Source organism: Clytia hemisphaerica, unplaced genomic scaffold, assembly GCF_902728285.1.
Source record: "Clytia hemisphaerica strain Z4C2 unplaced genomic scaffold, Clytia hemisphaerica genome assembly, whole genome shotgun sequence".
Lineage (NCBI taxonomy): Eukaryota > Metazoa > Cnidaria > Hydrozoa > Leptothecata > Clytiidae > Clytia > Clytia hemisphaerica.
Genome location: NW_027104233.1, coordinates 173972 through 245566, shown reverse-complemented (window position 1 = coordinate 245566; position 71595 = coordinate 173972). Strand labels below are relative to the sequence as shown.

Below are 71595 nucleotides of genomic sequence, written 5' to 3'. Positions count from 1 at the left end.
AGTAACACTTTATCATAATAAATGATCTAAAAGTTCATCAAACCACCCATTGTCTTCAATAGCAAATCGCAGTGGTGAAAAACTCAAACCCATGCATCATTCGCAATCGCAATTAATAACCACAAGAGCTGGATTTTGTCCATAATTTGTTGAAAAATACTTTGGTCCTACTTAATCAAATTCCAGTAACACTTTATCATAATAAATGATCAAAAAGTTCATCAAATCATCCATCGTCTTCAATATCAAATCGCAGTTTGGTGAAAAACTCCAAGGCGACAATCAAAAATATGTTCCGTTCGCGTCAGCCGACTGACCAACTTGGCAGACAAAAATTCCTAGTCAGAAAATTGTCGGAATTTTTCATCAAGCGAACGAATAAATATTAAAAACTATACTTTGAAACCATTTTCCAAAAAAACCGACTATATTTACTACCGACCGACCGACTCAATTTTAAGAAGATTTTTGACGTGAACGGAACATATTTTCGATTGCCGCCCAACCCATGCATCAATCAATCGCAATCACAATAATTAATAATCAGATTTTTGTCCATAATTTGTTGAAAAATACTTTGGTCTTACTTAATCAAATCCCAGTAACACTTTATGATAATAAATGATCTAAAAGTTCATCAAATCATCCATCGCATCATCGTCTTAAATATCAAATCGCAGCAGTGGTGAAAAAACTCCAATGCATCAATTGCAAATCGATAATCGCACCGTCTGGATTTTTGTCCATAATTTGTTGAAAGATACTTTCATCTTACTTAATGAAATTCCAGTATACAATCTAAAAGTTCATCGAATATTGTTCATCACATTATCGTCTTCAATCGAATTGCAGTGAAAGCCGCCATAATTTGGTGAAAATTACTTCTCTCTTCTTCTTCATTACATTTATATAGGAAATGTATACGTTAGGATACTTCATCCAATAATCCATCCATAACTTTCTCCAAGCCCAACAGGAAAATATGTTTTTTATTGCAATCAACCATCGCATCATCATGGAATCATAACAACAAACCAAAACAAAGCAAAAAATAAGTCTCACTTTTGGTAAAAAATAGTTCATAAAAATCAACGAAAACTAGAGCAAATAAAGTCTTTACACGATGCAAAAAGGCATGTCCCTGATGCAAGAATTAATTTGCCAAGTTAGAGCTAATTCAAAAAGATGAAACTTGCAATGCCAGCATGCAAACTCATGCAAATGATCAAAAACACTATCGCTTCGGTCGTCGGTAGCCATCTTGAATAACCTTTTAATGAATCCGATCGGAAGAAAAATAGGAAATCGGGGAAATACTACGAAAAGTAGTTTAATCGAGCAAGATCTTGTCTCTGCTAACATTAACATGCGTCAAAAAAACACAAAATAAAAAATGAATGATCGAGAACAAACATGAATAATCGAGCCGGAAAACTGAATCGTGAGATTTTCCCTAGGTACTCCTCATTAAGGCGCCCTTGACGGGCGCAATAACTTCTTTTTAACTCATTAAATAGTCATGTTGTTTGTTGACCGTCTTTTCTTTTTTTACTCCGGGATTTATGTTATCAATTATATAGAGCGTAATTAATTTGCAGAACATCAAATATTCCTATTCTACGAATTAAAAATTTGGCGTGAAGAATTTAGCAGATTTTTAGAAATTATAGTTATGAAAGTTATTTACCTTAATTTCAATTTAAGCCTCCTTCTCCAACTTGACTTCTCTCTGTTTGTATTATCTTGCTATACTTTCAATTTATAAAACAACCACGAAATAAATGATTTATCTTCTGTGTGTTTCCACTCTTCTTTCAAATCAACTGTTTGTTGTTTGATGATATTTTCAATTCAGATCATCCCTTTTATACCCATGGTTTGAAATTTGCAAACAATTGAAAGGGCGGGATGTGCCAGAAAACGTGGAGAAAGGAAACATAGATTTTTTAACCTTGTGCAATAATAAAATCTGGAAATCGAATATTGGTTTCGCTTTAGTTTCATTAGTGCTGTCAATTAAAAGTTAATTGGTGTAATTTAGTTTCTTGTGAATTAGAAAGATGGCTTCAATGCACGAGAGTTTTGGCTAAACCACATGAAAACTTACGGACTCGGTATGAATATTCGTTGCTTTTTTCTTTTATGACTCCGTATTATTATTATTTTGTTTTGCACTGAAAATCATTTCATTACTATTTAAATATTATGAATGTGGCAAAAAATATTAATTCAAATGAAAAAAGTTTTGCTATAATATTACCTTTGAAATATTGATCTTGTATTGGGCCATAATATAATTTCAGCACGAAAATAAGAACAAAACAAGATATTTAATATAAAGTTATTTTTGTTTAGCATTTCGTGTCAAGCATCGTGTTCACTGTAAGACTGTAAAGGTATTTCTATCTTTCTTTTGTTAACTTCTGAACAAGCCTCTAGAGCAAAACGGTTTCGTAATGATTTTTATGTGTTGGCTGGAATCTGTAAATTCTATTTGTAAGCTGAAGATTGTCTGAATAAGACATGAAATATTATGTACTAACATAAAAAAATAGTCTTTTTCATTGTTATTATACTTGTGCTTTTGTGATAAATGGAGCACTGTACTTCAAAAGAAGAAACCGATATCCTGATATTAAACTTCTATATACTTTTGAATCAAATTCGTGTTTTTTATATGGTTTTACTTTTCCTAAGAATGATCATCGATATGAAAATGCTTTATATTAGATTACGTGCCAAAACCGTGTGTGCATGTTTCGTTCATTCAATTTTTGACGACATTTTTGGTCAAAAAATTGAATTTCGATGGCAATATTCAATTTTCAATTTTCGAGTTAAAAAATAGAAAATTGAATTTTTACTGCTAGTTTCAATTTTCGTTTTGTTTATTGCCAGAAATGAACTGAAATTTCCAGTATCATCTTTGATTTTCTAATATAAACTTCTTGCATTGAAAATTGAAAATAATATTTTCAAATACTGAAAATTGTGTCGTAAGAAATTGAAATTGACAAAACCAAACCAATTTTTTATCACGCTTGCTTTTCCACGAAAACGGATGCTCAAAAGTAGTGTATCATCGGTTTTATTGTTATTTGTTGCTGTCTAGTTTCCAGGTCTTTTGCAGCTTAATTTAGTTTTGGGTTCTATAAATACATTATGGCATAAATTTCACGCTGGAGCAATTTCCTTTACGTAATATTTAACTCTTCGGATACTCTTTGGTCTTTGTCTGGCCTTTTATATTTGACTACACTCTTTTTTTATAAGAACAATTTCAAAAGAAGGCTGGAAATTGGCCTAAATCTAAGAACATATTAAGAACCCGGGGGGGGGGGGTACTAGGGCAAGGTGGGTTACTGGGATGCTCCGCTGGTTAGGATACCTTTTTAACCTCCACGAGTCCCAGGTAGGGCCGCAAAAACACCAAAATAGAAAAATCAGTCCCTCGTAGGGTGCCTATTTTTGGAAAATTTGGGAAAAAAGTAGAAAATTTTGGAATTTTAGTCCCGTTCAGGGTCACTTTTTTCGCAAATTTCGAGTCCCACGTAGGGTCCAGCGGAGCACCCCCGTCGGTCGACAAGGGTAGTACCCCCCCCCCCCCCCGGATTAAGAAAAATGTGAGCCTCAGATTTCAGATTTTGAAAAGGTACTGACTTTAGCCGATTTTTTTTTATTAGAACACCTATAATTCGGCTGAGTCTGGATGTGCTTATTTACTCTCGCCACTTCCATTTCAGCTCTTAATGAAGTAAACGCGTGTGTAATCGATACATTAAGAAAAAAATTAGACTAACAAAGAAGAGACTGAATAAAACTATTGTTTCCTTTGTCTTCTTTGTAACTGGTTGTAAATCATTTTCAACTTTCAGTTTTTTCATCCGAGACGTTTTTTTTACAAATTGGTTTGGTTTTGTCAAATTCAATTCTTCACGACAAAATTTCAGTATTTGAAAATATTATTTTCAATTTTCAATACAAAAAGTTTATATTAGAAAATCAAAGATGATACTGGAAATTTCAGTTCATTTCTGGCAGAAATAAAAATAAAATTGAAACTTTCAATCAAAATTCAATTTTCAATTTTTTGACTCGAAAATTGAAAATTGAAAATTACCATCGAAATTCAATTTTTTGACCAGAAACGTCGTCAAAAATTGATTGAACGGAACATGCCTGCATGCAAAACTATCCCATCAACCAAAAACAAATATATAGCGCTATAAGGAAGTTGATTAGAAACCATGTGGTAAATCATGACTTGTGGTTGCGGTTGTAAATGATGTAGAACACTGCTTACTTTTTAAAACGCGTTTTTTTAATGATTTTCCCTCATTTTAATATTTTAATTGCACAAGAGTAGGACGTGATTGAACTTTTTTTCTTTTGCCAAAAAGCATCGATCAAATTTTGAAAAAATTCACTAAAGAGAAACAATTACAAACAAGGTAGTAAAAGAAAATGTATTGTAGTTAAAGAACCATTTCTGATTTATAAAACGATTTAAATTTGGAAAAAAAGAAACTCATAACATGCGGATATATTTAAAGAAATTATAGGCGCATGTGATAAAGGCTTGTTGTCAATAATGCATTTGCAAAAATTGAACAAAAATCGAATCGCAACCAATTAAATTATTCTATTTCCTTTTTTATAATTGAATGGTTTTACCCGGAATCTTTTGTTAACTTCTGAACACTTGCCTTTAGATGCATGAAAGGTTATCGAGAATAAATTAAATAACAAATTTAAAATTATTTTCAAAATATTAAAATACAAATTATAAATAATCATGTAAGCCTGAAATAAAACTTTGTGTAATAATCTAAACATAGTATAGATCTAAAAGAGTGCGAAAAATAATCCAAACGGAGAGAGAATATCATTTATCCGCTAATGATTTTACTTGTGAAGCTAGCCGTTAAATATTTTTGGTGCTATCCCTAACTTAGTATGTTATCATAATTCTTCATTAAATCGAATTTTTGGAATATTTAAAATATTGGCGAAAACCATTCATGTTTAAAATATCCTTGAAAAAGCTAAACATACTAAGAGAAATTATATTAATTTATTATAATAGCTAGAAGAATGTTCTTTAAAAACTTGAAAAATAATTTAAAACACTCAAAAAGTGTTCAGATGCAAGTTAAGATAATTTTCCAGTATTTCATCAAATTAATATGATGTTTAACGATTAACCCTTAGGTTCCGATAAATGTCATTTGGCGTTCTGAAAGTAGTCAAAAAGTGGGCCCAATTCAAGCCGTGTAGTTTCTGACCAACCACTGTTGAGAATCTTAAAATATGAGATCGTTCTTTTATTGGAGAGCATATAGAATTTGTTACAGAATGAGCTACTAATGAGCCTTTGAGAAAATATGTATTTAGATATCTACAGATTCATTTGAAATTTAAAACATGGTAAAAAGAAAAATTAATTTTAATGGTCTTTCAAAAACTAATGCTCGTTCAAAGGGTTGAATAGAAATACTATTGGAAATTCTAAAAAGACGTAACTTTGAAACTAATATTTGCGACACTTTATATCCGTAACAGTTCGTTTTTTCTTTTTTTTAACGAGAACGTCAATCAACTTCGTTTTTATTGTCAAAAATGATCACACCACATTTTAAATCAAGCACTAAAAGGAAGTTTATTAGAAACCAGAAATCAAAATATGCTTGTGGTGGCGGTAGACCGTTATAATGGAGTAAACGGTTCATTGAAATTACTTGCCAAAATTTTGAATAAAGCACTATACAATTTGATTCGAAACCAGGTGGTAAAAGAAATCTATGACTTGTGGTTGCTCGTCATAAATGGACACTATAATCGAGAAAAACATAGAAAACGTACTTCGAAGGGAAAAACAGGAGGAACGACAGATTCAATCCACGGCGTGCAATTTAATTCTTCATGGTGTTGACGGATCCACTAAAGATTCAGAGGAGTCAACCAAAATCTACGACGAAGAATATCTAAATGAAAAAGTCTTACCTAAGAAACTAAGCTTAAGGAATATAAAGATTGAAGAAACTCAAAGAATCGGAAAATTTTCGAAGGAAAAAGAAGACGAAAAACGCTATCGACCAATAAAAGTCCGATTTGCAAACGAAGAAGACAAAAATACAGTGTTAAGAGCAATCACTAAAGGAGACAGATTGCCCTTCCGTGTGACAGAAGATCTTACGAAAAGTGAAAGGAAGACAATCAAAGAGTGGTGTATGAAAGCCCAAGAAATGAACACGCCACTAAAGGATGCAAACTTTAAATTCAAAGTCAGGGGGAGCCCTAGGAAAAAACTCTATCTTAAGAAAATTGTAAACCGAACAAAGAGCGGTTCATAGAGGCCCATGTGTTAGAAGCCAAAGTTAAAGCAGATCCAAACTTGAAGCGGCTAATCGCTTCAATAAATTCTTTTGTTTTAAACAATAGAAGTTATTTACACGCACATGAAGAGAGAAATTATTATGAAAGATCAAATAACGATTCAGGGGGTAATGTCTAAAAAGGATGTATTTACTTTCGAGTAAACAGTATTTTTTTCTTTTATTGAAGGAAGACATTCGCAAAGATTTTATAACAGATAAAATTTGATATTCATCATTAAATCTTTGCTCGTTGAAATGAATGAACATTTCCTGGAAGCAATTTGCAGTGATTTTTTGCCTGCTTTAATTTTGGTTCGGCTGTATAAAATGGTCGAGCCAAAATTAAAGCAGCTCTAAATGGGACTCGGCAAGATGTTTTGATGGAAAATTAACGATAAAAAGTACTTTAAAATGAAATTGAAAAGAATAATTAATTCCTGGGAGCAATTTGCAACGATATTTTGCCTTGCTTTAATTTTCGTTCGGCTGTATGTAATGGTCGAACCAAAATTAAAGCAGCTCTAAATGGGACTCGGCAAGATGTTTTGATGGAAAATTTACGATAAAAAGTACTTTAAAATGAAATTGAAAGAATAATTAATTCCTGGGAGCAATTTGCAACGATATTTTGCCTTGCTTTTAATTTTGGTTCGGCTGTATGTAATGGTCGAACCAAAATTAAAGCAGCTCTAAATGGGACTCGGCAAGATGTTTTGATGGAAAATTTACGATAAAAAGTACTTTAAAATAATAATAATAATAATAATAATAATAATAATAATAATGGTATATTTCAATCTCCAAAATTTACATTTGGCTCTTCGGCTGAAAATATTATATAGCATATGTGTGCAAAGTCTAGAAAAAAATATTTATATTTATAAAATTATTATGTATACTAGTGAGATGCTCTGACCGGCTACGCTATCAAAGTAAAGTGTTAGTAATTGTATGCAGAAGATTAACTCAGAATTGGGACGATATCTAGTCCCGCGACCAGAAGTAATAAATTCGAATGCAGCCAAACGAAGATAAAACCGGTATAGCAAGGCCTGTTTGTCATTTTCAATATTTTGAGGTGAACATAAAATAAATAACTAACTTTACCTAAAAAAAACCAAAAAAAACAATATAATACTGGTAGACCACCAATGAAATAGATGATGAAATATGAAATTAAGTTAGACTATACAAAATTGGATGGGAGATAGGAATTGTAAATACTAATTAAGCTAATTGAAACTATGTAGAAAAGTGAACGAAGAACTGAATAGACATATGGGATATATACTAAATACGAGTGCGAAGGGGTCTGTACCAGTGTCTATGAAACTATCATACTGTATATAAAAATAAATTTCAAGTAACATATTTGGTTTAAAATTTTAATGAAATTAAGAAACATGATTGCTTACTGACGTAATAATATGGCTCGTGCTAGAGAAAAGATTATAATGTATCAAGAATTGTGACTTGTTAACAAACTAATATAAAAGTGGAATATTAAGCAGTTCGTCATTGAGTGATTATGGGAGATATCGCATACGAGAAACTAGAGATTGAGTGTCAGTATATGTAAAACAAAAGCTTATGCTGAGAAGATAGCAGAAGATATCAAGCCGAGAAAAAGCTTTAAATAAGGCTTGTACTACTGCAGGCTTCTAGCAAGAGCTTTATCCAGGAAATAATTTTTCGCCTCTTTGCAGAAAACTTTATATTCAAGTGAGTTACGACATGTAACAGGAAGGTCATTAAAAATTCTTGGAGCTTCAAATTCAAACGAGCCATTAATATTCAAAGATTCACGCAATTTTATACCACCGATACGGTCGTTCCTAGTAATAGGTTGCTCATATTTTTCCATTGGTAGAAACTTTGGCCAAGTACTCATATTAACGGATTTCCATGCGAGTCTAGCCATACTGTAGTCCGAGCGTTCCTTTACCGGAAGCCATTTCATAGCGATGACATCAGTTTCCCGCGAATAACTCTTTCTTACAAAGCTGGCAGCGGCATTTTGTATTTTTTGTAGTTGTTTGAAAAGGTAGTCTGGTGCATTGTTGAAGCCAGCATTACCATAGTCCAGTTTACTTAGGACGAGGGTCTCGGCAAGCTGGCAACGAAGTCGGTACGGTAGATAACGTTTAATCAGCGCGAGACTTTTAAGTGTTCCGTAAGCTTTCGTTATCGCATTTTTAACATGGGCGTTCCATGTGAGATTTTCGTTAAACGTGACACCAAGCAGTTTGAATGACGGAACTCGCTCGATTATCATTTCGTTGTTTGATTTTATCTCAAAAGTAAAGTCGTGTCTTCGTGCCATTTGACTGGTGGCAATGTCTGAGAAAATAAAATATTTTATCTTCTGTTAAATAATCATTTTTTCCAGCTAGGATTTGGATAAGACTTTCAAGTAGCATTGTATGGTAGCAATAACAGCATCTTGCTGTACCATGAACATCTACAACTTCTACCTAAGGCCAGAATATAATTATATTTAAATATAGAATAATATGGTGGAAAATATTGTAAACAAATTGTCTTCAATTGTCAAACTATCCTGTAATGACTTTTTGTATCAGAATAAAACTCTTCTCTAGCTGCCAGAAGCACATAGTCTACCTTCAAATTGATACCATCTTCCAGACAAACAAAAATTAAAAACTTCAAAATGATTTCCTGTGGCTATAATCTATAATATAAAAAATATGTATGAAAGTTAAAAATTAGTAACTTGTAGAATTTATAACAAAACAAAGATGGGGAGTATTGAAAAGAAGGTAAAAAGCTGTTTTTATCAGAAGGTTTAAAAACGGAAATTTATGTTAATTCCTTTCGGGAAAATCAGGATAGTCACTTCAAACAATATCTTCAATAAATTTCATGATGCACCTTATCTTCTATAAAATACTGAAATAAGAGAGCGACCTTCTAAACACGAGGCCGTTATAAGTGAAAAATTAGTCAATAAAAATAAGTCACTAAAGTCACGTGATAAACTACCAATCAAATAATAAGAAAATTAAGTACATCGAAGCGAGCGCTTACGGCGCGTGCCAAAAATAAAGAAAAAGTAGAAAATTATTTATAAGAAAAAATAACTGTAAAAAGCGAGGTTTTTACATCCTCAGCGACCAAAGAAATAAAAGTTCATGAAAAAAGTTCAAAGATATTGATTTCGTAATCTTCGCAGGTTCTGTCCCTCGATTGCAGCCTTTCTCGTACTGGTTCTCCCCCGATTATGTACTACTTTCTCACAGTTTTCAACCATTTGAGCTGGTTCGGTAGCGGTGGGTGAAACAGGTGTCTCAGGCGTCTGTTGATGGTTATCGACGATTTCAAAAAGTCACTAAAGTCACGTGATAAACTACCAATCAAATAATAAGAAAATTAAGTACATCGAAGCGAGGGCTTACGGCGCGTGCCAAAAGTAAAGAAAAAGTAGAAAATTATTTATAAGAAAAAATAACTGTAAAAAGCGAGGTTTTTACAGAAGGGAAGTGTGTAAAATGATACTAAATGTACAGCAAGTGTAGTGTCTTTGAGTTATAAAATTAGTTAAAAAGAAAAATGAAGGTTGTAAAAAATATTAACAACAAACCTGTTAGTCTTTGTGGTGATTATTTCTGAAGTCAAAGTATGTTAAACATATGAAGCATGGCTCTTAAAATTCAAATACAGTACTTGTTGCAAATAAATTGCAAACTAACATTCATTCTAAATTTGAGCTAAAAAATAAACCCATAAAGAAAAGAATTTCATGCAAGAAATTCCTTCAGCAAGTGTAGAAAAATAAGAGTTGAAATACTGTACGTTAAGCTTTCGAATGTTTTGAAAATGGTCGAACCGAATCGTCAATAATACGCAAAGGCAAATCCTCGGGTAAGTTATGGCATGTCTTAAAATTACAATAATTTTTAGATCGCATTAGTCGACAGAAAATGACCAAACAAATGACTGAACATGAAGGGTACTATGATGTAGTTTCTAACCTGATGTGTAACCTAATTGTTTTTTCGCTGATTTTCGCGAAAAACCGCAAAAACTGATTATTACGTAATGATCGATGACGTCACTAAAACTAAAAATTGAATTTCTCAAGAATGGTTTATCCAATGGTCTTCAAACTTTCACCAAAGATGTATCTTACTAACGTCGATTATTTGAACAATATAATTTTTCAAAATTTTGATGACGTCAGCAGGATTTTTCGTTTTTTAATAATTTCTGCTGACGTCATCAAAATTTCGAAACATTTTTTTTTCAAATGATCGACTTTAGTAAGATACATCTTTGGTGAAAGTTTGAAGACAATTGGATAAACCATTCTTGAGAAATTCAATTTTTAGTTTTTGTTACGTCATCGATTATTACGTAATAATCAGTTTTTGCGGTTTTTCGCGAAAATCAGCGAAAAAACAATTAGTTACACATCAGGTTAGAAACTACATCATAGTACCCTTCAAGTTCAGTCATTTGTTTGGTAATTTTCTGTTGACTAATGCGATCTAAAAATTATGGTAATTTTCAGTTTTTGAGACATGCCATAACTTACCCGAGTCCACGGCTTTTTTCAGTTTTTTTCTTTTGCGCCAAATTGGTATCGTCTACACTACACTGTAAACATCTCCGCCACTGCTTACTCCACCCGAATTTATCACGCCTTTCCTAACTATTCCCTTTTTAGTGATCTTGTGTAGACGATAGGATCGTCTATGTATAGTATAAGTACATTTTGTATGGTTAGAATAATGATGTCGAAAAAAATTGGCAACGAAGAAAACAAATCTAAAAATTGATGGTCTTCAAAAAAATGCAAAAGTTTTTAATTAACTTGTCCTATTTACATTTTCAATTATAATGGGCTTTATGAAATATTCGAAGCGAAGAAAAAAGTAATAATATATTGAACAAGAAATAGTAGTCATACCGCTATTATGATTGTCCCGGATTAAACAAACCATCTTTTGCAGTAATATGACCTATTCGCTTTATTTTGAAGGATGTAAATTAAGGAATTGATTCCACCGTTCAGTACTAAGAATGAACAAAATGAATTGAGAAATGTTGAGCTAGCAATGATGATGAAAACTGAAAAGGGCCCATACATAATGAATAAGACAAGCCAATCAAAAATTTCTGCTTCCTTTTTGTGTTTTTTTAAAGGTTTTGTTTGATAAAACTTGGGAATCCCAAGCTGAATAAGAGGATGACTGCTGATTGAAAGAGCGGAAGTATCTCCTTAAATGTAGGTATGACACCAAATTGATAATCATGACAATATTGACATCTATATGCACATGATGGCATGGTCAAATGCTGCATAGTCAAGTAAAGGTCTACTTCAGAGTTCTTATGTATAACAGTGTGTATCCAAAATAGAGTTGCTCCACCTCCATAGCCAACAAAAATGATTCCTAGCACAATGAACTGAACCACTTTTGTGGAAATGCATTTTGATCTTTACAAGCCTCAAACCTGAAATGTGACTGAAAAACATCACATTGATAAAAACACTGGTTTATCGTTCCAGGCAAGAAAGATATTAATCATATTACATTGAACGTGCAGCTTCATAATAATTTAAACTAGCAATTAGCTGTCGCTATGAATGCCCCGCCGATAGCAGATATTAGCCCAGAGGAACTTAGCCATAAAGAGAGCAAGGGAATCATAATCATACTATAAATTGGTGAAACGAGTCTTCATAAAAAAGTGCTCAATGTTATTAGAGCTGTTTAAAGTTAAGAAACACGAGCCTATGCGGTTAAAATTTCCTCAATAAGATCCATACATAACGAAAGTGTTAATCCAAAAAAAAAAACATGTTAAATCTACATTTTCTGATGCAAAGTGACCTGAATTAAAACCATTACTGTACAAGTTTTGCAACATGTTTAAGAACTAGAATGATATCAAAGTTGATTTTCTTCAATCACCAGATAAAAATCTTTTGAAAACCCAAACATAAGAATGTATACTGTGAAACTGAAAGTGCTCCCTTCCCATAAAGAATACATAATGCAGATTAAAGGTGAATTCCAAAATGAAATTGAATACAATTTCATTCATTTGATTTGACATTTAAAAAGTAAGTAACTTTGGACTGGTGGCATACTGTAGATATAATTTATTTGTATCAAAGGTTACTGAAAATTATCTGAAAAACTTTAACAATGTTTATACGTGTTTCTGCAAAAAGTTTTCAGTTAGCTTGAATAAAATTTCTTCATGGTTACTAGCTAAAGATATAAATTTGATACCTTAAAGGAAGAAATTTTGGCGGGAATTTACTTTGGCAGATGGCCGGAAAAGTTTTTTAGATTGAATTTAATTTGGCGGATGGACGAAAAAACTAAATTTGGCGGGAATTTAATTTGGCGTTTGCTGAAAAATTTATCCTTAAAATGGCGTAGAAACAGCAAAAAAAGGCAAAAACACCTCAAAAAAGATCATATTTTCAAAAAGTTTAATTTGGCAGGAATTGAATTTGGCGGATGGCGGAAAAAAGAAATTTTGGCGTGAACTTAATTTGGTGGATTCTGGCCAAATCCGCCAAATTTTCTTTCCACCAAAATTTCTTCCTTTAAGGTAGTTGCTCTCAAAATTGGCAGTTGAATCAGATCATTTTAATAAAGGTTAGGTATTAATTTTCAGGGATTAAATTTGCCGGATTTCACAGCCTCTGTTCTTATTTACAAAAGACCATAAAATAAAATCCTAAGAAAATCTGAAAAGGGTCCTTCAGCGAAAATTGGTCACCATGAAAATATTAAAACATCATCTAATCCGCCACTGTACACAATTTTTTTCTATCGCTGTAATCCACTTCCACTTCCCTGGCAACTAAGAAAGCGGAGATTCTTCAACGAAATGACTGTTATTTCAGACACGGTGTCCCGTTGTAACCACCGTCAACATGGTTAAAAACTTTTCACTTCACAGGTGGGTACAACATTGTGTTTGTAATCTATTGGACGTCTGGTTCTAAAAAGTCAAAAAGCTTGTTCAGTTTTGATTTGACCAAAGTACGCTCCTACGTTTAACATCAACACGGTAGAGTGTGCCGTAGTGGTATTAGTAGAGAGAGTGTTCGAGTCTGTTCATAATATGTGACAAAACAATTCAAATTGAAATTACTCCAATAGCGTGTGTAATAATAAGCTTTTCTTAGAAGCTTGAAATGTTTTGTCCCAGTCTGGAATTCAGGTAACTAGGGCTGAAAATCTCTGGCGTACATACACATCGAAGTACTGTTCGAGTACTTGCGTATTGGCGTAAAAAATTATTCACAAAATAGCATCAAATACTCCATAATCCATCGTTTTGTCAGACTGTGTGACACTGTCATCCATCTGTCCATTATTCTGACAATCGTATAAGGTTTGATCCAATATCAGTAGTTTGATAGTTATTCATTCAGTAGCAAACAATGTCCCTCAACTAAATTCAGTTCTAGTCTTGAGCAACTACGTTAAAAAGATATTAACCACCAAGCAAAAATCTTGTGTGCTGTTTGTTGTTTGTGAAACCTTTAAAGCTGTATGGCTGGAAGATGATAAAAATTGACCGTCAGTCGAACATGGTTTTTTTTCCTATCTAGGATTTTGTGTTTCCGGGGGTTTTGTTGTTTCGAATTGATTAACTAACAGTTAGGTAGGGTCAGGGTTGCTAGTAACGGCTTGTCACTGTGCCGGGTGCATACTCGGCGCCTTGGGCCCCGCTTGGACACATACACAGACTTTGTTAGACCTCTTATGAAACCAAGTTGTGACTATCTGTTAGTATCGACAACAGGCAATCAATATCAATCTTTAACAACTGCAATGACTTTAATTGTACATCAAGCCATAGGAAAGTATATCCATCCAACAAGATATCGACAAATAGTTGAAACAACAAGTGCGGATAGATTATCTCGATCCGAACAGGAGATAATATCAGAGGATCAAAAACATAGCTCTGATGTTGCAAAGGTTCACTACAAAAAGAAACAATCGAGAATAGTCGCCACACAAGGTCGTCAATGCATGGAGAAAATGCTTGGTACTACACGAAAGGATCACCAAGAAGCATGTTCAGGCGTGCTGAGAGATTTAGCTGCCATGTCAAGAAATACAATTGAATCACAACCAATTCAAGACGCAGTTGCTAGTTCAGCTTCTTCAACCTCAACAAATAATCACATTCCAATGATAGTAGATTCAGACGATGACGCATTCGAACCAAGTAATATTGAGGCTCAGTGCACTGAAGTGAACAACATCATGCAACGTGTGCAATCAATGTGTTCGACTTCACCTCTCACAAATCAAAATCTAAACGAGTCAAGAGACGTACAAATGGAAGTCGTAAGGTCAACTGTATCATCTACACCAAAACGTCCTCAAAACTCTAAGAGTTACGACAAACGAAGAATAACTGAAAGTGTAGAGGTGAAAAAGGAAACTGCTATTAAAGAGACAAGAAAATCTTCTAGAAACATCAAATTTTCACAAGAGGAAGATGAGGAGCTTTTAAAAGAGATACAAAAACATGGTGAGAAGAACTGGGCAGCCATTATAAAAGACAAAACATTTGACTTTCATCCCTCAAGAACAAGAGACTCGTTGAGGGTACGAGCAGATTCAGCAAAATTTAAAAAGCTTTTGAAAATGTAAATTGACTATGAAATTTGAAGTGTTATTTTAACAGTTAATTAAATATTTGATGGAAATTTATAATAGGCCAGTGTCGTTTAAGATAATTATATTGTTCTGAAATTCAATTCTCTACTTGTATAGGTGCACTTAATACATCCCCACTCTTCATTTTCAAATCTTGAAATTTTGAATTTATTTCCTAAAAAGAACTACTCTAACTGTAGACCACTGGTAGCAAAAAGAAAGCCTGTCGATTTTAGCCTACAATTTATATGATAGCCAAGTAGCCAAATGATTTTTGGAAGACGAAAGTTATTTCTATGAATGACGTAACTGAAAATGGAAAAGGACAGAATAAAATTGTAACTTTTTGACATGCGCATTCAATAAAAAGTAAGACATTGTCATTTTCAATTCTTTTTGATCAAAATGAACTACTTGAATGAAGACCACTGCTAGCACATAGATAGCCTTTCGATTTTACTATGAACTTGCTTTGATAGCCCATTAGCCAATAGAATTTGGGGCAATACATCGTTCTTGAATAAGAAAAGGAAATGGGAAGGAACTTTTACTTTGTGACATGCGCACTTGATATAAAGTGAGACTTTGTCAATTTTTGATACTTTTTAATGGAAATGAACTACTTGAATGAAGACTACAGCTAGCACATAGATAGCCTTTCGATTTTAGTACAAACTTGCTTTAATAGCCCAATAGCCAATGAATTTTATGGCAATACATCGTTCTTGAATAAGAAAAGGGAATGGGAAGGAATTTTAACTTTGTGACATGCGCACTTGATGTAAAGTGAGAATTTGTCAATTTTTGATACTTTTTAATGGAAATGAACTACTTGAATGAAGACTACAGCTAGCACATAGATAGCCTTTCGATTTTAGTACAAGCTTGCTTTAATAGCCCAATAGCCAATGAATTTTATGGCAATACATCGTTCTTGAATAAGAAAAGGGAATGGGAAGGAATTTTATTTTTGTGACATGCGCACTTGATGTAAAGTGAGACTTTGTCAATTTTTGATACTTTTTAATGGAAATGAACTACTTGAATGGAGACTACTGCTAGCACATAGATAGCCTTTCGATTTTAGTACAAACTTGCTTTAATAGCCCAATAGCCAATGAATTTTATGGCAATACATCGTTCTTGAATAAGAAAAGGGAATGGGAAGGAATTTTAACTTTGTGACAAAAGTGAGACTTTGTCAATTTTTGATACTTTTTAATGGAAATGAACTACTTGAATGAAGACTACAGCTAGCACATAGATAGCCTTTCGATTTTAGTACAAACTTGCTTTAATAGCCCAATAGCCAATGAATTTTATGGCAATACATCGTTCTTGAATAAGAAAAGGGAATGGGAAGGAATTTTAACTTTGTGACATGCGCACTTGATGTAAAGTGAGACTTTGTCAATTTTTGATACTTTTTAATGGAAATGAACTACTTGAATGGAGACTACTGCTAGCACATAGATAGCCTTTCGATTTTAGTACAAACTTGCTTTAATAGCCCAATAGCCAATGAATTTTATGGCAATACATCGTTTTTGAATAAGAAAAGGGAATGGGAAGGAATTTTAACTTTGTGACATGCGCACTTGATGTAAAGTGAGACTTTGTCAATTTTTGATACTTTTGAATGGAGACTACTGCTAGCACATAGATAGCCTTTCGATTTTAGTACAAACTTGCTTTGATAGCCCAATAGCCAATAGATTTATCCGAGTACAACGTTCATCAAACGACTTCACTGACAACGTAATAGAAAATAGGACGGAGAGAGGTCTTTCAAGATGACATCATTGTCAATTAAAGTGGAATACAGAAAGAAGCTTTCAATCCGTGTCATGCGCATTAGAAACTTCAAAAGAATGAAATACATTTTTGAATATGAAATTTTTGGGCTACCGGCTACCAAAGCAATTTCAACCAAAATTTGATTGGCTACCAAGGGGCTGCCCATAGGCTACCATCAACTGTAGCCCATTCTATGAAATATTATCAAAAATGACAAAGTCTTGTGATGTAGCTAATGCGCATGTCACAAATGGAAAGCTTTGCTCTATTCCCTTTAATTCTCAAATAATTTAGAAATCCCTTAATAAAAAGTAGAACTCTGCCATTATTTGATTTTTTTAGATCGATGAACTATTTCGAATGTAGGCCACTAGTCGAAAATAAATAGCCTGTCAAATTTCCTTTTAACTTGCTTTGATAGCCCAGTAGCCAATAAATTTATGGTAGTTCCACACATTTTGAATGATATTGTTGACAATTTAATAAGGTATGGGATATTTTAAAAGTATGCATATCAGAAATTGAAAACTATGTCCCATTATCCTTATTTATTGCAATGAATTTTATTGAATCATTAAATTGTACAACATCGTAAACCAATCAATCAATTTTGATCAATGTCATAAATCAATAAAGCTATCAATATGATTTATACGCTTTTATTATAAGAAAATACTTTATAAGAATTTTTATGATCAAATTGGCCAAAATATTAAGAATATAGTAAAAATATCACCATCATGGAATTTAGCAACTGAACCTAAAAATGCCTTACAGTTGTTACCAATGATACACCAGTAATGCTCAATAATCTCATGAAAATCCTATTTTATGCTTCAGGCATACATTACATGTTAAATATAGGTTAAATTTCGATCTTATCTTAATATAAATAAGGATATTTCAGGATTTCCACCAAAAAGTCAAAGAAGAGTGTAAATTATAATAAAATGAATCATAAGTCAAAGCTCTAAAGAGTTAGATTTTGATATCATCTCAGACATATTATTTTTCGAAAGAAAATTGATAAAACAAAAATACTTTAAAGCTTTCTGTTTTCAAATGATCAAGAGATAAAATGATAACAATGAAGATGAGAGAGAAGGCACCTGAAGAAGGTTACATACAATAAATAATCAAGAATTACTATCAGTGTCAGATAAACAAATGATGTCTGTCAGTTCTACGTTTGGTTTAAACAACTCAACCATAGTCGCCATCTTTGCCGGAAGCACTTCTTCTACAACTTCACCCCCTCAGCCTCTGTATCAGTCTCTTGTATTATGAAGACTTCTGAATCATACTGGTTGAATCTCGAATGGCTTGAAAACAGCTTTGAAGATCCATCTTTTGAAAATTCCAACGGCCTGTATTTATACTGTACTCCTTCCTTTGTTGATGTTTTGCATTTTTCATTATAGCTTGCTTTCTCTGTCAGAGAATATTTTCTTCCTTGGCGCTTTTGAAATATTCTACTCGCTTCGACATTCTTGAGAGACATTGCGCTCGCGAACAACTTCACTCAACGCGAAGTGAACACTAGTTGATGATATGCCTTCGGACCCTTACTATAGGCCTATGAACACTGCCCAATCGCTAATTTTGCTATCCGATCACCGCGTTTAGGCTACCAAGCCAAACGCAGTGACTGAAATTTGCTTATCAGGCCTTCTGACCCTTACTATAGGCCTATGAACACTGCCCAATCGCTAATTTTGCTATCCGATCACCGCGTTTAGCCTACCAAGCCAAACGCAATGACTGAAATTTGCTTATCAGGCCTTCTGACCCTTACTATAGGCCTATGAACACTGCCCAATCGCTAATTTTGCTATCCGATCACCGCGTTTAGCCTACAAAGCCAAACGCAGTGACTGAAATTTGCTTATCAGGCCTTCTGATCCTTACTATAGGCCTATGAACACTACCCAATCGCTAATTTTGCTATCCGATCACCGCGTTTAGCCTACCAAGCCAAACGCGGTGACTGAAATTTGCTTATCAGGCCTTCTGACCCTTACTATAGCCCTATGAACACTGCCCAATCGCTAATTTTGCTATCCGATCACCGCATTTAGCCTACCAAGCCAAACGCGGTGACTGAAATTTGCTTATCAGGGCTTCTGACCCTTACTATAGGCCTATGAACACTGCCCAATCGCTAATTTTGCTATCCAATCACCGCGTTTAGCCTACCTAGCCAAACGCGGTGACTGAAATTTGCTTTGCAGGCCTTTTGACCCTTACTATAGGCCTATGAACACTGCCCAATCGCTAATTTTGCTATCCGATCACCGCGTTTAGCCTACCAAGCCAAACGCGGTGACTGAAATTTGCTTATCAGGCCTTCTGACCCTTACTATAGGCCTATGAACACTGCCCAATCGCTAATTTTGCTATCCGATAACTGCGTTTAGCCTACCAAGCCAAACGCGGTGACTGAAATTTGCTTATCAGGCCTTCTGATCCTTACTATATGCCTATGAACACTACCCAATCGCTAATTTTGCTATCCGATCACCGTGTTTAGCCTACCAAGCCAAACGCGGTGACTGAAATTTGCTTATCAGGCCTTCTGAGCCTTACTATAGGCCTATGAACACTGCCCAATCGCTAATTTTGCTATCCAATCACCGCGTTTAGTCTACCAAGCCAAACGCAGTGACTGAAATTTGCTTATCAGGCCTTCTGACCCTTACTATAGGCCTATGAACCCTTCCCAATCGCTAATTTTGCTATCCAATCACCGCGTTGAGCCTACCTAGCCAAACGCGGTGACTGAAATTTGCTTATCAGGCCTTTTGACCCTTACTATAGGCCTATGAACACTGCCCAATCGCTAATTTTGCTATCCGATCACCGCGTTTAGCCTACCAAGCCAACGCAGTGACTGAAATTTGCTTATCAGGCCTTCTGACCCTTACTATAGGCCTATGAACACTGCCCAATCGCTAATTTTGCTATCCGATCACCGCGTTTAGCCTACCAAGCCAAACGCAGTGACTGAAATTTGCTTATCAGGCCTTCTGATCCTTACTATAGGCCTATGAACACTACCCAATCGCTAATTTTGCTATCCGATCACCGCATTTAGCCTACCAAGCCAAACGCAGTGACTGAAATTTGCTTATCAGGCCTTCTGACCCTTAGTATAGGCCTATGAACACTGCCCAATCGCTAATTTTGCTATCCGATCACCGCGTTTAGTCTACCAAGCCAAACGCGGTGACTGAAATTTGCTTATCAAGCCTTTTGACCCTTACTATAGGCCTATGAACACTGCCCAATCGCTAATTTTGCTATCCGATCACCGCGTTTAGCCTACCAAGCCAAACGCGGTGACTGAAATTTGCTTATCAGGCCTTCTGACCCTTACTATAGGCCTATGAACACTGCCCAATCGCTAATTTTGCTATCCGATCACCGCGTTTAGCCTACCATTCCAAACGCCGTGACTGAAATTTGCTTATCAGGCCTTCTGACCCTTACTATAGGCCTATGAACACTGCCCAATCGCTAATTTTGCTATCCGATCACCGCGTTTAGCCTACAAAGCCAAACGCGGTGACTGAAATTTGCTTATCAGGCCTTCTGACCCTTACTTTAGGCCTATGAACACTGCCCAATCGCTAATTTTGCTATCCGATCACCGCGTTTAGCCTACCAAGCCAAACGCGGTGACTGAAATTTGCTTATCAGGCCTTCTGACCCTTACTATAGGCCTATGAACACTGCCCAATCGCTAATTTTGCTATCCGATCACCGCGTTTAGCCTACCAAGCCAAACGCGGTGACTGAAATTTGCTTATCAGGCCTTCTGACCCTTACTATAGGCCTATGAACACTGCCCAATCGCTAATTTTGCTATCCGATCATCGCGTTTAGCCTACCAAGCCAAACGCGGTGACTGAAATTTGCTTATCAGGCCTTCTGACCCTGACTATAGGCCTATGAACACTGCCCAATCGCTAATTTTGCTATCCGATCACCGCGTTTTGCCTACCAAGCCAAACGCGGTGTCTGAAATTCGCTTATCAGGCCTTCTGACCCTTACTATAGGCCTATGAACACTGCCCAATCGCTAATTTTGCTATCCGATCACCGCGTTTAGCCTACCAAGCCAAACGCGGTGACTGAAATTTGCTTATCAGGCCTTCTGACCCTTACTATAGGCCTATGAACACTGCCCAATCGCTAATTTTGCTATCCGATCACCGTGTTTAGCCTACCAAGCCAAACGCGGTGACTGAAATTTGCTTATCAGGCCTTCTGACCCTTACTATAGGCCTATGAACACTGCCCAATCGCTAATTTTGCTATCCGATCACCGCGTTTAGCCTACCATGCCAAACGCGGTGACTGAAATTTGCATATCAGGCCTTCTGACCCTTACTATAGGCCTATGAACACTGCCCAATCGCTAATTTTGCTATCCAATCACCGCGTTTAGCCTACCAAGCCAAACGCGGTGACTGAAATTTGCTTATCAGGCCTTCTGACCCTTACTATAGGCCTATGAACACTGCCCAATCGCTAATTTTGCTATCCGATCACCGCGTTTAGCCTACCAAGCCAAACGCAGTGACTGAAATTTGCTTATCAGGCCTTCTGACCCTTACTATAGGCCTATGAACACTGCCCAACCGCTAATTTTGCTATCCGATCACCGCGTTTAGCCTACCAAGCCAAACGCGGTGACTGAAATTTGCTTATCAGGCCTTCTGACCCTTACTATAGGCCTATGAACACTGCCCAATCGCTAATTTTGCTATCCGATCACCGCGTTTAGCCTACAAGCCAAAACGCGGTGACTGAAATTTGCTTATCAGGCCTTCTGACCCTACTATAGGCCTATGAACACTGCCCAATCGCTAATTTTGCTATCCGATCACCGCGTTTAGCCTACCAAGCCAAACGCGGTGACTGAAATTTGCTTATCAGGCCTTCTGACTCTTACTATAGGCCTATGAACACTGCCCATCGCTAATTTTGCTATCCGATCACCGCGTTTAGCCTACCAAGCCAAACGCGGTGACTGAAATTTGCTTATCAGGCCTTCTGACCCTTACTATGGCCTATGAACACTGCCCAATCGCTAATTTTGCTATCCGATCACCGCGTTTAGCCTACCAAGCCAAACGCGGTGACTGAAATTTGCTTATCAGGCCTTCTGACCCTTACTATAGCCCTATGAACACTGCCCAATCGCTAATTTGCTATCCGATCACCCGCGTTTAGCCTACCAAGCCAAACGCAGTGACTGAAATTTGCTTATCAGGCCTTCTGACCCTTACTATAGGCCTATGAACACTGCCCAATCGCTAATTTTGCTATCCGATCACCGCGTTTAGCCTACCAAGCCAACGCGGTGACTGAAATTTGCTTATCAGGCCTTCTGACCTTATATAGGCCTATGAACACTGCCCAACGCTAATTTTGCTATCCGATCACCGCGTTTAGCCTACCAGCCAACCGGTGACTGAAATTTGCTTATCAGGCCTTCTGACCCTTACTATAGCCCTATGAACACTGCCCAATCGCTAATTTTGCTATCCGATCACCGCGTTTAGCCTACCAAGCCAAACGCGGTGACTGAAATTTGCTTATCAGGCCTTCTGACCCTTACTATAGGCCCTATGACACGCCCAATCGCTAATTTTGCTATCCGATCACTGCGTTTAGCCTACCAAGCCAAACGCGGTGACTGAAATTTGCTTATCAGGCCTTCTGACCCTTACTATAGGCCTATGAACACTGCCCAATCGCTAATTTTGCTATCCGATCACCGCGTTTAGCCTACCAAGCCAAACGCGGTGACTGAAATTTGCTTATCAGGCCTTCTGACCCTTACTATAGCCTATGAACACTGCCCAATCGCTAATTTTTGCTATCCGATCACCGCGTTTAGCCACCAAGCCAAACGCGGTGACTGAAATTTGCTTATCAGCAGCCTTCTGACCCTTACTATAGGCCTATGAACACTGCCCAATCGCTAATTTTGCTATCCGATCACCAAGCCAAACGCGGTGACTGAAATTTGCTTATCAGGCCTTCTGACCCTTACTATAGGCTATGAACACTGCCCAATCGCTATTTTGCTATCCGATCACGCGTTTAGCCTACCAAGCCAAACGCGGTGCTGAAATTTGCTTATCAGGCCTTCTGACCCTTACTATAGGCCTATGAACACTGCCCAATCGCTAATTTTGCTATCCGATCACCGCGTTTAGCCTACCAAGCCAAACGCGGTGACTGAAATTTGCTTATCAGGCCTTCTGACCCTTACTATAGGCCTATGAACACTGCCCAATCGCTAATTTTGCTATCCGATCACCGCGTTTAGCCTACCAAGCCAAACGCGGTGACTGAAATTTGCTTATCAGGCCTTCTGACCCTTACTATAGGCCTATGAACACTGCCCAATCGCTAATTTTGCTATCCGATCACCGCGTTTAGCCTACCAAGCCAAACGCGGTGACTGAAATTGCTTATCAGGCCTTCTGACCCTTACTATAGGCCTATGAACACTGCCCAATCGCTAATTTTTTCTATCCGATCACCGCGTTTAGCCTACCAAGCCAAACGCGGTGACTGAAATTTGCTTATCAGGCCTTCTGACCCTTACTATAGGCCTATGAACACTGCCCAATCGCTAATTTTGCTATCGATCACCGCGTTTAGCCTACCAAGCCAAACGCGTGACTGAAATTTGCTTATCAGGCCTTCTGACCCTTACTATAGGCCTATGAACACTGCCCAATCGCTAATTTTGCTATCCGATCACCACGTTTAGCCTACCAAGCCAAACGCGGTGACTGAAATTTGCTTATCAGGCCTTCTGACCCTTACTATAGGCCTATGAACACTGCCCAATCGCTAATTTTGCTATCCGATCACCGCACCGCGTTTAGCCTACCAAGCCAAACGCGGTGACTGAAATTTGCTTATCAGGCCTTCTGACCCTTACTATAGGCCTATGAACACTGCCCAATCGCTAATTTTGCTATCCGATCCCGCGTTTAGCCTACCAAGCCAAACGCGGTGACTGAAATTTGCTTATCAGCCTTCTGACCCTTACTATAGGCCTATGAACACTGCCCAATCGCTAATTTTGCTATCCGATCACCGCGTTTAGCCTACCAAGCCAAACGCGGTGACTGAAATTTGCTTATCAGGCCTTCTGACCCTTACTATAGGCCTATGAACACTGCCCAATCGCTAATTTTGCTATCCGATCACCGCGTTTAGCCTACCAAGCCAAACGCGGTGACTGAAATTGCTTATCAGGCCTTCTGACCCTACTATAGGCCTATGAACACTGCCCAATCGCTAATTTTGCTATCCGATCACCGCGTTTAGCCTACCAAGCCAAACGCGGTGACTGAAATTTGCTTATCACAGCCTTCTGACCCTTACTATAGGCCTATGAACACTGCCCAATCGCTAATTTTGCTATCCGATCACCGCGTTTAGCCTACAAGCCAAACGCGGTGACTGAAATTTGCTTATCAGGCCTTCTGACCCTTACTATAGGCCTATGAACACTGCCCAATCGCTAATTTTGCTATCCGATCACCGCGTTTAGCCTACCAAGCCAAACGCGGTGACTGAAATTTGCTTATCAGGCCTTCTGACCCTTACTATAGGCCTAAACACTGCCCAATCGCTAATTTTGCTATCCGATCACCGCGTTTAGCCTACCACCAAGCCAACGCGGTGACTGAAATTTGCTTATCAGGCCTTCTGACCCTTACTATAGGCCTATGAACACTGCCCAATCGCTAATTTTGCTATCCGATCACCGCGTTTAGCCTACCAAGCCAAACGTGACTGAAATTTGCTTATCAGATCACCCTGACCCTTACTATAGGCCTATGAACACTGCCCAATCGCTAATTTTGCTATCCGATCACCGCGTTTAGCCTACCAAGCCAAACGCGGTGACTGAAATTTGCTTATCAGGCCTTCTGACCCTTACTATAGGCCTATGAACACTGCCCAATCGCTAATTTTGCTATCCGATCACCGCGTTTAGCCTACCAAGCCAAACGCGGTGACTGAAATTTGCTTATCAGGCCTTCTGACCCTTACTATAAGCCTATGAACACTGCCCAATCGCTAATTTTGCTATCCGATCACCGCGTTTAGCCTACCAACCAAACGCGGTGACTGAAATTTGCTTATCAGGCTTCTGACCCTTACTATAGGCTATGAACACTGCCCAATCGCTAATTTTGCTATCCGATCACCGCGTTTAGCCTACCAAGCCAAACGCGGTGACTGAAATTTGCTTATCAAGCCTTCTGACCCTTACTATAGGCCTATGAACACTGCCCAATCGCTAATTTTGCTATCCGATCACCGCGTTTAGCCAACCAAGCCAAACGCGGTGACTGAAATTTGCTTATCAGGCCTTCTGACCCTTACTATAGGCCTATGAACACTGCCCAATCGCTAATTTTGCTATCCGATCACCGCGTTTAGCCTACCAACCAAACGCGGTGACTGAAATTTGCTTATCAGGCCTTCTGACCCTTACTATAGGCCTATGAACACTGCCCAATCGCTAATTTTGCTATCGATCACCGCGTTTAGCTACAAGCCAAACGCGTGACTGAAATTTGCTTATCAGGCCTTCTGACCCTTACTATAGGCCTATAACAAATGCCCAATCGCTAATTTTGCTATCCGATCACCGCGTTTTAGCCTACCAAGGACCCAAACGCAGTGACTGAAATTTTGCTTATCAGGCCCTTCTGACCCTTACTATAGGCCTATGAACACTGCCCAATCGCTAATTTTGCTATCCGATAAACGCGGTGACTGAAATTTGCTTATCAGGCCTTCTGACCCTTACTATAGCCCTATGAACACTGCCCAATCGCTAATTTTGCTATCCGATCACCGCGTTTAGCCTACCAAGCCAAACGCGGTGACTGAAATTTGCTTATCAGGCCTTCTGACCCTTACTATAGGCCTATGAACACTGCCCAATCGCTAATTTTGCTATCCGATCACCGCGTTTAGCCTACCAAGCCAAACGCGGTGACTGAAATTTGCTTATCAGGCCTTCTGACCCTTACTATAGGCCTATGAACACTGCCCAATCGCTAATTTTGCTATCCGATCACCGCGTTTAGCCTACCAAGCCAAACGCGGTGATAACAGATAAGTGGATAAGGGAAAAAACGAAAACATGTGCGAACCTACATCTTTTAAATGTTCAGTAAGTTTAAATGACCACTTGTGGTGAAAGAGAGAAATTATTAAAACTTTATGTGTTAGTATAACTCCGTATTGAGGTTTACTTTATGTTACCTGAATCTTTAAATAAAAATTACCTACCGTAAAAAATTAAAATAGTTATAAAGTTTAAAAGTTTAATATATTCAGGAGGGGTATCTAACAAATCCTCCATTACTAAAACTAGACAAAAAGAACGACAAATTTCTTATAGAACGTAAGTAAAAGTAATAATGGTTAACAAATGGACACAAGAACATAAATTTTTTCCTTTGGACCACTTTTTTTGGATTCTACCCCAAGAAAAACATAAAATGTCACAACTTTTTGAAAATTTATCAAAAAGACCAGATTTGAACTCTTGACCCCAAGTGTTCAGGCAACTGGTTGACTTATGGTTCACCACACTAAGAAAGTTTTTACAGGGGTTTCATGGCTAGCCAATGATCTCAAAAGGGACCTTTTACAATGTTCTTTGGACACTTTCTTAAAGGTGTGCTGCAAAAGAGGTCCCAGTTGGATCCTGAGTAATATACTAAATCGAAATCACTCGAAATCTATGCCAAGTGTAAAAAATGCAGACTCAAAACTTGTTTACCTAATACCACTTGATCAAAACTTAAAAGCTTTTTTGGAGGACTGTTATTCGAGGGGCGATTATTAAATAATTAAGAACCGATATCACTTTAATCGAGTGTAACTTGGAACCTTATTTTCCTTTTTATCATGATTTAATACAAATATGCCTACAGGAATATAGAAATGGGTCAAATCCAGGTCGAATACTAAGAGAAAACAATTTATACTGTGTATCTAAGTTTTCTATTACATTATATTATATTTTCTTACAGCAGCTTGTTTCAAATAAAACCCCTTCCAGGGCTAGATGGGAGGTGTTCATTCGAATGGGGCATTTTTTTATGGGGCGTTCTTTGAAATTTTTTTCTCTGATGAGATGAGTGGTGTTTATTCGATGATGCATTCAAAAGAAAGAGGCGTTTATTTGAAGTAATACGGCATTTTCCTTGATTTTTTTAAAATTAAAGTCAGACCTTAGAATTATTACTCCAACATTTTCAGAATGATAGGAATTAAATCATTTTTTTATTTTCCAGGTGGGCCATAAGTTGGGCTATATAGTGTAATTATGGCCGGGCATAGGTAGGACAAGTTTTTGACTGAACTTAATAAAGTATGTAACCTGATATTAAAGATTCTGATAAATTTAAAAATGGGATGTTAAACTCCTTTTGAAAGAAGATTCAACAAAATCGAAAATCTACAATACTATTTCAATTTTAGCAAAGTTGTAAAAAATTGCAGTTTTGATATTTTCAAGTTATTCTCTAGAAAAAAAAAAAAACGAATTCGATTTAATTTTAAAAAAATATATGTTATACTGCTTTCTTTCCTTTCTTTATAAAATAATTATTATTTAACTTTTAAAATGTTGATAAAATAATGCATTGTCTAAAAATTATAAATCAACATAAATACAAAGGTGTATAAAATAAATAAAATACTTTTGATAAAAACAACCTTTAAAATTCCTGTAATACAATAAAGTTAGTTCTTAATTTGTCGGATGGCTAAGACATTGAAAAAAATTGAAGAAAGTTTGTATGTTCATACGTTTGCGCGAGCATGAAATAATCAAGCTTTGTAAGTTTTCTTAACTATGTAATATAAAAAAATGAAGATTCTTAAAGATTCTTAAAGATTGTTGGTCATCTATAAGAAACAGAGCACATTTTACCTTAGAAACATTGAAATCCCGATATGATCAATCTAGATACAAAATTATGAGGATTGACGGAATAAAAAATAAAATTGTAATACTGAAGTCTAAAACTACCAATAAAATTGTTAGAAAATTGTTGCAAGGCAACTTAATGACGTAAAGTTCTGTAGCCGGTCAACTAACCTTTGGAGAGATCAAGTCTTTTTAACCTGGCTTCTTGTCTTAAAATGATATTCTTTGTAAAAAATAATTAAAGTTTTCCTTTGATATGTCACACTTTCCTCTTTAATCCTTTTGCTTTTTCCAAGCGTTTTTATCATTTATTTGAGTGTTCATTTTTGTTTAATTTGTCTAAAAAGTACAAAACAATCCCCAACCAATCATGATCTCATATGGGTTTTCAGTTCAAGCAACTTTTTCAAGTAGATGAATAAGGAAATTTTTCATGATACCGTAGCGATAGTAGACTAACTATGCGATGTGAAAATTCATTTCAATTCTTGATATGCGTAAGTCATTTTTCTAGTCGTGGAAACACCCTAAAAAAGCCGGGATTTGACCTCTCTCTGTTACTAAAAATAGAAACACAGAGGTCAAAAACCAGCTTTTTTGGGTGTTTCCGTTAAAAAATATGACGTCATCTTGACTAGAATAAGAATACGTAAACTGTTAAATAAATAGCTCTTCTCTAATGACCCTAAAACGTAGGTTTGCAATTTTGGCAATTTTAGCAATTTATCGAGATCTCTTTAAGATATGAATACAAAATTTTGACCATAGTTTGAAAATGTGATTTGGAGGGTTGTGGGCAAAAGTTATTTTGATAAAATTTTTACAGTATACAGTAGCCTTGGTTGTTAAAACGCAGGTTTATTTCCATTCATGTATGGAATATGTAAAAATTTTAGAAAAAAAGCTTAACTGATTAACATTGGTGAAAATCCCTCAAACTCTCGATGCTTCTAATAAAAGTGAAATAAAATTTCAATGTCACTTATTGCTCTGCAAGAATGACGTTATTTGACGCAATTTCAAGCCTGTCCATCTACTGCAGAGCGTAGACACAATACCAAAAAAAATAGGTTTTTTTTTCTAAATAACTTAAAATTGAAATGACATCGCTTTTCCTTTAGCACAATTTTGAACAAATGAACATTAGGAGCATTTGACTTGAATCGACCTTTTCATAAATTACGTTACGAACATCACTTGCCTAATTTTGAAATTATTGCAATGGTGATTAACTCCCAGCGGATTTTATTTATAGAAAATCATTTAATGTCTCCAAGGGACATATTCACCGTAGTAATTAGGCAAGTGATGTTCGTGACGTAATTTCTGAAAAAGTCAATTATGTGTGAAATATGAAAATTAAATTTAACGCCCAATCGCAGTTTCGGGCCAAGGCGTGAAATTATGGTTAGTGGCGGTAGACAAGAGACCGCCCGCGACTCTCCCTAGTCCTCTCGTTCCGGTGTTTATTCGACCCAGACCTCGCGTGGTTTCTTCTTCTTCGACCCTGCTCTTCGGTCGTGAGTTTTCTTCTTAGTTATTAAAAATTTACTATTTACAAGAAATTATTAGTTTAACAAAGACATATATTCTACAACAATGCCTACAAAGAAGTCCAACGCAAACGAACACACCGACCGTGACCACTCCATAGCCGACTGGGGGAAATCATCCATCACTGGTTTAAGAAACAAACTCAAAGAGCTGCAACTCTCACATGTTTGGTAAGAAAATCGAACTACAAACACGATTATTTGAACATTTTTCAACCCTCCTACCGACACTACCAACACATCCAGCTATCAGACGTATTAGAGGAATTCCGATCAATGAGAACCGAATTAGATACACTTAAGAACAACATTCATAATAATAACAACATTAATAAAACTACTCAAAAACAATCTAATCACCTCCTTCGAAAGTCCGACACACGTCAATTTCGAGACTGGACAAAGTCGAGACCCAATTACAACCGACCGATCAAAACAACCCAACACTTACTCAGCAAAAAAACAGAAACAAGAATTCTGCCATTCTCATAACAAATGACGAACAAGATGAGCCCTATATCGAAGAAACAGCAAAATGTTTTTGGTTTGACCTTCAACAAAGCTTATCACAACAACCAACACAAGGTACATTTAATTATAGTAATCCCTACAGCCCACCAGGTCTTAAAACTACCACCCCTAAACAAGATAAAGAAACATGAGTACGTTGATTTCGACGACATATTGCCCCCCTCCACCCTCAACCAAATTGCAGCGCAGCAACGAGCTACTGGGTTTTCCAACTCGACGATAACAACAATCTCTATCTCAAGCCGAACCAAACAAAATCAAAAATCCGTGACTATCCTTCCTGGATCTGTGCCTGGAACACATACTACTGCCAAGCCTACCTACACTACCACCCTGATATGCATTTCAAAACTCTTCAGCTATTTTAAGAACATTGCCACCATAGCCAGGAAAACACAAGTTTGAAAGTGTTTATCTGTACGACAAAGCACTTCGTCATACCCTAGCAGCTCAACATTCGCTCCCCCACCGACTTGCGCACAGCTTCATGGTGCAAAAACTAATGACGAACTATTCAATATTTTACTTACGCGAAACCTTATTACCATCATGCTATCACTGCCACTCATTCGGGCACTACGTATCCTCCTGCCCATACAAAACAAACTCTAGATCATCTGTCAAACACAATCCCTACAGCTACGTAGCAGAAAAACAGTTTCGGAATGACTCCCATCATCATCCACAACAAACCGCATTCTCTAGGAATGGAACCAACAACACACGTCAACCAACTAATGCCACAAATGATATCTGCGGACGATACAATCAACTCGGTTTTTTGCAATAAACCCCCTTGCCAATACCGCCATATCTGCAACAACTGCTACACAGCAGGTCACCCCGGCAACAAATGTTTCTCAGCAGCATCCTCAACCCGTACATCATTCAGACCTACGTCCGGCTAATCCCTTACCACCAAAATGGCATCATAACTCCTGTAAGTATAGATAATCTTTCACTAGCCTTAGTAGGTCATCCGGACCAGGAACTTTGTAATTATTTAATCGATGGACTGACTAACGGCTTTAAAACATCGGTTACCATGGCCCTCATTCACCATCCCTACAAAAAAACCTACGGTCAGCCCTTAGAGCACGAAGAGGCAGTCAACTACAGCTATCTGCAAAGAACTACAACGAAAACACACTTCTGGGCCATTCCGGGAACCACCAATACAAAATCTACATTGCTCGCCGCTGGGCTCGCGAGAAAAAAAAGATGGAACAAGACGACTAATTATGGACCTTTCCCAACCACTTGGCGAGTCAATTAATGAAGGCATCCCCAAGGAGGACTTCCTAGTCAAATATGCTAGCTTTGACCAGGCTACAGAACTTGTATATAAAATGGGAAAGGACTGTTTGATGACAAAAAATTGACATCCAGCACGCATTCCGCCTCCTTCCCGTCCATCCATCCCAATGGGTATTACTTGGCATTCACTGGCAGGACATGTACTTTGTCGACACTCGCTTACCTTTTGGATTACGTTCATCACCAGCAATATTTACATCATTTGCAGACACAGTACATTGGATCCTTCAGAATAAATACGATCTTACTGAATCGACACATTACTCTGACGATTTCCTATTTGTTCATCAACCCAAAATATCAATAGCCAACAATGAGATTGGAACTGCGCTATCAGCTTTTCATCACCTCGGAATCCCAACTGCGGATGATAAGACTGAAGGCCCTTCTTGTCAGATAACCTACTTGGGGATTGAAATAGATTCAGCAGAGCAAATTATTCGCATACCTGAGGATAAGTATATTGAACTGATAGATTCACTACCATTCTGGACATCACGTCGAAAATGTACTAAAAAAGAACTGTTATCTCTAATTGGGAAACTCTCATTTGTTTGCAAGGTTGTTAGACCTGGTCGCATTTTTTCGCATTTTTCTACGCCGACTCATAGACACGTCAACATCAGTCACAAAATTGCATCATCATATTACTTTAAACAGCGAGGCACGTGCAGACATCAAATGGTGGATTGACTTCCTCCCGTCCTGGAACAAATCGTCCATTATTCCTGACCCATTCACCATACTCTCCAGTGACATCAGACTCAACACGGATGCTTCAAACATTGGTCTCGGGGCGATCTTTGAAAACTCCTGGATCCAAGCAGCTTGGCCCACGCAGTTTACCAACGTACAATATGACATTGATTTTAAAGAACTCTTTACAATTGTCATCGCAACTAAGACCTGGGGGCATAACTGGGCCGGGAAACGTATTGTGTTCTTAACAGACAATCTCCCAATCACTCAGATCTGGCAGGCTGGCTCTACGAAATCATCACCCCTACTCATGACCCTCATTCGAACATTATACTACTAACTGCGGGCTAGACTTCAATGTTTCATCTCTTTTTAAACATGTATATGGCCTTGATAACCCTATAGCTGATGCTATTTCTCGTTTCCAGGACGTAAGATTCCGGCAGCTAGCACCATCAGCAGACGCACATCCAACACCGCTACCATCCAACGCTTGGGAATTCTAACCATCGAGAGACTAACCACAAAAATGCATCATCTCTGGCTGGCTAACACCCTGGCCCCAAGCACCAACGAACAATACAAACGATGCACTACCCAACTACTCCAACTTCTGCCAACATTTCCACCTACAAACATTCCCATTAACCGAGGAAGTACTAATAATGCTTTACACCACTTTTTCTCTCTGAATATTCGTCATACAACAACATCAAAATGCACTTATCAGCACTAAAGTTCCACGATATTCGATATTGTTATCACACACACAACTGCCACCGCTTCCACGACTATACCTCCTCATACGCAGCATAAAAAACGCACCCAGGGCCCGCAATACAAAAAAACCCAAACGGCAACCCATCACAGTTGAACTACTTACTCAGATTTACAAATACCTGCTAAATTCAGAATATTGCACCTTTGACCGACAAATGCTATGGACCGCCTGTACAACAGCATTCTTTGGCTTCCTACGCTCATCAGAATACCTCTCACTCACCATCCTCGCATAAGTTTGAACCAACCACTACATTATTATACAATGACATCACCGTAATGACATCCATGGCCCTGGTCAACATAAAAGCATCAAAAAAACAGACCCCTTCCGCCAAGGCTGCGTCATACGCCGCCTGTGTCCCACCAGTCACCCAATATGTCCTGTTCGTAACCTAAAGGACCTCTGCCGGATGCATCCGAAAAAATCCGGACCTCTCTTCGCATTTTCAAACGGTTCGTTTCTAACTAGGCGCAGATTCAACCAGTTCCTTCACACTATTCTTCATAATACCAAAACACAATCCGATCTCAACCCACTCCTTCAGAATAGGAGCCGCCACAACAGCAGCAGCAGCAGGACTACCAAGCTGGCTAATTAAGCAACTTGGTAGATGGAACAGCACTTGTTTTGAGACTTACATTCGTATCCCAGATAAAACCATCAGGCAAACAGGACAATTATTGTGTTGAACTAAAACCCTTGGGCATGGACTGTGGAATCCAGATGCACCTCAGCAACAATAGCCTTTCTAGTATTTATTATATTATTTGCACCTCGTCGGATTCAAGCGTACAATTATGCCCTATTTACATCTCTACTGTGCTCTACTGCGTCGGCACTTCTAGCACTTACTAGTCACTACTACTCGTCGTCCTTTTTCATTCGGGCCTATTCCTCGTGCATCATTAGCCATACGACTATATCTAGGTACTCACATTCTGCGGTAGCCTGTTTTTTTTTTTCATATAGTATATTTCAATGGTATACTTACGTTCTTATTTTAGCATATAGTTATCATATCAGAATCGCTCTTTATAATCAAGTATTTTCTATATACATCCGTAATATTAGTATTTACTCAACTTATTAATTACTCCACGTTAACAAGTTTGTTTTCTTTGTTTTCTTTCGGCATCCCACACACTAGTTCGTCTAGTAATGTTCTTCCCTCCCTGTAGGTGTGGCATTGGGGTCGCTCTTTGGCCGTTCCTTTATTTGGCGGTTGGTCACATGATTGTGACGCCTAGATTCTCTTCCTAGGGCCTATGTTAGCCTTTGTACTTACGGGGCCTCTGTATTACACATGCCGACCGAGTACCGTATCTGATAGCCTTTGTACTTACGGGGCCTCTGTATCCTGCATGACGACCGAGTACCCACATGTTTAGTCGCCTGTTAGCCTTGGTACTTACGGGGCCTCTGTCATATGCCGACCGTGTACCTTACTTTCCTATAGGAGAGAGAGAGAGAGATAAGAGATAAACCTTCCCTTAGCACAGGGAATAGGCCCTATCCTAAGATAGAGATCACAGCGCTAGGTAGATAAAATAAAAAGCGAAAAAAGGAAAAATTATGCAAATAAGTAACTAGATAAAACTATCAAAAAATATGCTACTTGGAATTAATAATTTTACGCCAATCCAGACGATTCAAAGCTTTTTGATACCAGTCATTTTTTGACAAACCAACCTTTTTCAAGCACTTATAAATTCCTCTTCCATATGTGAAGTTTGGTGCTCCACGAGGGCGTTTCGATGGCACCCACGAAGTTAGCATTTTTCTGGGTAGTCGCTGTTGATCCATACGAGCGACATGACCCAGCCAACGAAGTTGACGGCGATTCACGTAAGAATCAACGGATTTCAGAGATAAACGATTTAACAGATCAGACGTTCTGATTCTATACACACGGGTGTGGAGCCGGTTCACACGACACATTGCACGTACACATCTAGCATGGAATAAACGTAATTTTCGGAAAAGATTTTCGGTTAAACACCAGTGTTCAGCACCGTGTAAGAGAATAGCCAAGATAATGCATTCGTATACAAATTTTTCTTAGCTTTGTATGAAATACTGGTTGACGAAAATAAAACAATTTCTCAATTTACCAAATGCCCGACTTGCCGAATTGATTCGGGCATCAACATCAACATTATCATTACAATCTCTCGTCAGAAAAGAGCCCAGATAACAAAAGCGATCCACTATTGGTAAATGTGCGCCACCTGGTAGAACAATATTTGACAGATTGCAGCCATCGTATGTAGAAGAATTTGCATAGATGCGTTTTGGTGCTGCAACGAAAAGGATTTCTGATTTGGAGGGTTTTTTCGTCGGTGCCAGCATGTATTTCGAGACCGTATCTATTAAAATGATTGAAGAGGAGGGGTACGTACGTTTCAGTCGATTCACGCGATGTGAATAAAACAGCTGTGTCATCAGCATATTCCGAATCTGGTAAAGAGAATTCCTCGATATTTCTCTTTTGTGTTGTATCTACGACCAGTTAATACATCATCGAACTCGTCAAAAAAAAAAAAAAAAAAAAAAAAAAAAAAAAAAATGTATGGAAAATACAGACCGGTCTATATCCATACGCATTACGCCCATGATATCATTACGGCTGCAAGATAAAATATGAACAACAGAGGACCCAAAAATATCCCCCTGTTTGACTCCAATAATACTTTCAATTGACTTTTGTGACATCATTAATAACAAATTTCACCTCGACACGAGCATGTAGCGATTTTAAAAAAGGCGAACCAATTTAGCAGGTATGCCAAAAATTTCTAAGACCTGCCACAACAGTTCACGAGGGACACGATCGAATGCCTTAACTAGATCCAAAAATAGGACCCAAGATTCAAGGCCGTGCTCTTTTCTCTTCTTTATAGCCATTTTGACGGTAAAAACTCCATCCGCACATCCCTCCCTGATCGAAAAAACCACATTGCGCTTCGTTGTCTAGGGATTCGGCAACAGGGCGGAGCCTGTCATGCAATATTATAGCTACAATTTTATAACACGTTTCAAGTAGCATAATGCCACGATAGTTCCCGGGCATACTAAGGTCTCCTTTCTTTGGAAGAACCTTTAGCAATCCTTTCTCCCATTCTAGGGGTGGTTTTTCATTCTCCCAAAAGTCTAAAATCACGGATTTGAAAATTTCGTAAGTAGATTCATTTTGAATGATCGATTTCCACACTTGTGGCGGAATTCCGGAATCACCTGGAGCTTTCTCCTTTAGCTTACAAGTAGCCTTTACTATCTCCTCATCAGTGGGGAAGTTATCAAGACCGGTAACGGCTTCTTTGGGTTGAAGTAAGGAGAGAACTGAGTCATCATAGATAGGTTGACGACCATACAAAGCTTTGAAATGATCTTGAAAAACGAGCGCGTTTTCTTCCGGAGTTTTACAAATGGAACCATCCGGTTTTTTCATTGATGGTACAGCACTAGCTTTTGTTTTACATAGACCAGCACTGAGTTGTTTGATATTTTCCCAAAACACTTTAGTCCTTTAGCTTTCCCTACTGTACGCTTTAGGGCTTTCCTAGCCTGTTTCAGCTTCTCGGCGGTAGAGCGAAGCGGTCTTGACAAATGTTTCAACATTGCAATGTTTCTTCTTTCAATTAATGGAATTAAACTATCCTCTGCTGCAGTGAACCAACCTGGTGAAGGCTTTTTCTTTTGTGGAAGCGTACTAGATGTCGCTTTGACAGAGTCAGATAAACGTGTATATGGACTGTTTGAAGGGGGTTGAATATTGTAATTCTCCATAACGGAAGCACAGAAATGTTGACTGGTTACATCACTTTTCAGTCCACTATAATCAAGACGTATCAGGCGATCTCGTAGAGAAGTTTTCTTTTTGAGGCGTGAAATCATTCGAAGTTTACATACTATGGCTGAATGGTCTGAGTCGATCGCGTTTTGAGAGACTCCAGCGTCCATCACATATCTGAAATGTTCCTTTTTTACGATAAAATGATCGATTTGGTGTTTTAATTTAGATCTAGGGTGGATCCATGTTGCGTAATTATTCTTTCGAAAACAAGTCGTCACTGCAAGTAGTTCGTTTAATGATAAGTGGGAGGCGAAACGATGTCCGGCATCGTTAGCATACGATAACCCAAATTGTCCCACACAAGAGTTATTATAATAGTCAATAGTTTTGTTGAGACAACCAATGCTCGAATTTGTGTCACTTCCAATTATAATAATATCATTTGGAAGCTTTTTTGAGATACATGCATCTAGATCGTTAAAGAAATTATCCCATTCGGTTTCAGGAGCAACTCCGACTGGTGCATAAGCAGAGACTACGAACAGTCCTATGTCTCTATTATCAATGTCGACCATCGTTAAACGCACTGCTATTATTCGAGCACTAAAGCGATGAATCTCACATCCTGCCGCTTTCCAGGCATTATGAGCATTTGGGCTGAGGATAATACCGACTCCTAGCGAACCTCTATTGTTTTGTTTGAATTTCTTTGCCAGATAACAAAAGTTTATATCCATAATTACCGTCAAGATTCTCTGGCCCCTGTTCTCCAAGTTTTCTTGTATACAACAAATAAAAATGTTCCTTTTATGTAGCATTAGAGTAATCTCGTTGATACGATCATCCGATTTGAGACCAAGAGCGTTTTGAGATAGAATTTGCACAATGTTCCTTTTTAACGCTTTTCGTGTGTGTGTCAATGTGGCCGTTCGCGACACGTCCACATCCGGAGCTTCAAGGTCCACCATCATCAGTTGTGGAAAGGATCGGTCCAATGCTGACAATTGATCTCCGATGGCAAACCACTCCAACACGATCAACACTCCATCGTCATTGTGAATGTGATTTTTGTTCTTCTTGGGTGTGGTGGACCTCTCTTTAGTGTAGGCTTACCACCACACCCTTTATTTTAGGTTTTGATTCTTATTCACTAATTCTTTGACTCAAATTTGGAGTTATGGTGTTTCTTTTTATTTGTCCATCAGATTTGTCCATCCTATAGGAGTGACCCCAATATATCCGCCACACTTGTATATAGCAATAAGCCTACATTGACATGAAATATATAATCTCAGGGTCAACGGACTCATTCTCGTCTCCATTTCTTGTCTCCCGCCCACTAATCGCAGTTTCGGGCCAAGGCGTGAAATTATGGTTAGTGGCGGTAGACAAGAGACCGCCCGCGACTCTCCCTAGTCCTCTCGTTCCGGTGTTTATTCGACCCAGACCTCGCGTGGTTTCTTCTTCTTCGACCCTGCTCTTCGGTCGTGAGTTTTCTTCCCCACCTTCCCACCCTTTCACAATTTTCTCGGGTCCCTCCTATGTCGCGGTTGGTCACATGATTGTGACGCCTAGATTCTCTTCCTAGGGCCTATGTTAGCCTTTGTACTTACGGGGCCTCTGTATTACACATGCCGACCGAGTACCGTATCTGATAGCCTTTGTACTTACGGGGCCTCTGTATCCTGCATGCCGACCGAGTACCCACATGTTTAGTCGCCTGTTAGCCTTGGTACTTACGGGGCCTCTGTCATATGCCGACCGTGTACCTTACTTTCCTATAGGAGTGACCCCAATATATCCGCCACACTTGTATATAGCAATAAGCCTACATTGACATGAAATATATAATCTCAGGGTCAACGGACTCATTCTCGTCTCCATTTCTTGTCTCCCGCCCACTAAATAATGTTTGTAATGTTTAACCCTACAAGTCCCAGGGGGATAAATCTACCACGCTTATGTTCTTTTGTGAACATCTTGTAGAAAAAATTGGAAACGATTTGACGTTTAATAAAATCTCATTTAGTAGAGTATCTACAAAATTATCTATTTGTGCAAATATTTTTTGGTCAAAGCTTGCCTAGATCAAGTTTTATGAATGTAATGTAAATCATGACATTAAACCCAGCTAAAATCGCTTAAAACTCAAGATTTTAAAATGCTGATAACTTATAAGTATTTTTTCGATCATACTGAAATTTGACACATGATAGGTATTGATAATTTTACGTTAAAAATGTTAAAAAAAAAATGAAAATGATGACGTGATCATTTATGACGTCATCAAATTTTGAGACTTTTACTCGTCTTTGTCATGAGTTTTAACAAAAAATCTTCTTGGAAGATCCAAACCCGCCAGTTATGTTAAATTAAGAAACACTTTTTATCTTTGAAAATGTTCAAACAGAATAAACAGAATATAAATATTTTTATTGGTTCGACTATGAAAGTCATTGTAAATCATACATATAGGCTTTTTTCTGACAAGTGGAAATCTTATGATGACATCATCGATTTTTGGATGTCACCATCATATTTTTGAACCTGAAATTTTTCTCATGATGAAGAACATCTTTATCAATTTTAACTGTCATAGCAGCGAGCTGTAAACAATGCTTACAGCTCGCTGGTCATAGCTTTTCTAGATCAAAATAATCGATGGTGGTGGATTCGACCCCCCCCCTCTATAAATATACATTTTGGTTAAAAGGGTTAAAATCCTATAAGTGTCAAAAATATTAAAGTACGTAAAAAAGTGTGCTGGTGGAATTTAAAAAATAAATATTATTCGAATTAACAAATTTATCAGGGCCTGGGTCAAAAACACAGCAGATAAACTCGATGAGGGATCGCAAAGAAGTCGTCGTTATTCGCAATTTTCCACAAAAAGATTTTGATAACATTTCTCTTGAACAAGAAGTCATTCTCTTCTATATGTACTATATATTCATTTACCTTAAGAAAAAACATTTCAGGAATTCCCAAAAAAACCAAGAAGATTCCTTTATATAGATTTAAATTTCGTTTTGGAAATTCTGATTTTAAAAACGGTAATTTTCCTTGAGAAATACAAGAAATTGCAAATTAAGAAATTTTTCTTGTGAAATGAAAGAAAGACATTGATGATGAAATTTTCTTGCGAAAAATAAAACAATTTTGATTAAAATGTTCTTTTAAAAAAACTTTGTCTTGTTTTTCATGGGAAAATCGTTTCAAAAGATTATTAAGAAATATACGAATTGCTTCAGAATTGTCCTAGTTGTTTACAAAAAGTTACCTTTTCGTAAACAAATGTGTTAAAATATTTCCCTTTGTAAAAACACTAATTGTCGAGGAAATTTTTCTTATGAAAAGTACAAGAAGTTTATTGACAAATTTTCCTTGGGAATAAAACATTATTTTGGAGTTTTTCTTGAGAAGCATATAGGATACCAAAGATTTCCCTTGATTCAAAAATATTTATCTGGTTCAGAAATTTCCCTTAAGAAATACAAAAAATATTTTTAGATATTTTCCTTAAGAAATACAAAGCTCAACAAAGCACAAGAAATTTTCTTTGCCAAGAACAAGAAATTACTTAAGACATTTTTATTGGGAAATACAAGAGCTTCCTCTATTTTCCTAAGAAATGCAAATCCTTGTTCAAGAAAATGTCTTTCACAATTACGAGAACTATTTCGAGAAACTGGCTTGCTTGGGAAAACAAAAAATAGGTATTTGTATTTGAATGAATGACAATTGATTCTTTATCTGATTCGTTATTTGACGAGAACTGCTTTGACATCGGTACATACTAGAAGATGCTACTGGAAACAATATCTCACATTTTAGCTAATAGACACCCTTATTCTATTCGTTTTGTCGCTTTTAGTTATTTGCATTTCTGCCAATTTTAGACTGATGAAAAATTAACGGAGAAAATTTTATAAGATTAAACAATTTTAGATAAGCTTGAAGATAAATGTTAATGGACTCGAATCTTTTTATAATTCTAGAAGAAAAAAAAAGGAACTTTTTTAGAAGAGATTTGTAAGCAAAGAGAAACACTTGCAATAAATATTAGTTCAGCTTTTGTTAAGGGCTTATAGGGAAGCCTTTTTTTAAAAACTTAAATAACTGTATAAGAAAATAAGTATTCGGAGGCCAAAATTCAAGAACATTTTAAGGCTTTACAGGTGACTTCAAAAATTTTGAAAGTTCTTTTAAAACGTGTATTTTATGGATACAGTAAACTAAAATAGAGTTGGAAAAGTGTGTTTCCCAACAAGAAAGTATCACTTATAAGAGAAGTAGATAAATTTTGCTCGTGAGGTCATTTTTGTAATTAAATCCTAATTATCTTTGACAGACGTTTAATAAGGATCCATGAAAATTCTAAATTTGATCGGGTCCATAAGTGGAAATCTTTTGAAAATTTCTACCCTAAATTAATAATGCGTCGTAGTAATTTAATCGTTTTTAAATAAATACGCCAGTATCCCACCAGCCCCGAAAGAATATTCGCTTTTGTTGTGCAAAAGTAGCATAGATCGCCTATGTGATTTTATTGTGTGATACTATTAGGCAAAGAAAGAAACAATAAAGAAATCCTCTGATGGAAAAAATATATAAAATTAACATGATAAATATAAGCCGTGCTATGAAATCGTCACTTAGTAATATAGCACACCCGATATCAAAAAAACATTTGAAGAATTGTAATTTTTAAACGAAAAAAACTCTTCAGTGGAGAAATAGCTTTTCTAGATGTGAAGCTCTACAAATTGATTCAATCTCTAAGCAGCCCCATAAGAAATGATTCTCAGCTTATAGAATTCTAAGAATTAATCAGTTTGCACACTTTGTCCTGAAAAGGGATTTCAACAAACCATGACAAAAAAATAAATTTAAAGTTCTTTCAGTTATCGGTTTGCCTCACTTCACATGCATCAAAAAGCTATTCTCCGTGACAATTTCATAACACGACTTATATTCCAAAAGCCCACGAACCCACCTCCCCTTATCCTGGAAGCCATCAGACAATCTCTTTACTTTTTTTCTTTGCCGCGATCTCTCATACAGAATATCTGTGATGTACTTGACCCAGCGCACATTCGATTTCGGGTCGAAGGATTTCCACTCATTTCTGTAAAAAAGAAATAAAAGAACGTATTCATGAATATGTGTTAAGAAGTTTCAGAACACACAGTAGAGTATCATTACGAAAGTTTATATCGAGATAAACATATAAACGAATGCACTATGTTTTATTTATCCTTTGAAAAAGGGGACTTCGTTGCCGCTTGTATTCGACAAAATCCGCTGTTAATATTTTTTTATCTTTAATGTCGCGTTTAAAGTCTGTTCACGATAAGTGTGCACTCTTTTTTCTTTTACCTATAAAGGATTGAAGAAATTATTCAATCTTTATAAATTAGGTATCGTTGGAGAGATATTTGTGAGTGGAACAATTTGAAATAAAAAGTCTTTAAAATAATCCTAAAAACGAAGATGAAAAAAAGAAGAAAAACATTTGGATCTTGTAGAAAAGTGCTATAACTTTCATTTTCACTGGAGAGATTCTTTGATTTTTGTTGGTCATTAGTAAAATATTAATTCAATGTAAAGTTATGATACAAAGTTAATAAGTGATTGACCCCGAAAACAGCAGAAAACAGCGTTTTTAGACGTCAACCAGCTTATAACTTTGTTTGATATCTTTTGACTGAATGATTATTTTTGAGAATTTTTTTCACAGTGAAAACGCTCGATGATCAAAAATTCATTTCAGTAAAAATTAAATTTTTTTCTTCATTTTCATCTTCATTTTTAGAATTTTTAAAAAAGATTTTTTTATTTCAAATTGTTCCACTCACTTATATCTCCAATGATACCAAATTTATAAAGATTGAAGAATTCCTTCAAAAGAGAAAAGAAGAAAGAGTGCACACTTATCGTGAAATATAGACTTTAAAAACTTTGATACGGCTTGAAAATGGCTTATTAAAAAAGTCTCATAATCAATACACACAAATTAGTGAGGTTTAATGGAGAATGACTAACCCATTATCTTCGCGAATCTTCCTTATCACGTCGAATGGCGCGTCGCCTGTTCCAGCGAAGAGATCATTTTCGGTGGAGAGATCTGTAAATATCACGCAATCCTCTGAAAAAGCAAAAATATTGACATTAACATAACATTGCCATAGATACTTCCTAAAATACTGAATAAAAGTCGATCCATATTCACGAAACAGGTTGAAAAATTAAGGGTAATTCAATTAATTGAAAAAGAAATTTCAGGTAAATTTGATAAAGTACTAAAAAAACTTTCTCTGGTTACTTATTCTCTCGATTTCATAAAGCCAGCAATTTAACCATTTAAATTTCTGAGGTTAAGCGTACGCTAGAGCAAGAAAAACTACAATATATGCTCATAAAAATTCCATTGTCTGTAAAGTGACGGAGAACCTTACCACTCTGGAGTCGGGACATTGTAAAGTCAATAATGGTGACTAGCAAGCCTTTATTCGGGACCTCCACAACCTTGCCACCAACTTTAATCTTAAAATCTTTTTCGGGTTCTATTTCCCGAATCAGGATATTTCCTGCGTGGAGGTCCCGGTGCTCAAATTCGAGAAATTCTTCCCCGACTGCCAGAATGAGGTTGATCTGCCAAAGTAAATGAAATTAAAGTAAATTAAATGAAATCAAACATCCGAATAAATGCCTGATTTTATATAATTCGCAGGAAAGCATGGAAATTAATTGGCATGGATAGCTCCATCAAAACAGGAAAAAAAAAATGTGGAAATGTATTTTTCAAAAAAAATGAAAAGATCAGTTGAAAATCGGAAAGCTCATCGTTAAAAAGCTTTATTACACACTTTATGTTAATTTGTTGAGCCCTTAGAAATAGTCTTGGGGAGACCACTATTCATAAATATTTAAGTTCTTTGAAAAAAAATCAATTTGAAAATCATTACCTGTTGCAAGACATTAAACACCAGCTGGACAGTCCAATTGGCTTTAAATGGTTTAAAACTTTCCAGCTGCTCTCCACCGTGCTCGTACTCGAAGACCACGTATTTCTGTGTTTTATCGAATATTCCTGAAAGAATGGTTCAGTAAAAAAGGTTATTATTCCTATAAGAGCTGTCAATTCTAATATTTAAAAAAAAAATGAAAAACGTAATATACTTTTTGTAATCACTTTTACTTTATATCCACATTGAACAAAATTATGTTATTCTTACGAAAGTCACAGCCAAGTTTGCAATTTGAATCATGTCATGTGAATCACATAGCTTTCTATCAAACAGTATAATACACTATGTAAAGAAAAACCTTTGGTTTAACCATTTATGCTAAATCATGAATTAACTAAAAGGACAATGAAAAGGTTGTAACCTACCAGGGTTCTCATTGTAACATTCGTTTTTCGGGTCCTCTTTCCAAGCTTCCCAGAGTTGTACCAACATTCTGGGAAATTCGCCAGAACAAAACGACACGCTAGTATTAGAAAGTGAATTAAGAGTAAGTTAAGATTTATTGTACAACGTTCAATGACCACCAATTCATAAGGATATGAAGTATAATAGTCTAAACAAGCACATCAAAATCTGAAAAATCCAGATACCTCCTGAGCTGCACAAAACCAGCCAAACAATTTTCAACATCACCATTCTGGTTTTAAAAGAAAAAACTAAATATAGAATTTAAAAATGTCAATATCTGAAGCAAAATTTTAATCAATAGTCATGCAAAGCACAAGATTTAAATATTTTCAAAAATCTCTTAAAGTCTAGGTCAAAACTCTAAATTTTCAAATGTCTTCAAGGTTTCAGATCTTGATATTGATATTCTTCATTTAGTTTTCAGCTTTTTTGCAGGCTGCATAGGAGCAATAATGGAAAGGCGGTCATGTTTGTCTGTATCCAGGATATGAAAGACTCGATTCAATTTCTTTCATCCTCACCCCAGTCAACTTCCTCCAATTCGATAGTTTGCTAATGAGATAATTAAAACATCGTTCCAGTCCTTCCAGTATATAGAGCTACAGTATATTCCGTAGCAGCATAAACTACTTTAATTATAAAAGCAATTAAAATTTGTCAAAAAGAATTATACATTTATTTCGTTTTCAATTTCAACCGTGTTGTTCAACAATTTTCAAATTAGAAGCCATGATGATAAGGACCAAACCAAAAAATAAAGCTTGCCATTAATGTATTGATAATTAACTCTGAGGACAAAACACCGACATGTCTCTCAATATTTCTAAAATATAGGAATCCTCTAAAGGGAAAACAGGGCAAATTTTCCGAATGCAAAAAGATATCAGATCCGAATATTTTCACGATACTCGTTCGATAAAAAACAACCTTTTAAAAAAGGTTTATACCTGTTGATGGCTATTTCGGAAGCAACGTCGCCAAGTTTGGTTTGTCCATCACCTCCAACCGCCACGATCTTTAAAAAAAAGGTTTTGAAAATATAATGGCAGTTTGGTTTTCTGCCATTGAACTTAAAAAGTTAACTCAATGTATATATTGTTTGAAAGACCTTGAAATATTCAAAAGTTGACAAGATCACTTTCTTCAGAATAGTACTATTACCTTTAAGACCGTGACTACTTTTTCGTCCAGCTTCTTCAAGAACACTTCGCCGAAGGAGCCCTCGCCAATCTTCTTGATAACGCTTGAAAAGAAATGAAGTAAATCATATAGTAATGAAATTTGTCATTCTTAATTCAAACAAAAATGTTTTTGCTTTATAGGCTGTATTTGAATTCAAATGATTTAATATGATGTTTCTGTAAAAAATACTTATTCAAGTGAAATTTATATAATATAAACCCGATGACCAGCTAGTTTACATTTCACAATAGAAGGACAGCCACGTTATTACACTAAATGGGAAGATTATTATTGATCCGGTAGGTTTTGTCTCACCTTCAGTGCCCGGCGTGTCAGTTTCAAAAAATAATTGACAAGAAGCAATTGGCTAGGTGAATACCTGGTGTTTTACTAGGTGCTTTACCACCTGAGAAATATTCCTTTTTTCGCTGGTCATGGTACAGCGTCTCGTCAGATTATGTCTATTTTCGATTTTCCAATGAGGAAGGAATTTTCCAAAAAACAAAAAGAAATTTGAAAATCCTTTCCAATACGAAAAGAATCTGCTTGTTCTAGCTAGTAGCTTAATCAGGAATTGGCAACTGGCTAAATTCCACAATAACAAGTTTATAGTTTCATTTTATAGAGAAAAGAGCTTAAAAGTATTAAGAATATATTTACTTTTTCCCAACGACAGCCTTCAATTTTTTTACCGATTCTTGATTGCAAAGGGACAATATTTGCATTTGGTCGTTGGGTTCGGCGACGGCATCCTAAAGATGATGCCAAATGATTATTTAGTTTAACAAACGCATGTCATCCAAAAGGAGCTTGAAGCAACTCTGGACGGTATTTTAAGTACATAGAGTAACAAATAAGTTACAAGATGCCAATGATTATTTGGTTGACTCTAGAAAAGCTGTCAACGCTTGCAAATGACGTATGTCATTTACCTCGTTAATGAAGATAAATGAAGTTAGCGTAGTGTTGAAGGGAAAACCTAAAGTCCATTTAATTGTCCAATAAATTTTTGATTGTGAAATCTTTATCGATGTGAAAAATTCTATTCTAAAGTCCATTTCAAATTGCACCAATATTTTTCAAAAACGAGCACAAAATCGCTACTTAATTCAATTTCAATCAAAAGTCATTGAGGTTTGAATAAACACTGCCAGCTAATTTGAAATGGACTTTAGAAGAGAATATTTCACATCGATAAAGATTTCACAATCGAAAAAATTAAATCGAAAATGAGTCGAAATCAAACAAGTGATACTTTTATGGACCTACCTGGTTATATGCATTTAACACATATATAATTGTATATCTATGTGAACGTGACCATAGAACAATCATTCAGAACACAAATAGTGACGATCTAATAAAATTAGTCGTTTGTTTCTTATAAAAAAAACGTTTAAAAACCAAAATGTCATGCTCTTTGAAATATTCTTTCATATTCAAGACTTCGTGAGCAAAAAAAACATCTATGTATCTCATGAAAAAATTGAGTTATTTGGCTAAGAACATTGATGTATGCTTTTTAATAGTGATTCTTATAGGTAAATAAAGATGCATTTTTTTGCCAAAATCTTTTACCTACTTTCATGCAAAAAATTAAAAAAAAAATAATGATCTAATTTTTAACAAAGTCCAAACATCGTTTTTAGCCGTTTTTTAGCCCAAATTTGCCCAAAAACATTTTTTTTCGAAAATCGGGCTCCGTCATATTTGAGGGTTTATAGTTATGCATCTTTGTGCAAAAGAATCATAAAGAATGAAAGAGCCAATCTCGAGAAAAGATGACACCTAAATAATTGATAATGTACTTATAAAAAATATTGATTTTAGCCAGTTTTTCTAAAACGCCGAGCAGCCAAAATTTCATGTCTAAACACATATTCTTCAAAAGTAAGCCCTCGTGAGCAAAAAATAACAACTATCTATTGTGTTCTGAATGATTGTTCAATGGTCACCGTACAAAAAATCAGAAAAAACTAATGAGCCAATCTCGAGAAAAGTTGGTAACGAACGGAAGGACGAACGGACAGAGGTAAATTTATAGGACCTCCACCGGGGTAGGTCCAAAAAATTGAAAACAAAAAGAGGTAGCAAAAGTAATCTAAATTGAAAGACATGGAAATCGGAAAAATCCAACAAAAGTACCACGAAATTAAAAAAGAGAATTTTGTAAAGTTTTATAAGTCAGAGCCACAGACACGGAAATTGAAAATTCCAAAAGTTCTTATTCGATGACAGCAAAGCACAAATAATTTATAGTCAAAAGACGAAGGATAACATGATAATGGGAAAGAGTCTAAATCTATTGAGGTGGAATCATAAGATTAAAAAATTTATTACCTTCAAAGTGACATCACCAGATTCATTAGTGATGTCATGGCAGAATGTGTCCACAAGCTGGACTCGCTTTTGTGGTGGCTTAGCGATTGTGGAGCTTTCAATCAAACTTATTGCCACCATGCGTCTACACAAAACGCCTATGAGACAAAACCATATGCTAGACCTTTAAATGTTTTAGAAATATTACTCGGGCAAAATATTAGGTTACGGTTAGACTACGTATACATTAAATCTTTGTTCTTTCCAACAGCTTGCTGTTAAGTTCATTCCTTGTTTTCTTTGAGTAGCAAAATTGATTGATTGATTGATTAGGATTGACCTTTAGAAAGTCAGTTTCATTTCTCATTCAATAATTACCCTGATAAGACAAAAGAATCTGCTCACCGAGGTTAGAGGTGATGTCAAACTGGAAGACATTTTCGGATGGTATGGTGACTGGGGTACTTGTTTGGAATTCCGCGCTGAAATTGAAAAGATTATTGATATTTTGAAGTCTAAAATTGAATTGTAGATAGATACCTTAAAAGTAGTTCAATATTGGAGTAAATCTAAGAGTGTTCAAATCCGGTACCATCAACTACCATGAATGTGAAACTTTGAATATTTAGATAAAAATAACTTTTCTTTAAGGCTGTTTTCTTAACGAGTTCTGAACTAAGAGAGAGTAACCAATAAATGACTAACCAGTCTGGTCCGGAAGGCTGTCCAGAAGCTTCTGTAACATTGGGCACTAAAAAGGAAAGAAGTAGTTGGAAGTCCTTCTAATAACGTTTCTAAAGATTAAGATTAAGATTTATGTTAAAGCCTAGATAATAAGTAGTTCAACAATATGAAAATATATTGTATCAATTCTCTGAGTCTCCTTGTAATATTCTCAACAAATAAAATTTGAATTTGTATGGGAATCAACGGTCAAATTTATCAGCAAAAATATATTTATATATAACTTATTTAATTTCAATTTTATACAAATTTTTCACATAAGTTTATTGCGCCAAGAATTACAAACCCTAAAAGACTCTAACGACCAACCTTTTAGAGGCTGTAACTTTTGATGTAATCACTTTGTGACGAAATATTTCATAGCTGACAAAAGTAGGCTACCTCTCTACCAAAACTTTCTCCAGTACCAAGACCAAAGGATAAGAAGTTCACTTTGTTCTTCTTCAATTTCTATCTTGATTCAAAGTTTTTTTATTCTCGTTTTTTTCTGCACACTTAAAGTGAATTGGCTTAAATACCTGGTTTAAAAGCCTTCCTTCCAAAGACCAACTCGTATGGTGACTCTTTGTTGACCTTCGTCTCATACGTCTCGTTAAACGTTGCTAAAATGTAAAAATAAAAGTTAAATCGTATCATTTTGTACCTATGTTCTTAGCATAAATCTAAACATTTAGAAGCAATAAGATGAATTCAGAAAGGTTTATTCCAATAAAAGATAAGATTGGATAAATGCTAAACAAAACAATTACAGCGACAACAAGAACAATAGAATGCTAATAGTGAGTGGTTCAATGGTATGATAAATGAACTTTGATTTGGTTTGATTTCTTCAAAAAAAAACAAGAAAGTTAAAAAAATATTTACTTACTTTGTACGTCCAACAAGTACATTTTGTCTGCCCACCTATTTTTCTCGATCAAGTCGTAAATTGGATGGATCGAGTTATTAACCTCTTCAACAATAAAGGAGGAAGTCATCCTCTTCAAAATATTTGTCGTTGCAGATGAGCAGACGATGCTGCGCGGCCTTCCAAATGGTCGAATCTTCTCGACCAAAGTATTTTCCCATTGATTGCCAATTATTGTATCAGCCTTAAACAAGGCCAGGCTGAAGTTGGTGGCCAAATCAAAACAATGCACCATATAACCATCCGAAGTGTACTGCTCCATATCCTTAATATCGATCTAAACAGAAATTTCGATTTTTAGTGTAAACAGAGGAATGTAAAGAGATGGAAAAACAGCTTTTCTGATTACTCGAAAGTTCAACGATCGAGTTAGTTCATGTAATGTTTCCAGCTCACCCAAATAGACACTAATACGCATGCGTAATTTGCCGTTCTTTTCAACCACAAGCAGTTAATTCCCGTGACAATCAAAGAGGAATGAATCTCTAGGGGTGGAACAGTCACTTTCGGTCGGGGTTGTGGATGGCGAAATATGAAATTTGTCGTTCTTTAAAAATTTGTCGTTCTTTTTGTCGCTTTTTAATAGTTATTTGTCGTTCTTTTTAGATGATCTGGAAACGTTAGATGAACAGTCTCGATCACTTCTACACGTTTTTTTTTTTATAAGAACGTCAAAAATTTTCGAAGCCTTCGGATGTTCTTAGTTTTTTGGATTTGAAGCCTAAAAATGTTCTTAAAATGTTCTTATTTTCAGCATTTTTTGAGCATTTTGATGTAATTTCTTAAGAAATTGCATGTTTTTAAGTCTCCAAAGCCTTAGTATGTTCTTAGAATGTTCTTAAATTTTTGGGCCTCGAAGCCTTATGTTCTTATATAGTTTGTTCTTATAAAAAAAAAACGTGTATTGAAAATTCTATTGTAAAAACGTTGATTAGGTCATTAAATAAAAGTCCAGAAAAGACGGCTCGCCATACAAATCGGACGGTTACATGATTTGAGGATAAAATGAAAATTTGTTTTTCCTTTTTTGCCGATTACTAGTAATCTTTAAGTAATTTTTAAGAATAAGGAGCAATATTTTTACCAATGTATAACAAAAGAAATTCTTAACGCGATGATATTAAATTGGTTCTTGTAAAACTGTCAGAAATCGAGTAAAATCAAGATGAAATTATAATTTTCTCGAGCTCTAGCTTTCCATATTATGGTGCGGTCATGATGCAGTTATATCAGTAGAATCGCTAGGAAATTCTGAGCAAGAAGATATAGGTACCTTTTCGTATAGGAGAGGTGTACCCAAATCATAAGCCCTAAAAGTTTGCGCATTATCAGGCTTAAGACAAAAGAATTTTGTCACAAAACGCTAATTATGCAGATTTTTTATAGCAACAACAAAAGAAACCTGTTTACTCGACATAAACTCCCTTAAGGGCAAGAGACCTGGTATATGACGAGCCGTTGTTTTCAGGAAGCTGTTTTTCCGTCTCTTTACATTCCTCTGGTGTAAATCACTTGCATAAATTACTATTTGTAAAGTTTACAAATCATTTCGAATTAAAGTTAGTGGATTTCGTATTTTCTCAGCGTTTCAAGAAAGCGTAGTCCTATGAAGCACGGTATCATAACAAAAAAAATCTCTTCAGGTGTATAAAAAACTCCATTTTCAGTGACTTACTTGAATATTATCCATAAATTGTCCCTTATACATCTTTGTGAAATCTCTAACGACATCCCTTGAAATGCCGTCATACTTCTCTGAAATCTATTGAAAAATAAGATAAAAAACCGTGTTTAAGATGCTACAGGTATAATATGAGGACTGTATTACCGCAATAATTATTGGTCTCATTTTAAAGGTTATGATTAAAGCATAGTATAAGAAAGCCGCGGCTGGAATATGTATTGTCTTTTCAGTTAATTGCTGTTCTATCTCTGTCTTCGAGCTTTATAAGAACATCGGGATTGTCAGTTTATTATTGGTAGATAATTTTTGATTTTTTTTTCTTATTTATCTTCACAAAAAGTTTTATTGGCTAGATATCTTTGAATCTGTACCCAATAGAACACTTGAACTGATTTTGGACATATTTTAGGGGTATTTTTTGGAAACGATAGTTTTTCGCCAAAATTAAAATTATAAGAACTATATTCAAGATGCCAACTTTCCAGTCAGTTTGAATGATAAATTTTGAAGGTGCTGGCTTGAAATTTTCACAGAATTATCTTGATGTACTATTCCATTGATTTCTGAAAAGATTTCACTGAAATATTGTGAAGGCATTTCGAGGCACTTTATCAATTTTTGAGTTCTTTCAGCCCAGCCATCTTGTGCTTGTTTAAATTTCTTATTGTTGATCTTTTTCCTGCACAATGATTTTATAATACAAGTGTATTATCAAGGGCATATCAATAATGTCTAAAACGCACTGAGAAGTAAGTAGTAACGACAAACCAATAAAATTTACCATTAAAGATGCTATATTAATGATTTCTTGATCAACAAATAGTTATCAAATACGACAAAGATAGAACAACAGAAATTCAGATGTTATCATTCCAGCCGCGGCTTTCTTATACTATGATTAAAGGAAGGGGAGGAATTTCAGATAACTTAAATGATATTTTTGTATAATTTCATCATCAAATTATACTTTACTGGAATATTATGTCTGCTTTTGAAATTAGGGACAACGAAAATGAAAGATTCACCAAAACATTTAGGTTTTTATTGACAAAAAAATGTTTTAATATAATAATTGATAATATAACAACAAGAAAAAGTCATAATAATATTTAACCAAACTCAGTCTCAGTAGTTTTATGCTATTGGAACAGGTTTTACCTTCTTGTGGGTGGCGTCAGCAAAGGAGAAAGGAAACGTTTCAGTATAGACGTCTCCTATTATCTTCCCCACTTCTTTGGAAGTGACAACAATTTTGCCGTTAGAGATATTCTAAACAAAATGAAGTGTTTAATTGTTATTGTTAAAATTATTAGTGATATAATGATAAGTGGTAACTAGGAAATTCGATGCTTAAATTCTCTAAAAAAATAAGGAATATTCCGTTAAGCTTCTTATAAAAAGAAAACGTGTATAATCATAATAAAAACACAATTTCCTTCAAAAATACTTTAAATAGAAAAGAATATTTTCCTTTGAAAATACAGAATATTTTCCTTTGAAAATACAGATGAAAAGTAACTTTTTGAGAAATTGCCTCTAAACAGGACAGATAGTAAATTACTAAGGGTCAGTGACTTTTAAGGAATTTTGATGCAGAAGTTCTCTGAAAAAAATGAGGAATATTCAGTTCAGCTTCTCATAAAAAGAAGACGTATATCATAATAAAAACACATTTTCCTTCAAAAATACAGGAACTGGATATTCTCTAAATACAAAAGAATTTTCATCATTTTGGGAAATTGCCTCTAAGCAGGACAAATAGTAAATCATAAGGGTCAGTGGACTCTTAAGGAATTTTGATGCCAAAATTCTCTAAAAAAATAAGGAATATCCAGGCTTTGAGCTAAGTTAAGCTTTTTATAAAAAGAAGACGTGTATATCATAATAAAAACCCATTTTCCTTCAAGAAAACAGGAACTGAATTTTCTCTAAATACAAAAGAATTCCTTTGAAAATACAGATGAATAGATTATTTTGGGAAATTGCCTCTAAGCAGGAGATTCCTTTGAAAATACGGATGAATAGATTATTTTGGGAAATTGCCTCTGAACAGGACAAATAGTAAATCACTAAGGGTCAGTGACTCTTAAGGAGTTTTGATGCCAAAATTCTCTAAAAAAAAATAGGAATATCCAGGCTTTGAGCTACTTTAACCTTTTTATAAAAAGAAAACGTGTATATCATAATAAAAACCCATTTTCCTTAAAGAATACAGAAACTGAATTTTCTCTAAATACAAAAGAACTTTCCTTTGGAAATACGAATGAATAGATTATTTTGGGAAATTTCCTCTGAACAGGACAAATAGTAAATCACAAGAGTAAGTGACTTTTATCAAATTATGACGTAATAAATCATAAAATAGCTAAACTTTTAAACTAAATCTTTTGGTCAAATTTGAACCAAAGATGTATATCTCATTGAAGCTAAGTTAACAATATTAAAGAAGATGTTAGAATTGCTACGAATCAAAGTGTTGATTCTCTGAACCATTTCAGTTGATTAAGCAAATCACCAAAACAAAACAGTGAATCGGTTCATTGTTTTATATGACAATGACACCTTTTTTTTTAAATTACACAATGCAAACCATCAATTTAGAAGGCTTTGACGTTGAGAATGTTGAAAAAGTAAAGATGAATTGTATACAATTATCATGGTTCATTTAATTTATTTGCATTGTTTTTGCAAGATCAGTTAGTAGCTTCATACATGTTAGCTTCAATATCTGAATGATTTTGAAAAGATCAAAGATAATAAATGCAGAAAATTGTAAATAATAAAAGTGATACTTGCTGATATAAAATTTTTCATGTTTTTTTCAAAATGTTTTATATCAGCTAGATTTGTAACAATTGGACATGTCCCGCATGTATGTATGTTATGAAGATTCAAAGGTCACAGCCTGGTTCTTAAACTTCAAAGTAAAGAGCATCTTTTGAGCTGTAATAGATCTCGTACTATGGTTGTGTTGTCTCAAACAGTTGCAAAAGCGCTCTAAGTTCCCTTAGAGTTAGGTTTGATTTATCAATATCACAATGCGTTGAAAAAAACCTTAAGAACATTTATGTTGAAAAATGGAACCTCGTGTGGCCCTTGAGGAACACTTAGAAATTTTCTTACTTTGTAGTTGTCCTTCTCTAATATTCAAGAAAGATTTTGACCACTTTACATTATACTATAGACCAGGGATCAAGTCAAGAAATGAACAAGTGTTGTGCACCTCTTGTAGTTTATTGCTTATCCTGATAGCAGATCAATCAATAATATGCATTTAAGGTGAAAATTTCATCCTATCTTTTGATCATCAGATTTTGAGATATTCAGTTTTTACGACGTTATCAATTATAAAAAGAAATCTTTTATAATTGTTGTCCATCAATTTCCTTTAAATAAGGCAATCTTTAATTAGAATTACAGGATTCAAAAGATTGAGCATGTGGAAATTGATCTACTATCAGGCTATTGTGGGCAGTCATTACGTTATGTTTTCACCGCTAATTATAACTGGAGATAAAACGGTATCTCGACTAGCAAAAGGTCTACAAATGATAGGTATGTAAAGACATGATTTTTCCTTTATCTGATTTTAGAATAGTAAAATGAATATACATGACAAATTTCAGGTTACAAGTCATTGTGTTATAAAATAAAAAAAATTATTTCACTTACTTTCAAGACGCCGTTGTCCAGTTTCATTTTCAAAGAGTCTTTTTTTATACTCTTTTTTAACTCCTCAGGGAGTCCTTTGAAAGGTATTCCTCCTTCTTCTTGCAATACCTCACAGAGGCTGAGGTAATTGCTTGGGGTTATCAGTCTGGATTTTCCAACTCGAATCGCATCAACAAGACACCAATCAAACTGGGTCATCCTTCCACTGACTAGTAAGTGATGATACTTAGACATAATTCTCAAGCGCTAGCAAGCAAGACACTAAACAGTGCACCGCTCAGGGGGCACGAGCCAACAACTAAAAGATAATGCTGCAAAATGAACTTCTCTGGATTACACTCAAAGTCGTATAAGTCACAACCTGGCACCAATTAGCTGCTGGAGAGTTCTGGCACGATATCCACCGGTCAGAACAAAGTTTAGTTGCAAAGTGCTTGTATTTATACCGAAAATGAAAGCGAAAGTATAAACTCAACGCGCGTCAAAAAGTTATCTTGATTGGTTTTCTAAATTTAAATGACGCAGTTTGATTGGACCATAATTCTTCCCGCGAAAAGATGGCGGAAAATTTTTCAGATTACCCGCGAAACTGGATAAACGAACAAAATATTAGAAGTGGTATAGGGTGGAAAGACATAGAAGGTTTGCCCAGGCTAATGGAAGATGATAATTTTTGGTAAGTTTCCTTCTCATTGGTAAAGCTTAGCCATTTGGTAGACAGATGTATATGTTATGATATAATGTATGTACACATTGTTTTTAACCGAAAATCAGCAGCATAACCCAGTTACCATCAACCATGAATTTAATTTTGACGTTATGAAATTTGTCAAAAAACACACGTCATAGGTAAGATTCAAAGGATCTCAACTGCCTCATTTCTGTATAATTATTTGGATCCAAAAAAATGTCAAAATTTATGGTGATCAAACAATTTTAGCCTTAATGTTCTTATAAAAAAACTTATCTTTGGAACTTTCTGGATTTTGTGAAGTTTTGTGAATGAACCTGTAAATGAGTGGTTTGAATTTAAAAAGTAGCTTTTGGAAAAATCATACTATTAACAGCATCCTTTCATAAACTTTCATATCTATTTCTATTTGGTTGAGTTGCAGGAGGCTTTGAGGCTTATTTTCGCAACTATAGACACTTTTAATGAGCCGTCAGCACCTTGGACTGACTACCCGATTCCCCTTACATGGCATGGGTTGACCCAGGCGAAGGTTCATTCACTTGCCAAGTGAACCGCTGCGAGTGAGAATCGAACCTCAAGTAACCAATGACCAAGGTCAATGAACACTATACCACAGCTCCTCATACAGCTTTCTTGAATGCAGTTTCAAAAAAACAAGAGAAATAATAAAAAAGACTAACTGTAGTGATCAAGAATTTTCTCGAAGGTAATTGTTTGGAAATTTACTTTTTAGGAGGGTAATTTGTCTCGGGGGGCAAATTGTCTGGAGGCATTTGACCTGGGAGTAAATGTCTGGGGGTAATTGTCTGGGGGCAAATGTCCTGGGGACATGTCCAGACGGCAATTGTCCTATAATCAAAGCTAAGGATGGAATTTGAAAGAATTCCAACAATTTGATCAAGAAAAATTATCAGTCGGTCAGACGATGGGAACACAAGTTGTGATTGTGACCTTAGTGATCCCTACCCTAAAAATCTAAGCAGATTGATTCAGTCACTTAGTAAAATCTGATGGGAAGTTGTGACTGAATATCTGGCTTAGTACAAGTAAACTCGGTTTCTTATCAACTGACAAGAACGAAATTTCAAATTTTCCCGGGCACGTTTTTGTAAATGCACATGAATTTGTATAATTTGTTCAACACATATTTTTCAACGAAAGATTTCCCATAACTCATTCGCATAAAAAAAGCAAAAATAAAAAGTGAAAAGCGTTTTCAAAACAAACAAAAAATTTTGTTTCTTATCACATGGTATATTATAGCCAATTAGAAGAGGCCAAATTACTCCCCGAGTCTCACCGACTTCTGCATACAAACTTCGCCCAAGCCAGTTTTTCAAGGCAAACTTAAAGGAGAACTAACGGCAAAAGATTTTCCACCTTTTTTGGAAATTATGGAAACTTTATATTGTGGGGATTAAAATGAGCTATATTATGTTGAAAAATTTTAACTCAATAGGAAATTATATCCCTTTAAAGATTTAAGCGTGTGACGTCATTGCTGAACAACTTGTCTGTTAAACAAGATTTTCTCTCTTTTTCTCTAAACTTTTAGTGAGTTTTATAAAGAAAAATTTCTTGATAAAATCATTTAGCACATTCATTCAGACTTCTAAATTCAGAGCAAAATGTCGTCGAGTGAATCTTCAAGTGAAGAAAATGATTTCTCAGACATTTTAACCATTCTACTGATGAAGAAACGGAGTTAGACACGTCAGAATCAGAGGTATTTTTTTGCTATAAAACATCTTCTTTCCATAATTTTCGTCTACAAACAGTTTCTCTATCGAAATGAAAGTTCAGCGCTGACGTCACGAAACCCACTTACTTTCAAATAAAGAGATATTTTAAACAATGATAATTCAATCAATATGAAAGATTTTACACTCGTTCTTTTTTCAATGTTTTTTATTTAATTAGGCCTGTAGCTCTGTCAAAAAATAAGGATAAAGAATTTTTTGCCGTTAGATCTCCTTTAAAATTCCGTACATCATAAAAATCATTAAAGCACTGATAACGCTATATTGTCGTCAGCCGTATCTTGGCCTTGTAAAAACTGGCTTGGTTAACCAGGCTAAGTGATCCCAACCTTCCTAATAATCCTATACAGTATCTCAGAGTAAGATGGGTTACGGAATTAGATGTGGAAAAATTGTATTCCATTCTCTTTAATGTGTTCAATCATGTTTTTGAGACTGCTTAGTTGATTACTACTATATTGCTCTATTGCTTATAATACACTTTTCAACCCTTTCAATCCTGCAAAACATAATTTATCACCGTTCAAACCAGTTGAACATAATTGAACGTAATTAACCCGGATTTGACCATTTGATTGCAATTAAAACTACGTTTAACTACGTTGGTTTGGAGTTTTCATTCAAACTTTTATTGAAACTTTCTGAACATTACCCGCTATTTCAACCCTATTTGGAGATCTTGAATGTTATAAAGTAAAGGCTAGTTTGGTAGATTGAATCTTTCTAATGGTATTGATAGATGAAAAAATCCACAGCTTCTATAAATCTAAAAATGGATGCATTCTTTACTTAATTACAGTATTAAGGTTTGTGTACTCTTATAAAAAACATTCTTTAAAAGAAAGCTATGTGTTTAAAAAGTGAAATAAGTAAAAATTATAATCATTTTATCAGTTGAAATTTTAACCTTGATCTGTATGCATATCTCGTTAGGAGATTTATATTTAGATGGGGAGATGAAATAAAAATAATATTAGCAAACCTCTCCCCCATGGCACAAAGAAGTTGTTTCGACACAGTGTTATAAAAATGAAAAAGGGAAAGTCAAAGGCAAAAGAGGAAGTTGAGAATCTTTGGAAAACAATTTTGTGAGAGGAAATTTAAAATCTACATTTACAATTTTAATACTTTTCAGTTTATTAACTATAATGATATTCATCTGTTCTGCTTTTTGAGCCCAACATATGTGTTGTTTGTTCATATACATACTTGATTAGCCCAATCTCATTTTCTTGTAGAGGTGTGTTGTTCATATAGAGCATTTTTCAAGACATTTCTTCAATGCATCTTCCTAAAATGTTAAAGGTTTTGGGCCCTTTTTCAGAGCTGAAGTTCTTTATCTTGATAAGTTGTATTTGAAGAAAAGACGCCACCTCTGACAGCGCTGAATCCTGCAGTTTGATTTCAATTTCAGTATTTTGCCCTCCTACTTTAAAATATTTTACTAATGGAATTAATTTTCGTGCTGATAAAATTTTGCAGATTTGGTTTTCATCCACGAAAATAAGTCCCAATAAAAATTTGAAAAAGTGTTATCGGCAAAATTTTTTTGAATCAAAGATCAAACATTTCAAAAGATCACTTTTAGCGTGTTTACCGCTAAATCAAAGAAGCGCTAATATTACACATTTCAAAACTATGTAAAATTAGTTTGATATTAAAATGTATGGTAAGAGTCACTAACCCTTTGTGATTTTCCATTTGTCCTGTTCAGAGGCAGTCCCAAATTATTTCTATTCATCTGTATTTTCAAAGGAAAATATTCTTTTGTATTTAGACAAGACCAATTTAATTTGTTGTTTTACGGGCCCGACCGACCCTATTTTTGCTAAAATCAAAAAAAATAATTTTGAATTTCCACTACAATATATTTTACACACTAGTTATTTGTAAGAATCAAATTTAATAAAGCTGAAAATTAATTCAAGAAATTGAAAAATTTAGAAAAGATTTTATTATGATTTTCATCGAAGATAAAGAAAGTGAATTTTTGATCCAGATATTTTTTGGAAAACATTTTCTCGGTACTTTACCAACCCTGAAATGAAAAGTTTATTCTTTTTTTACCGACCGACCGACCGACCCATATTTTGCTAACGATCTGCCCGTAGAACAACAAATTAAATTGGTCTTGCCTTAGAGGAAATTCAGTTCCTGTATTTTTGAAGGAAAATGGGTTTTTATTATGATATACACTTTTTCTTTTTATAAGAAGCTCATTAACTTAGCTAAAAGCCTGGATATTCCTTTTTTTCAGAGAATTTCAGTCTCAAAATTCCTTTAGCAAAAATAGCTCATATTTGCGAAAATATAATCTCACAATATACTCCTGCGAAATTAGGTCCCTGTGAAATATTGAAATTTCGCGGACGAGCTCAACCGCGAAAATTTTTGTTATTTTTGTTATTGATTGTTTTAAGAATGTCTTTGGTCAACTTTGCTGTAATTTTTCCAATCTTATCTTTGAATGACCATCCATACTCCAAGACCTCCAAGATCTTTGACATATTGTTTGTTTTTAATTATAGTATTTTTATTGATAACATTCGCTTTTCAAGTGATCAACTGTCCAGAAATGACTGAATAGTCCAGACATAAAATTAGTTAGCTCATGTCACAAATTGAATATTTCAATTATGCCTTGCTTTGATCTCGTGTTATCAGCAAGGGTGGAATATCTGATATTTTTTATCAATATGGGAAATCGTTCCTTGAGGTACTCCCCATATGATAGATTAAAGTCGTAAAACAACAGATTGCAACAACACTTTCTATCATTCCGAAACGATTTAATCAAAAGCAATAGGTTTGCTTTGATTCCGAGCTGGGATACTTTATGTAGAAAGATTTTATGAAAGACTTTGTCAAATGCTTTAAAGGTTGATAGATTATTTTGGCATTGATCATCACTTAGTGGCGTACTGAAGACTTTTTGGTTATGTTTAGTTTCGTCAAAAAAATGACCAATACCTTTAGTCTTGCTTTGTCTCTTACCATATCAATAATATTTTAGATTTAGTTCGACTGCTTTAAGATTCTTTTCTTCTGTTGAAAGCATGTATCTCAAGCGTCTCCACATAGGAATTCTTCTCTCTCTCTCTAGGGAAAGTGAATTTTGCTTTTCTAAAATGGGACTTTGGAATGGAACAGGTGATTGAATAGTGATGGATTTGCTCATTGTCTGATGTTGAGTAGTGTGAACGGTTCTAAGCTTGCAAGTATCATAATGTTGGGAACAATGTATTAAAAGTTTAGACTTGATTGATTTTTGTTTGTCTCCACAAATTTTGTCTTGCGATTTTGGATGATTATTTGGAAATCATTCTCTCTACCACTCGTAGTTGTTTTGTCATATTTTCTCATACTCGTCTCACTTATATTTCATTGAATTCTTTGTATTATTTTGACGTTGATAAATTTGCACAATTTATCAAGGTATTTTTGTATTTTATAGAATTTGTACTCTCCCTTGTGTTAAAAATTGAAGAGACTTCGGCAAGGTTATTCCAATGGATATCCCCTTTGTTTTTCGCTGCTTGATAATAGGACTCACTCGTGCTATTTTAGATAATTTGAATGATGTGATATCAGGAAGATCTGTTACATTTTATTTTCAAGGGAAGTTTTTTTTTTTGTATTTTATACCACTTGTAAAGGCTCCTTTATGCAAAAGAATTTAAAACGGCGGGTATTGGGATTTTAAGGGCTCTGGACATACCCAATTTTTCGATTTTACACCAACTTAAATAGCAATTTCTGCATTTTAAAAAGATTAATGTATAATTTTTTTTATATGTCCTGTTAAACCTACCTTTTTAGAATTTAAAAATTGAAAAATTGAAATGAAAAAATTAAATGAAGAAGAAAACGAAGAGTTTTTCGAAGAAGAGTATTTCACCTTTCAAAGCCCTAATATCTCGGTAAAAATCAAACATTTTGGAATTTTTTTTGGTTCAGGTGATGTATCTATTTAGTATCTAAAAATGCAATTTCGGAAAGTTTTTGTGGAAGTATCTTTCCTTTAAAATCTCCAAAAAGCCTAATTTTTGGCAATTTTCTCCACTAAATTTCCATACGAAAACAGCTATAATTTGGGATGTAGCTAAAAAGAAAATTCTTCCGAAAAAAAATCTAAATAAATAAATTATTTGTCATTAACTTTAAAAAAGTTTGAAATAATAAAATGATTTCCCCCAAGGATATTAGGCTTTTTTGTGAAAAGTATACAGTATGAATAAAGTCGTTATGACGTTTTATTAAGGTCCATGTCACACTTATTCCTTAATTACTCATGATGTTATTACTTAAATTCATTTTTTCAATAGCAGTTTGTTCTTAAACATGTCAAAGAAGCGAAAACATAAGGTTTTATTTTCAAATTCTGAAATTGATTTTTCACTATGACCAGAGCCCTTAAGGCTGAAAAGTTTCAATGGGCAACGCAAGAGATTCAATGAAACACTATTTTCATAGCTTAGCCAACGTGTCGATCAGTAATTGTCGTCTTTTGACCAGAGATTTAAGTAGAAACAATTTTTGTATGACCACGTTTTTTTGCCCACATTTTATAGAAAAAAAAGAATCTTTACTACTTTTCGCTAAAATGCACATTATATGTTCAAGCTAGTGTAATAATTGCCATTGTTTCGTGGGTAGGGTTTGAAGCGCTAAGGAACTAATGATAGTTGAACAATCAAAACCTTTCAGTTTATTTTTCAATTCATCATCGTATATTGAATAAACAAAATGAAAATCACAAAATGTGACAAAATTTGACAATTTTTACATTTGTAAAAAATTTTTAGGAATTTCTGAAACAAATCAAAACAAAAATTTTGATTTTCTATATTTGTTTTTTTAGCAAAAAACGAAATGTAAAATTGGTTTTGTTTCGATTTTCCACGTTCGTTAAAAAAGGAAAATTGAACTGACGGATAGGTACACGCATTGTGACTGAGCCCAATTTTTTTGGGCCAAAATATGTGTTTCTAGAGATTTTATCATTAGATATTTTGCTTAAGTAGGTTTCCACCAACAGTCAAAAGTTGCCCGAAGTAGATTTTCATTAAGAAAATTTTTTTGGTCGAAAAATGAATTTCTAGCTATGAAAGAATCACTATTTACAAGCATGGATCAATATTCTTCTATCTTTATAAATGAATAAATTACGTTTTACCCAAACAAACCTTCTTATTTTTGATTTTGACCAGTCATGTCTTAAATGTGTTTCATTGTTTTAATGTTCATTGATTAGTTTTGATAACCAGGTAGGTCCATAAAAGTATCTTGTTTTACAGATAAACTTTGATGGGGTTTTAGAATTTATTCCATGGTATAGGTATTTTTATATAATTTTTGAAAACGAAAGTGAAAAACTTTAAAGATGGTGACATCCCCTAGTCTACTTCACTGGACTCCCATCAAATTTATCAATTTAAGAAGTAGACTCTAGTCTAGGTTCAAACAAAAAGGACGATTAAAAAAAAATGATTTCTGGAACTCACGAGAATGGGGACAATTCTTTTTTGTCAAAATGTCAATGACTCGAGGAATTCTATTTTCTTTGTTTCTTAAAACAGATAATGACTTGGAGCTTGTAATGTAGGGGCTATAGTGCTGTGTCAGATTTTAGATTTTAAATTTATAACCAATTTTGAAGATATATTCATGGCAAATTAAGTAGTCAATTTCCTTAAAAAAGATCATTAGTTTTTGAAATTAAACTTATCTGTATAATTAAAATCAATTTAGGTGAAGATTTTGGTACTTGATGATGATTTTTTCTGGCTTTTCCTCTTCTTAGATTGGATTGCTGACAACGTTGAAAAGTAAAACAATCGGTTGAAAATCATTTTCTTGCTGGTCAAAAATATAGTTACTGATAACATCAAAGGACAAATCTTTGAAGAGTATATATCAGCTGCAATTTATCGATTGATGGATATTGGCCAAGTGGAGGATGTTTTCTGTATGTAAGACTTTTATTTCTTTTTGTTTACAGTATCTTGTTTTATTTTAAGCTCTCCGCACAGATTCTTGTAGCTTTTATCGATTCAACAGTGCATTACATTTGTTTCTCAGTCGTTCTAATTATTTTACTTGTGATTCTGATGTTTCTTTTTTATTGTGTGCTTTCTCAGTAATTATATACTAGCAACCCTTTATGCAATAAATTTCCAAAGGAAGATTTCTATAAACCCTTGTCCACAATCTGTTGAAGATTACTCTCGCGTACGCATCAATTCCTGCAATATCTCCTTTCGTTAAAAATAGAGTTAATAATGAAATTTGCATTGTTTAATAAACAATGGCTTCGTGATCTCTTCAAAGGTTCCTAAACCAGCAATCTTCTCCCACGCGAATTTGGGACTCTAATTAATTTCATTATCCATCTTTTTTCCTTTTTCAGTCATATGACTTGGATCTGACCGTTATTTATTGCTATCAATAACACTTACATCAACTCAACCTATTAATCTTGGCTTGCTCTCTTTATCAGGTAACTGTGAATATTATATTTCTTCTCTCTCCGTTCAGCGTTGAGTAAAGAGCGCAAGGGATAGGTCTAGATTACAATAAATCTTAAAACAAGACACCTTGCCAAGAATTAAGCATTGATAATGAAGTCTTTGACAATAATGAGATTTTTTGACAAACATTAACAGATTTTGAGTGAAGGGTTTTCCCTTATGAGCTGCTATTTTCTTCATATTTTTCTCCTAATACTCTGATTTCAAAAGATTTCATTTTTACCAAATAGACCTTAACCTTGCTACAATTTTTTGGAGCGGTCGAAATAAGAATTTTGGATAAGATTTTTGAAAAGTATAGGGCCTTGGAGGCCTTCTTTTAAAGTAATACTAAGAAATCGGAAGCTGGGCGAAGGGTAAGTCAGGCTTAAAAAGAGGCCTCCCTCAACAGAGAGGCTTTTGATTCAAGTATGGTGTAAAGGGTTTTTATGACAAATCATAGTTGAATATCGTTGATTTTCGCTGAATCCGCATATTTTGCCCCTTTTAATCTGAATCAGTAAAACCTCTAACTAAGCTTTCTTATTCGTTTTTCATCGAATAAGAGATTTTAATGAAAAATCCTAAAAAAATAAAATTTAGTTCAATCAATCCGACTCATTTGTTTACATCTTTAGTCCAAATTCAATCTGGAAACATTGATCGAACCTTCAGTTTATTCAAGTTTTTCTACTTACGTCATCAAAATGGAGAATTATTTTTAGGTTTGCTTTTGATGTTTCAAGTTTAAACATTTTGTACCATCTGACTGATTCATGACAACATCATTAAATACGCTTTGTTTTAGGCTAAAAAAATAATTCTCAACTTCAGTTGAGCTAGAATCTGAGAATGTCTGTCTGTGTGTGTGTCTGTCACCAAAACTTTGGGGCAGGCTGGAGACTTCAAAAATGGTCTGATTGGGCTGAAATTTTGCACACTTAATCCTTGGGCAAATCCCTGGGGGTGTTTTTTCATTTTTTCAAAATTTTAATTTTTGGGGCCTGGGGACGAGTTTTTCGCCAAAACGAGGCTAAAACTTTGGGGCAGGCTGGAGACTTCAAAAATGGTCCGTTTGGGCTGAAATTTTGCACACTTGATCCTTGGGCAAATCCCTGGGTTTTTTTTTTCATTTTTTCAAAATTTTGATTTTTGGGGCCTGGGGACGAGTTTTTCACCAAAACGAGGCTAAAACTTATGGGCAGGCTGGAGACTTAAAAAATGGTCCGATTGGGTTGAAATTTTGCACACTTGATCCTTGGGCAAATCCCTGGGGGCGTTTTTTTCATTTTCTCAAAATTTTGATTTTTGGGGCCTGGGGACTAGTTTTTAGCCTAAACGAGGCTAAAACCCAAAATGCTATAATTTTTCTTAAGCCATTAAGTTTACAATTGGGCCTACGAATGATTCAAAGATACTGAAGTTGAGCCAGTGCGGTTAGCACGTTCGACAGTTTTATTTACAGTGAAAAAAGTTGATCGATGTACTACCTGAGCAGCAGGAGTACGAAGGGAATGATACAGTGACTGGAGAGGTCACGACAGTATGTGTCGTTGTATAAAGAGGATATTTGCCTCCCCTAGTATGAACTATATACACTATATACATTAAATCAAGTTTTGGAAGAACTAAAATGCGGTCCTTTACGGCCCTTGGCTGGGTCTCATTGTCACATCAAAAGTCGATTGGATAAATATTTGAAATGCTAACAAACATTTTCGCTTTTTCAAGGGGGTGCTCTTGCACTCTCTAAATTGTAGAGTCGAGAGCTTTTATTATTTCTTTTTCTATCCCTGCTAGAATTGAAATCATGTAACGTGGAAGGTCTAATGGCACCGTTAATCATCGAAGAATCACATACAGTGATTCAATTTCATCGCTAATATTATATTACTTGGTAAATCATACTAGCTTGAAGTATTATTGTAATTTCAGAAATTGAAAGGATAATTGGACAAAACACACAATACTACATACAACTTAAATCATGAATACAGGAATCGTTATCGTTATCACTGACATTAATCATCAAAGATTCATATACGAACGTCCAATTTCATCGCTGATATTTTCTTATTTGGTAAATATTGGTTCACATTGGCTTTTAAGTATTATTGTAATTTTTTGAACTATCATGGACTACAGGAATCGAAATAACATTGTGTTTTAGTCTTGGCATCACGAAAAACGTGGTCTCGGACTCAATTCGGAGTTTCTCCGCTTCTAAATGAATTTTGTTCTTGAAAAGAATGAAATTTCAGGACATCAATTTTCCAATATTTAATATTTTTTACTGATAATTTCGTAATCGTCATAGACATTCGAGCGTGACTTTGAAACACTGAATAGCTTTGAAAATTTGAAAATTAGATATTTAAAAATGAACAAGACGACTTGAAGTCGAAAATTTCGCCTAAAGTTTAAACTGCATGAGAAAAACAAGAAGGAGAGATGGAAGGTAATCTGAAATCTACTTTACATCGAGCCTTTATGAAACAATCTTATAAGAACAACAAGGCTCAAAATCGCTAAAAAAATTTACCAATTTAAGAACAATGGTTGTTTAATTCTTAAGAACTAATAACCGAAGGGTAAATGACCGAAGGGTATATATCACCGTCTATCAAGAGTTATTAATTTGATTCTTATAAAGTATATGCTTATAAGAAATATAAATATGCTCATATTGTGCGCTATCTCTTGTTTACTTTGTAAGAACTAATTACCGAAAGGTATATCACAGTCTATCAAGAGTTATTGATTTGATTCTTATAAAGTATATGCTTATAAGAAAAATAAATATGCTCAAATTGTGCGCCATCTCTTGTTTACTTTGTAAGAACTAATTACCGAAAGGTATATCACAGTCTATCAAGAGTTATTGATTTGATTCTTATAAAGTGTAGGCTTATAAGAAAAATAAATATGCTCATATTGTGCGCCATCTCTTGTTTACTTTGTAAGAACTAATTTACCGAAAGGTATATCACAGTCTATCAAGAGTTATTGATTTGATTCTTATAAAGTGTAGGCTTATAAGAAAAATAAATATGCTCATATTGTGCGCCATCTCTTGTTTACTTTGTAAGAACTAATTACCGAAAGGTATATCACAGTCTATCAAGAGTTATTGATTTGATTCTTATAAAGTGTAGGCTTATAAGAAAAATAAATATGCTCATATTGTGCGCCATCTCTTGTTTACTTTGTAAGAACTAATTACCGAAAGGTATATCACAGTCTATCAAGAGTTATTGATTTGATTCTTATAAAGTATATGTTTAAAAGAAAAAAATGAATATGCTCATATTGCGTGCCATCTCTTGTTTACTTTGTAAGAACTAATTACCGAAAGGTATATCACAGTCTATCAAGATGCAGATAATTTTCAGTGCGAAAAAAGCCTACAGTAAAGAAAAACATTGCGGATGTGTCCTATGAAGCAATGCAAGTATGAATAAATAAAAATCAATAATTTTGAAGACGTCACCTGTCACGTAATTTTAATTCACCTGGTTTTTTTTTCGAAATATAAACATTAAATTGAAATATATCATAAAGTCCTAGACAAATATTAAGTTATTTTCGTCTTTTTCCTCTTCTTCCTCTTCCTCTGTATCCTCGTCCTGGTTCGTCAAATGTGGCTATACGAGAAAGGATGATTTTGAATCTGTAAAGTAGGGAGGTGGGATCAGAAGAAGTGTAAAGAGATTGAAAAACAGCTTCTTATGAAATGAAAAAAATACGGCTCGTCATTTAACAGGTCCTTTCTCCCTAAGGGTTCGGTTAATGGATTTCTTTTGTAGTTGACCAAAAGAATCTGCATAATTAGCGTGATGTGGTGGAATTCTTTTGGTTTGAGTCTAATTATGCGTAAACTTTAAGGGCTTACGACCGCATCGTTAGATAAAACGCCTGAATGCATAAAAGTAAGAAATTTAATCTGCTTTTTCCATCCATTATCACACTAAAAGTATAAGGGCTCTGACCGTAGTGAATTTTTAATATTTGCCACGTACAAAATATAAATTTCTACTTGATGTAGCCCACAAAACTGTGGCATGTTATACATTTTCTGTTACTAGTAGGCCAATTATCCTCGAGTCTGAAAATTTAAGAATCGCTATGAAAAAAATTCATGAAGAAGAAAATGCAGACTTTTTCGAAGAAGAGTATTTCAGCTTTGATGAGCTTATTTTCCGCGAAGAAAAAACATTTTGAATTTTTTTTACGCCAGATGGGTTTATCTTTTACCGAACTAAAAATGAATTTTCGGAAAATTTTTCCCATAACTTTTGATAGAATCATCAAAATAATTTCAAATTTTCACCAAAGATGCATTTCAATGCAAATTTTCAAAAGATTTTAAAATGACGTCAGCATTAAGGATTTCAGTTTTTTGGCCGAAAAGTGATGACGTCATCAAATTTCAATAAATTATTTTTCTAATTCTGAAAACATTAATAATATGCATCTTTGGTCAAAATTTGAAATTGATTTGATGATTCTATCAAAAGTTATTGAAATTTCAATTTTAATGGCGTCATCAAAATAGCGTAAAATCGAGGATGTTTGCGAATTACGCAAATTTGAAAAATAAAAAAACATCTGCCTGGACTAAATCTTATTCTTTTTAGTTATACGCTTCGTTTGAGCCCAAAATGAGCTTCTGAAAACGATTTGTAACGTTGCAAGCATTTTGACCCCGCCTTAATCCCCTGGAGATAACTTTTGATGCAATTCTTTGCGGAAAGTTTGAAAAACTTCGAAACAAAAAGGTTAATTACCCATTAAAACTTAGCACTTTTTATAAAAGAAGAGCAACATAATTGTGCTATAATCATCATTTTCACATAAGTGATTTTTTTTATCTTAGACAGCATTAATGTGAAAACAATTTACGACGTCCTAAGATTGAAGAGTTTATGATACAAAAATGAAGATCATAGCATTATTCCACAAAAAGTTGATTTTCTTCTTCATTTTTAATTTGAAAAACACTGCCAGCTCATTTGAAATGGACTTTATTATTATTTCGTTTCTTAACATAAGTTTGGACAAAAACAAAATACCAAGAATTACAGAAGCCCATTAGGGCCAATACATTGAAGTGAAAAAAAATATCCCGTGCTTCTATTTTAATCAGAAGCGATATTCTTTTTACTTCTGCGCTCAAACATAAAGCTGCAAACACTTCTCTTTTCAATTAATAATAGCAGCTGAAACGAAATCTCCCGTCCCATACTGTTATCCGGAACAGAAGCGAGGTACCAACTTTTCGCGCTTCAAGTTCAATAGATTATTGGGGCTCGCTTCACCGAATCTGCTTAATATGTTTTGCACCCTCATTGGGTCCATGTAAAGAGGAGGGTAGTCAAAGTGTGTACCAGGTAGTATTTGGTATTGGCAACAATAAGATAAAGAAAATGGGCTCGATCGAATGAGGAGGTAAAGTAATCTAAATGAGATATCGCTTAATTAAGTAACCCAAAGTTATGGATTTGTTTTCATTTTAGGTTTAGAAACCTAACTTATAAGAGCGTCCAGCATGATGAGGCATCTTCTTCCTAGAGATATAGGTCTCAGTGCTTCTTCCCCTGTTTTGATAACACTCTAAAATTTTGTGTACCACTAACAGTTTGTTTACACGTTACCCGAGGTCCGTTTCAAATCAGCACATCAAGTGATGAACTATGACCGATCTGAAGCGGGAAAAAATCTACGCTTCGTAAATTTCAAGTGCAGCGCGGAAAATTCTAAGTAACGCTTTTGATTTAAGGGCTCTGACCATAGTGAATTTTTCATAATTGCCGTGTTTAAAATGTGTTTTCTGACTGATGTAACCAGCAAAACTATGGCATGTTATACATTTTCTGTTAGACAAACTATTCCTGAATCTGAAAATTCAAAAATTGCATTGAAAAAATTTGATAAAGAAGAAAATGAAGACTTTTGCGAGGAAGAGTATTTCAACTTTGAAGAGCTTAGTTTCGGCGAAGAAAAAACATTTTGAAAAAATTTTCGCAGTAGATGGTGTATCTTTAACCGAACAGTAAAAATTTTTGCGGAAAATTTTTGTAAATGCTTCTTTGTCTCGAAATCTTCAAAATAGTGGTTTTTCATCAATTTTTCATCTGGCTTTTGCTTAAAAAAACAATCATAGCTTTTGACACATCTTTTTAGAAAGATTTTCCGCAAAATTTAAAATAGTTCAATTCTTTGCGTAAAGTTTGAAAAAAGTTTGAAACAAAAAGGTTTATTACCCATTAAAACTTAGCACTTTTTATAAAAGAAGGTGATGCAACATATTATTTACGTCTTTTTAAAGTTCATAGCGTCATTTTTGCAATATAGTTCTTAATTACTCTTAAGGGGTTTGATTAAGAGGCAATTTATAAAGGCAATTCTTTGTTAAAAGTGTTAAAGAATCTAGAACATAACTTTTATGTTCAGATACTAAAATCAATTTTATGACTATGGTCAGAGCCCTTAAACTACAGTGGAAAAAATTCTCACACTGCACATTTAAAAGATGGAGCGGAAGATCTTTTAGTAGTGCTTCATGTTTCAGTTGCAATGCGGAAGAAAAACGAAAAGCGCTTCTGATTGAAATAGAACCGAGGAATATTTTTTCCACTTCACGGTGTTGGCCCTAATGGGCTTCCGTAGAGAATTGTGTTATATTTTTTTGACTATTATTTGACTATTTACGAATTATTTTACTACTACGGTATATAATAGTATAGTTACAATATTTTATGGTATATTTCAGTATCTAAATTACCTAATTATTTTTTTCCTCTTTCATATGATATAGTTATAAATAGTTCATAGTTAAAATTTTAATATTAACCACAATGCTGCCTATTTACAATATAAATCAAATGAAATATTATTTTTAGCCTGAATTTTAACTCTACGATCTGATTATAGTATTGGAATATTTTTTAACCATAGAGAATATCAGAAGGCAGTTGATCGGTCAAACCTCATCTTAGTAAGACGATTACAGAAAATTGAAAAATGAAATTATTCTAACAATGTAATCTATAGATTTTGACAAAAAACTAACAATCTGTGTACAAACAACAAGTTAAACATCGAAAAATTCAATCCAGCAAGAACAATAATTGGAAAAGAAAATCCACCCAAAACTGCCACTTGAGATGACCTTAAAAGCTTATGCGTGCTAATTTTAACATGTAAATTTCAAGGCTGTTAAACATTTGTCAAGGCAAGTTCACGTAATAAGGTAGATATGTTGGTTTTTAGTAACTACCTCGTCTGATAATTAGGAAGCCTCTATACTCAATTGATAAAGTGCCATAACAGAAATGTATACAATCACACCATGTAGTGATCAGTGGCGCCAACTTTAGATCTTGGCTAAGAAAAGCGAGTTCTTTGGGTTGAGAGGATATGACAACTTGGACCGTATAAGAGGCTTAGAGTACCAGATTGTTGGTAGCGTCCAATATACGATCAGACTGTAGAAGTTGAAGGCAGATAACAAGAAATATTTGACAAAGGAGTAAAATCTGAATATAATCAAAGTGCCTTTTGGAAATTAATTTTACAGAGAAGAATTCTAGATTGTTTATATCATCAAAAGTTAACAGAGGTAAAGAAAGTTCTACAATAAAAACAGAGGGTTATAGGCAATACTTGAAAATGACAAACAAACACAAAGTCAATTTTTGATTTTTTTCTATCGTTTTTTAGCTTTGCCTAGCAATAGAATGAAAAAGATATTGCAGTCCAGCTGATGTTCGAAACATCAAAAAGAAATGTAGGCGTCACAAGACGATTCATAAAAAAACAAAAAAGACGATCGAAAAGACCTTGCAGACCAGCTGATGTTCAAAATATCAAAAATAAATGTAGGCTTCACAAGATGATTCTCTAAAAAGACGATAGAAATGTCCAGCTGATGTGAGAACGTAAAAAGAATGTAGTGCACAAAGAATTCTTAAAAAGATGAAAAGAATTGCAACCAGCTAATTCGACTCCGAAGAAATTAGCGTCACAAGATGATTCTGAAAAAGACGTTGCGTCCAGCTGATGTTCGAACTCAAAAAAATGTAGGTGGAACAAAATGATTCTCAAAAGAATGGGAAAGATATACGTCAGTAAGTTCAAACATCTAAAAGAAATGTAGCGTCACAAGATGAT

General features: G+C 35.1%; 4 protein-coding genes and 1 long non-coding RNA gene across 5 annotated transcripts in view; 1 reads left to right on the top strand and 4 right to left on the bottom strand.

The window, feature by feature from the left end:
• The window catches only part of LOC136815955 (von Willebrand factor A domain-containing protein 7-like), a 9360-nt gene extending 7349 nt beyond the window's left edge, over positions 1 to 2011 (bottom strand). The window contains exon 1 of the mRNA XM_067072380.1: positions 1688 to 2011. The gene's annotated coding sequence lies outside the window, so the exon portion shown is untranslated. The remainder of the gene's footprint in view (positions 1 to 1687) is intronic.
• Positions 2012 to 36164: 34153 nt separating this feature from the next.
• On the bottom strand, positions 36165 to 37481 carry LOC136815978 (craniofacial development protein 2-like). The gene has a single exon (XM_067072400.1). The coding sequence runs from the start codon at positions 37479 to 37481 to the stop codon at positions 36165 to 36167; it is 1317 nt and encodes a 438-aa protein (XP_066928501.1).
• Positions 37482 to 41426: 3945 nt separating this feature from the next.
• On the bottom strand, positions 41427 to 44234 carry LOC136815940 (serine/threonine-protein kinase haspin-like). The gene is made up of 6 exons (XM_067072368.1): positions 44135 to 44234; positions 43910 to 44007; positions 43482 to 43606; positions 42972 to 43167; positions 42559 to 42661; positions 41427 to 41641 (listed from the first exon to the last, which is right to left on the bottom strand). Exons 2-6 carry the CDS (start codon positions 43974 to 43976, stop codon positions 41431 to 41433), a joined length of 702 nt encoding a protein of 233 aa, XP_066928469.1. The 5' UTR covers positions 43977 to 44007; positions 44135 to 44234; the 3' UTR covers positions 41427 to 41430.
• Positions 44223 to 54487, bottom strand: LOC136815977 (uncharacterized). The gene is made up of 12 exons (XM_067072399.1): positions 54461 to 54487; positions 51947 to 52057; positions 50780 to 50866; positions 49066 to 49381; positions 48716 to 48799; positions 48159 to 48204; positions 47859 to 47935; positions 47475 to 47611; positions 45795 to 45886; positions 45114 to 45195; positions 44900 to 44967; positions 44223 to 44229 (listed from the first exon to the last, which is right to left on the bottom strand). Exons 1-12 carry the CDS (start codon positions 54485 to 54487, stop codon positions 44223 to 44225), a joined length of 1134 nt encoding a protein of 377 aa, XP_066928500.1.
• An 8229-nt stretch (positions 54488 to 62716) lies between these two features.
• Positions 62717 to 66114, top strand: LOC136815954 (uncharacterized). The gene is made up of 3 exons (XR_010847785.1): positions 62717 to 62882; positions 63324 to 63413; positions 65359 to 66114. It is a non-coding gene; the product is annotated as an uncharacterized lncRNA (long non-coding RNA).
• The last annotated feature ends 5481 nt before the right edge of the window (positions 66115 to 71595 follow it).

Excerpts from the sequence above, each read along its gene's own strand:
- LOC136815978 (XM_067072400.1), bottom strand. The coding sequence starts at position 37,481 with ATGGTGGACCTTGAAGCTCCGGATGTGGACGTGTCGCGAACGGCCACA.
- LOC136815940 (XM_067072368.1), bottom strand. The coding sequence starts at position 43,976 with ATGTTGGTACAACTCTGGGAAGCTTGGAAAGAGGACCCGAAAAACGAA. Across the intron at positions 43,168-43,481 it reads TGTTTAATGTCTTGCAACAG|ATCAACCTCATTCTGGCAGT; the intron begins GTAATGATTTTC and ends TTACTTTGGCAG. Across the intron at positions 42,662-42,971 it reads AATGTCCCGACTCCAGAGTG|AGGATTGCGTGATATTTACA; the intron begins GTAAGGTTCTCC and ends TTGCTTTTTCAG.
- LOC136815977 (XM_067072399.1), bottom strand. The coding sequence starts at position 54,487 with ATGAAACTGGACAACGGCGTCTTGAAA. Across the intron at positions 50,867-51,946 it reads CTGACGCCACCCACAAGAAG|ATTTCAGAGAAGTATGACGG; the intron begins GTAAAACCTGTT and ends ATTTTTCAATAG. Across the intron at positions 44,968-45,113 it reads AAGTAGTCACGGTCTTAAAG|ATCGTGGCGGTTGGAGGTGA; the intron begins GTAATAGTACTA and ends TTTTTTTTAAAG.